The sequence below is a fragment of the Bombus pascuorum genome, chromosome 16 (genome assembly GCF_905332965.1).
Source record: "Bombus pascuorum chromosome 16, iyBomPasc1.1, whole genome shotgun sequence".
Taxonomy (NCBI): domain Eukaryota; kingdom Metazoa; phylum Arthropoda; class Insecta; order Hymenoptera; family Apidae; genus Bombus; species Bombus pascuorum.
This window is the reverse complement of record NC_083503.1, coordinates 4,055,589-4,109,433: the sequence shown is the minus strand read 5'-3', so window position 1 is coordinate 4,109,433 and position 53,845 is coordinate 4,055,589. Positions and strand designations below refer to the sequence as shown.

Below are 53,845 nucleotides of genomic sequence, written 5' to 3'. Positions count from 1 at the left end.
ATAGGGCTGGAAAGTCGACTTTTGTTTTATTTTTAGTACGGACTCTTGAAGGGCGCTTTATATACGTTTTTCTATTTCCTCTATAAATGAGTCGACTTGCCTCTTTGTTAGGTTGACATTGTTGTAGACATTTAGGTCGCAGTTCTTTTCGAGCTGATTTTGTAATTTTTTCTAGTTTGTTTCTTTGTACTTGTACCTGGGTCCGTCACTCTGTGTTTCTAAGGTTAGGAAGTCAAATGTATTTTTGTTTATCTGGAATACCAGAGCGTTATAGTCGCAATCGTGGTCTATGGTTTTGAATGTGTTATTTGCCCGTAAATTAAGGAATTATAATTGTGTGTCTCCAACGTATATGGCTAGACATGAGATTCCTTTTGGGCAAGAGTCAATCCTTTCTTCATGCGTTTTTAATGATTGTTACAGTTCGTTTAATTGTGTTTGTTGTTCATTTAGGGCTTTGAATATGCTTTTTTTAAAGTCTTCGATAATTTTATTACGTTCAGCTAGGGTATGGTTTTCGAATACTTGGTTTCGGCGTGTTCCTTGACTTAGGATGTCCGACAACTTCAACGAGTTCAACGAGTATTAGGCATCCTTTATACAAAGCAAAATATCCGTAGTTTCTACAGTTCATGCAGTGCACTTTGTCTTTGTTTACCGCGTCTTCTTTTTTGATTTTGCACTCGCTTGGTCCGTCCGGCTTCATGCAGTTTACATTTGTGACATTGCCTCATGTCACTTTTTCTGATTTTTTCCCATTTTACCCTAACGTAATTTAGACGGTTCATTTTTAGTAGGTTACTAATATTGCTTTGTGGGGATACTTGGATTATGTAAATTACGAGCAATACATTGTTCTCTATTGATCTTTTTGTTGAGAAACGCCAATCTTTTGTCAATTGGACGTCCGACATCTGTAGTGCTTGCAACTCTGCGACTATCTTTGTCTCGGAGAAGCTATTGTATAGAACCTTTCGTGAGACAGTGTGGTACTTCTCCGATTTGGATGTATATGCGTAAAGGCTGTCTTAACTGCAATTACGATTTCTTTCATTTTGTTAAAGTCTGGTATACTTTGTAGGAATAGCACGTGTTTATGTGCGTGTATTCGTTTAACATGCAATGACTTTGTGTTTAGAATTTCACACTGAATTTCACAGTCTACTTCGAGACCTGGTGGGTGATGTATATTGGAAGCGGTTTGACTGTATTTGTGGGTCCTCTGGTGTCAGCGTTCTTCCTTGTAGAGACTAGAGTCCTGTCCGGCTTGTGTCTCGCTTCTCGGTAGCGTTGTCGCTGGAGATGGTCCCCTTGCGCTGCCCATTTCGCTGGGATACGCCTGGTACATTGAGGGTTTCGTTGATGATGGTATACCACCTCTCGGTCCATTTATTATTCTCTTTCGGACTTGTGACATTCCGTCATGAGAGGCCGTATGCCTACTTGCTTTATTTCCTAGGTTTTCCTTCTCTTTCCTTCTTGTTCTGGATTCTATTATTGTTATTATTTAAGGGTTTTGCTGTGTCCGAAATAGGCCGGACTCTTGCGATTGCAATACGCTAAACCCATTTTTCGTTTGTATTGCTGATAAAGGCTATCATTGAATTTATGATTTCGTTTTTTTCGCGTTCCGCGACTTCTGTTGTGCTTTTCTCTTTGCTTACACTTTACTGGCAACTTTCTGCCCTTTTATTCCTGTTCACCAGGATTGGAGAACGGTTGAGTTTTCACGTCCTTTGGGTGCCAAAGCTTGTGTTGCTAAGAAAGGTCATGATCCATTTTTGCTGTACTTTTCTTTTACTTGCTTCTTTCGCTCTATCCATCTTCTTTCCTTCACTTATTTTCTGGATTGTTTTTATAGTGAGCATTATTTATCACTTTTCGTTATTGAATATTACTGTATAAATCGAAAAACTCACTAACAATTCTTACGCCTGGTATTTTTGGTCAGTGAGGTCCGACCTGCTGATGAGATTCACAGTATTCTGACGACAAAGAACGCATTCAGCTCGGTATGAGCGTTAGTTGAAGTAATCGATTTTGTAATTTAATATTGTTGAATAAAAATTTTTTACGACATAGAATTATGTAGGAGGATAAAAAAGATATGTAAAATCTTGCCTGGCTTCGTTTTCAAGAAAATGAATTGTGAAGTTGTGTAAATGGAATTTCATAATTGATTCTCGCGAAAACACATCATTTTACATTTTCGATTTCATTTTCACCGCGCGCAGGGAATTATCGCCCTTCGGTTTGCGCCATAATTTTCGGCACATGTATTTTCGCATTCTTTCAAACAACATACGTATGTATAATTCTTTTACATTCTCTAATTCCGAATATCGAATACATGTAACATTATCGGAAAATATAAACAATGCAATATATAAGTAAGTATGTATGAGAGAATGATACAACGTATGGTGACAATCGTTTAATGCTAAAAAGATACTTTCTTCATGTATACGACCATAGCTTATTAACACTTAATCAACCGCGCGCACCAGAGCGAGCTATACGCTTGTCTGTCCACCTACACGTTGTCCACCGTACATTTTTTCAAGTACCGAGGATTAATATTCACTAATACTTGAAAAATAAAGGAGTCTAGAAATTATTCAAGTAGTCAATTACATTTTGCGGTAAAGATTTTGTTTAACGATTTCACATATTGTTTACACAAAACACCAAATTAAATGTATGTATTAAAAGTATAAAAAGATATACGTAAAGTTAAAAACGTTAAACATTACTAAAGATAAATGACACGACTTGAATATGAAATTAAAAATATTTTTGGATAATATCTTGGATAAAAATATTTTGGATTTAAGCCGCTGGGAAGCGGAGCTTTTGTGTGTTCTTGTTTTTGGTTGTTATTTTCGTCCTGAAAACTTGGCCGCAAAACAGGACGCTTCGGTAGTCTACTTTTTGTGTGCTGTGGGACTTTGTGGTGGGGCAGGTTGAGAGGGAGAGGGAGGGGGATGTTAAATAGGTTTATTTACAATATTTACAATATTTACAATATTTACACCTAGGTCACACGGAGGCAGAATTGACTTTTGCCGATTTAATGGTTTTCTTTCTTATTTTATTATGGATTTGGTATCCACCAATATTTTCTTGTGTTTTTTCTATGATTGTCTGTAGTGTCTTTTAGAGGGAGGGCCATGTTGTAACTCCACCTGGTGTCTGTGGTCTGTCCGTTTAAGTTTTCCTCGTAGAGTATAGTTTTGATGCCTATTTTTCTTTTTATATTGTAAATTATCGGGATATTATTTTGGTCTTGGAGGTAGTTTTTTTCGTCTAGCTATAGGAACGATTCTGGGGGATGTAGCCTGTTGTCAGTGTGTTTTTGTAATATGGGTCATTTGGGAATAAGCAGCTGAAGATTAGGCTGTTTTCTTTTATTTTTGCCGCTTGCGCGAAGTGGTTCCTTATTAGTTTTAAGATGTGACAATCTGTGCGGTGAATGTTGGTTAGGTCGTAGATTTTTATTTTTTATGTATTTTTTGTATCCGCTGTGTTCGGATCTCTAAATTCCACGACTATTTTAATTTTACAACTGTAGCGGCGCTCGACATTAAATTTTTCAACGATTTCTATTTCGTTGCTCTCAACACAAAGATCCTATTCTTTGGATAAGATGATTGGCAGATGTCGATACATCTTCACAGTATATTTTCAGCTAGCCGAAAGACCCGCTATAAATCCTAGGATTTGTTTAGCTAATGTTCTTCAAACGAACAAATAGTCTTTGTCTTAATAGTCCCTAAATCTATCACCTGCTACGGGAAGATACGGGAAATCGGCTTTTCTCACACACGATGCTTCCCGCCAGCAACTTCCTCTCAAGGGCGGTTAGCATCCTTCTTCAACCATCAACCTAGAAATCAACCAATCAACACCAATTTCCCTCACTTTTCTAACGAAAATTTTCCTCGACGAATCCAATGATCTCGTATCCGTAGACAGTCGTTAGAAGTCAGTCGCGAATCGATAGTCTACAGTTGGTAGTTAGCAATGATAGGTGACTAGAGTGCCTCAACATATCTGGAGCAATCATAATCCGAAATTGTATCGCGCATCGTACGCATCGCATAGAAGTCGAACTTGTAATCGCGAACCGCCAATAGTAATCGTGAGTAATTGTTAATTATATCCGAGTGTTTCTTCCGCACCTATCACGACCTATCCACCGCAAAACTATTTAGTTTCACTGTATTGCGTATAACTAACAACAGCAAAATACTAACATTCACGGACGACACGACTCTACTAGTCAGGTGACACTGTAGAACGGTTTCCTTAGTCTGAATTATAGTAACGCGGAAAGATCGCCGACATACAGACAATGTCGGCGATAAAGCACAAGTGCCATCAAGCGGGTCGGAAAACTTGAATACGGTTTAGCGGCACTTGACAACAAAACTTCCCAACGGTATCACCGAAGCTCTAGTGCCGACAGGCCTAATGAGCTGTAGATATCCGTATGGTCCTTCCGACGAATATTTGGGAGAAGGCGTACGTGGCAACAGTCGCGGATGCCTGACAAACGCATGCGTAGTAGGGATATTGAGGGACGACAAAAAGAAACGAATCGGATAAATAAAACAGTTGAGTTGTAACCGAGATGTGAGAATCGTCCGTTGGAATCGAGAGTTGTACGTAAAGAGTCGAAATCGAGAATGATACGTAAAGAGTCGAAAGCGAGAATTGTTAATAAATATACTGTTGAACACCACTGAGTATTACTGTGGCACCCTACACGTTCTACACCAAAATCACCTCAGGGCTGATGGCCATTAATGCATTTCGGCACCGTGGCTATTGATCCTCAGTTAGCCACCGAAGAATCAAGAGTTGTCAATCGAGAGTCGTTATGTCACACTCTGTCCTAACATTCTTGACTGTCGCTCTGTTGAATTCACATAATAAACTCTGACACGATATCTAAAGTCTGAATTTTTCTTACCTTGCTCGTGAAACCTCTAAACCTAAGCGAAATGATTCGAACGACGCGAGGAAACGATCAGTGATTTCTTAATTTCACTACTTCTCCTGCCTTCGACGTAAAACAAACACTCTAATTGTCTCAGTCATATTACTACCAGAGCGTATCAGAAAAATAGAAAAATGACTACAGGATAGAAGCAAACCCCAGTCAATTTAACCACATTATATTTACAATATGGAAACTAAAAAACGGAAACCACCTAATGTCCAGCTGAATGATATGCATCTAACACAAACAAGGCATGTTTGAAAAGCAGATGCGCGAATAAAAAGCAGATGTACTGGCTAACTACTCAAAACTTTAAAGTCAACATGGAAAATAAACTAACAATGTACAAAACGATAATAAAACCAATTTGGACGTACGGGGGACAGTTGCAATGAGTCAGGTAAATAAATCAGAGTCGCTTCTCAAAGATACTCCGAAGAATAGTCAATGTCCCATGGTATATCAAAAACGAGGATGCACGCAAAGACCTAAAAATGCCAACAGACCAATGCGAAATCGATAGGTATGCAAAAAAGTAAAAGAAACAAGGAAATAACGGCAACACAGCCAAATTACGTTGACTGCTGACACGAGCGAAACCCATATCAAAAGGAAACTGAAAAGAAAACATCCTTGCTAAAGAAATAAAATAAGCAAACTGGAAGATACTAGTATCCTGCCTGATGGGGGTAACCATTAACATTTTACCAAGAATCAAAGTTAGAAAAATTTACCAAATGTCCAGCTAGACAAATTGTAAAGCACAAATTAAATAAAAAAAAAAAAGAAATGGATTGCGTGTTTGCCCACAAACGAGTAATCTAAGTGATGGAAGCCTTGAACAATACTCGTCGTTACTTGTGAATATCCATACTTAACCTTGCTGCGGTCTTCCATTCAACTAAATTATTCGGTAAGAGTTTGAAGAAGAAAGTTACCTTTGCGTACAAGGATTCCTTTTTGCTTAGATTATCTTCTCACTAAAGTACCGAGGAATAACTTTCATTCTAATGAACCGAAACATTCTATTATCGCTAACAAAATTTTGGCATTAGTGAAATTTTTACGAACTCTTATTTTCTTTTTGAAATGTTCCGATGTATTTATAGCACTCTCTGGTATTTCTTTTGTAGCTTTCCTACGTGGGTCATATTACCGTTTTATAATATAATTTTGTACCAGTGCGTTCCCTAAATTTTCTATGATCGCACGTATTTGTCAGAAAAAGAAAGGAGAGCACTAAGAACAAAGAAACCCGAATACCGCAGCAGGATTAAATAGAACATGAATTTAATTTGTAAATATTTTGGATTCTTGCATCCTGATATTAACCTTCTGCTTAATCTATTTTCATTGTTAAGAAACATTTTAAACGCTATTTACAATACAAAGATAAAATACTTTATTTTATATACCGCATTGTAAAAATAAAGATAGTTTATTTTTTATTACATATTTAAAATATTTTATTCGTACCGTAGACCGACAACTACTTAAAATAGTATTTAAAATACTTTTCCTATAAATTTGACCCAGCGCTGCTCAAGCACAGTTAACATATTCGCAAAGAAAATTCAAAAATAGAATAACCATTAATTACATAAATATCTAACTCACCGGTTTCATCGGTCCCTATAAGATACTATTTCGAATCAATTTTACAGTCTCTCACACAAGTTGTGACAAACTTTCACCGTAATTAAAAAAGCATCGTAATCAATATTGAAGTAGTCGAGCAATAATAATCTTTTAATGTTTCAAAAATCATATAGAGTAAATAGAAAAATAATTATTTGCTGATAATATTAGCATAATTTAACCGTTTGAGTCCCAGGGGTCTTTGAAAAGATCCAGGGTCGAAAAGACCACCCGAATGGCGCGATAGCCTCTTAATCGATTGCGAAGAGAAACAAACGGCAGGATAGCGCTCGTCATATCTGTTATTTTTATGAAATAAATCTATATTTTCGTATGTACGTACTATTAGTTTATACATATTTCAAGTTTTATTCAATAAAAATTATTAAGATAACAATTACATACAAAATACGGTCAGTCGTCCGTAGCGTTCAAATGTACTGGGACTTTTCGCGAAACAAAATCTAAACAGCGCGATCACGCTGCTTGGTACTCAAACGGTTAAAGAAATAACGATACGTCTAACATGCGCGTATTTCCGATATCGACGATACCGCGCTCTGTAACTTGTTTCCCGTCGAATTAATTTTGAATAACAGATTTACGAGGGAGAGTGATGACTCAATGCGTGAAGAACAATTGACGAAGTTAAAACTCGAAAACAAAATATCGAAGAATAAACGGTGAGAAAGTTTCGAATTGTCTTCGACGATCAAGACGAAATTTACGAATACTTACTGCGGACGATTATGCAATACGAAGCAACCAAAGCGAATGCCATGTCACGAACCAACTTTCCTTTTTCGCCATGTGGTACGCCAGATGTGACGGTCCTTGTAAAATTCCACGTAGTCCGAACGCCAAGACCTATCTATTGTTCCATTAACTCGCAACAGGCCTAGGAAGACAAACATAAACCGAATCTGTTCAGTTTCAGTTTTCTTCACGTAAACATTTTCGGTTTATGTTTGTTGCACGCTCTTACCTAATACGGAGAAAGCGGGTGTCTGGCAAGATAAGAGTTTTTCCACGAACAAGGATGCCCACGAGCCATATCTAGCTCTCCTTGTCTTTACTACCTAATTCATTTACCAATGGGCATCGCGGATCGTTACCCTCACTTTTCCATCAAAAAGTGTGGACAACGAATCCGCGTTCTGAGTTCCAAAGGGAACACCCACACCGAGCTTTCTTCTTTGATGGTACGAGTCCGTTCAAATAGTTCTATTTCTAATTTCAATCCAGTTACAATATTGGCCTCTGTAATAAAACACTAAGTCTAAAGAATAAAGACTATACTGAACTCAACATTTGTATAATTACTTAAAAATTACGTGACAGCCACGACGCGATGTACGATTGAACGAATGCGACTAAATTATCGTACGACGATACGAATGATTAACGATACGTTCATCCGCGAACGCGTATCGATGCCGCTCGCATTTGAAAGACTCGCACGAAGCGGTTTACTAATCGTTTGCTCATTAAAATGATACTGACCTTCGCGTATGCGTGGAGGTACTGTTCAGAACTGAAGACTTCGCACAGGACTGTCCACTGATCGTTACGCCTGATGGATTGCACGATGAATGGATGAACGATTGCAGCCATGTCCACGAATGCTTGAAGATATTGACGCACCGAAAAAGCCAGCTCAGAAAAGTATCGACTGACGAAACGATTTCGCCTGCTCGAGCGCTTGAAGAGCGGTTCTTTAATCCACGTTTAGCGATACGGAAACTGACTCTCTGTTACATGTTCACGATTGAACTACTCGAACGCGACTGCCGACACCGTTATTATACTCGAGCGAGCCCAACACTCATCGAATCAAATAACAAGGCTCAAAACGGTGGACCCTAAATACGCACGCTGATTGGTTTTCAAGAAAATCGTCAAACGCCCGCAAGATGGTGCCCGCAATATTCGCCCGCAAGATGGTGCCCGCAATATTCGTCCGCAATATTCGCCCGCAAGATGGTGCTTACTACGTGAATACGCTCCAAGTGCGGGGGATTCTTCGCGGTAAGAGCGCGAACGATACGTGGATGAATGCGAGGCTTCGATCATATTGGGTAAGGGTGGTGCTCGACCGCTCGGACCGTTATAATATGTCAATTATCCTTACAAGAAACTTACAGTATAGGAAATTATAAATACTGCTACTAACGCTGAAGAGAATCGTTTTAGCTATTGGAATACCATTCTAAAATAGCGCCTTGACTGCGAAAGCGTGCTACAACGAGCAACAACTAGATAAAAGCTACACATTAACAAAAATAAACAATCTGAAATACAACTATTCTTACGATAAAAGGGAAGATGGGCAAACAAAATAAAAAAATATGTCTAAAGAGACTCAGCTGGCATGTTCCCACTGACAAATCAAATTTTTAGGTTACATGAACCTAACTCTATCCCTTCCTACAAACTGCCTCCAGAGAAAGCTCTCCTCCTCCAAGAAGCAGGTATAGCGATACAGAATATCAATAAAGACATTGGGTCTAGATATTTCATAACATGTAAACCAACGGAAAAACTATACGTTATCAGCAATCAATTTTCCAAAACACACCCACACACAACGAACTTATGGGTCGAGGATAATTAAACAGAATTATTATCTCTGAAACAAATAAACTGAAAAATAAAATAGAGCGAGACATATCGCTAAATAAGACAATCTTCATATTCTCTAATGAAAATACCTCGGACAGCCCCAAACAACCAGACAATAAACTAAATAAACTATTTTACAAATTATAGCCAACTAAAAATCATTTTCTCTAAATTAAACAATAAAAAATCATCCGGTTTCGACGACATCATGCTCTCGAACATTTTGCTCAAACGCTTACCCAACCGAATAAAATGATATTACACAGTGCTGTTTAATAATTTTAACAGCCATCACAAAAGAAAAAAAATAAAGACCGCTTCTCACCCTGAAACCTGCGATATATAAATCTCCTACCCAACATAAGCATAATATGCGAAATAGTCATAAATAACCTCCTAGTCTCCTTTTGCACAAAGATAACGTAAATCTAAAAAATAAATTCGGCTTCCTTAACAATCAATTTTTAATAATCTATACTCTAAGCATCAAGAAATTGCAATGTTTTGCAATAGTACCTTTGCTTAACACACCTTATGCAAATTCATAGTTTAAATGAATTACAATCAATGTATAAAAAAGTTTATGTTGGCTAAATAAACACAACAAAAAAAAAGCACTTGTTCTCGTCCGATCACGAAAGTTAAGCATCGCTGGGCACGGGTAGTATTTAGATGGGTGACCGCTTGGGAACTCCGTGTGGTGTTTGCTTTTTTTATTTTTACAATATTTTTTACTTTCCTTGACAATCTATTTTTAATAATCTATAATCTAAGTATCGAGAAAAAGAAATATTTTAGTACTACACGACTATTACCATGCATTATGTCATTCTCACATAAACGTACAAATAAATTAGTGCATCTTTTTAAGACCTAAAAAATGGTTGTTCCTATAACGTCTGATATTTAATTCTTTAGATTTACGAAATGGATATTAGTAAAATATTCGAAATTTGATCTTAAGAATATTTGTAGGACTTTCGGGAGAGATGTTCCTAGAACATCCAAAATTTAAGTTCTATGAGTATTTGTTAGATTTAAGAAATGGGTGTTGCTAGGACATGCAAAATTTAAGTCTTGCAAACATTTTGGAAATGGTCACAGTGGACATAGGATGTTCGGATATAAACTTGGCATGAAACGGACGCCTTTTGGATGTATGATACAATCTCGAAATAGTCCACATCAAAATGTAATTATTTAACGATTATAGTCACGTATGATTAATCCAGGCAACAGAAAATTAGGATTCGTGAAGGTTGTGTTGCTGTGATATCAGAAATGTTGAGTAAGATGCGATTATTTTCTTGTCGCAGCATTACGAAATGTTCACATGTGAGAAGCTATCATTTGGAACATGTTAAAACTGAAATAGTTTTGAACATCGTAAATAAAAAAACATTGCAATAATATTGCAGTTGGAAAGATATACAGCAGAATCTCAGTTATCCGAACTAATTAGGAGGCAACAATGTTCGGATAATGAAGTTTTCGAATGATAGAACAGTTACCTTTTTCCTCTTTATCTTTAAAAAGATTTATCTTTGTAAATTCATCTCTGTTCTATGTATTTTAAAAAAGAACACAAATTATGATAATAGCAATATACACAATGAAATGAAATAAAAAGACATTAATCTTTGAAAGCTTATCTTTGTCCTATGTATTTAAAAAAGAACATAAATATCAATAATAGTAATACAAAGAATGAAATTAGATATGATACGATTAAAGATATATGGATCCCAGATCTATTTAGCTGCTACATCACACAATTGTTTTAGCAAATTTAATTCGGTAAAATTTCATTCCTTTTGTGTCCCTATCACAGGGTTATAAAACAATAATAAAACCAATTTGGACGTATGGAATACCATTATGGGGGACAGCAGCAATGAGTCAGGTAAATAAACCAGAGTCGCTTCTCAAAGATACTCAGAATAATAGTCAACGCCCCATATCAGAAACGAGGATACATGCAAAGAACTAAAAATACCAACGGTCAAAGAAGAAATCGGCAGGTACGCAAAAAAAAAAAAAAAACAAAGAAATAAGGGCAACACAGCAAAATAGGTTGGCTACTGACACGAGCGAAACCCATATAAAAAGGAGACTGAAAAGAAAACATTCCACTGACCTTGCTAAAAAAATAAAATAAACAAACTGGAAAATGGTATCCTGCTCGGAGTAGCCATCCACGTGTTATTTAGCAATTAAGCTAGAAAAATTTAACAAATGTCCAGCGACAAATTGTAAAGTACAAATTAAATAATAATAATAAAGAAAAACAAATATTCAGCTGTCACGATTTATATGCATCATCCTGTATATGACATAATATATGAATATAAAATTTCTGGAAATATAACTTATATGTAAATTATTATTACAAAAATCTTTTTCTATCAACTGAAAATTTCTTTTTATTTCAGTTTTCCAACCGAAGATAATTTAATACTGATCTACAGCCAAATGCTAGATCAACACCTGATGAATCCTATCAATAAATTTAACTTAGCGCTGACAAAAATTGCAGAATCGTTATTAAATGCAGCATTGTACTGTCACCACAAAATTTCAACAACATTCCTACCAACAGCAGTGAAATTTCATTACGTATTTAATCTACGTGATCTCTCAAACATCTTTCAAGTAAGATTTATTTCAACAAAGCAGGTCATTAAAATGACAAAAGCTTAATTAAAACCATAGAAATTTATCGCTCTTTGCTGCAGTTTGCCTTTTAAAATTAATATGCTTTTTGTGTAAAGTGTTTTCGAACTGGTGACGTTAGTACAGTAATATTTTTCCATAGGAAGCTTTATCTCCGACTAAATCAAAATTAAAGACTCTTCGAACATGTATACACTTGACTATGTCGTAAACTGGGTGGGTGGATGCGAAACGCGGTGGCTATGAAGATTTTCCCATGTATAAAAAAAAGAATGGATTCTGTTACGTTTATATTTATACGCACCATTAATATTTCCGCTGAATCGGTCATTATGATATTTTATCTTATTTAGCTTATCCAAGATAATTTCGAAATCTAATATAGGTAGATCTTTCTGATCTGATGATCCTCAATCCGAATGATACATATCTTGGCAGCTTATCTCGTACAAGTCGTAGGGATCGTTCACAACAAAAGCATCGCGATTGTCTCGGCCGCGAGTGTCCACAAAAAACACAACTTACAACAGATATTCGATACGTCCTCCGTTTCTTTGTAAACAGAACCTGACTGTTTTCTTAAGATTTTACTATATTGTGTTTTCGTGTATTCTCAGTACTAAAAGTAGAAAAGATTTAAATCTTAGTACTGAACAGGCCAATGCACAGATTCTCTTCCACCGACTACCTGTTTCCAAAACAGCTGATCAAGTGTTCTTGTACGACGTTGGTAGAATGTGATGTCGCACCATGCTGCATGAACTATCTCTTAATGCGTGTGGATTTTCGTGTACCAGGAGATATTTGTTACATATATTTATTATTCCACATTTACTAAATATTGTCTCATCAGTAAATTGTATCTTCATGAGGAAATTGGAATTGTGTTGGATTACAAAATTAACAATTCATTGATCGCTGAAAAGGTTATTGTTATTAATAACTGAAAAATTGCCAAAAGATAATAGAATAAAATACACAAAAGAATTCGCCAAATAGCCGATATACACAGTAAAGTATTATATAAATTTTGAGTTTTTATGACAAATGGTAATTTTTTATACACGTGAACCGCGCCGAAATAAAATTTTGGATTAACTTGTATACATGTCGAACGCAGTTAGTAACTGAAGTAGTTACCATGAAATTCAACTTATTGAGATGAAAATCACGTGACGTTATAATTAACTCTCTTAAAAAAAATATTCAATATTATATTTAATAATAAATATTTGATACAAAAAAGTTTACTCTTTTTTTAAGGGCATACTGTTTGCACACGGATCAGATTGTCCGTTCACGAAGCAACAAGAGTGTATTCGGATAAATTAATCAATGCTGAAGATAAAAAAGCCTTTCAGCAATTGCTGAAGGAGTCGCTTCGCAAAAATATTTCTGTAAGTTTGAAAAAGTTAGTAGTATTAATTATTATAAATAAAAGAGAAGTAAATAGGTCTTTGTTACGTATATTCTTAATTTAATTTTTGATAATGATAAATTTAATAATATCATTTATTATCGTAGGAAATGGTCGAAAATATTGTATTTGCTGGACCAATAATATATTGTCATTTTGCGGAAGGAATCGGTGAACCAAAATATATGCCAATAAAAGATTGGCAACAATTGACAAAGTTACTGGATGAAGCTCTGGTTAACTATAACGAACTGGTAATAACAATTTATATTTAAAATATAAATTATATAGTATATCATATAAAAAAATATAAATGATATTCAAGTTAATAGTTTTGTTAAATGTTACAATAAAACAAATCATAGTCAGTGTAAAAATAAACATTCGAAATTATGACAATCTATAAATCTTTTCACTATAGCTCAAAATCAACGTTCCTCCGGTATAGAATGTGATAAACAAAATAATGTCACATTCAAATGTGAAAGACAGTGTTTTGTTTTGTTTGCTACAACATAGTTTAAATTTAGATCTTTTCATATTGATAATATAAACCTTCATCAGTTCTTACAAAATTCTTGCTAATTTTGACATATAGATTACACGCTATACATAAACAATATTTACATACAATATTTTGGTACATGAAACATTGTTTTCCACACAACTTTTTTTTGCTTGTACTCTTCGATTGTAAAAATAGATAACATAAGAACTTAGTTTATATTGCATATAGCAGTACTATTAAACTTTAATGTAAATTAATTTTTAATTCGTGAGTAAGAACCTTTGTAAATAAAACACAATTTTATCTCCAGTTCAAATATATGTTTTTTGAATTAAAATTAATTGATAAAACAAGTAAAAGCTATATTTATTCTAATTGGAATATTCGAATTTCTTATATATGTTACTATTTCTTTTCTCTAATCAAATTTATGTTTTTTTACCTTCGAATAGGTAGCGGCAATGAATCTGGTTTTATTCGAAGGTGCTATGTACCAGGTTTGTCAAATAAATCGCATTCTGGAGTCGCCAAGAGGAAACGCATTGCTTGTTGGTGTTGGAGGAAGCGGAAAACAATCTCTTTCTAGTCTTGCGTCTTTCATCGCAGGCTTAGAGGTATTATTGCTATAATTTGTAAAATTCCTTACATCATGCAATTCTAACTAATCCTTATCTTTAAGAAGAGTTGAGTACCTGTGCGAATTTTCCATAAAAATCACCACCTTTTCAGACACGAAAAGTGAAACATTTAGCTATTATGAAAGAAATGTAAAAAATGAACAATTAACAAAGTAATAGAACAATAAAGGTAATTATACGTCTAGAAAGTTTCAATGAGCTAAAAATATATTATCAAGATCAAAATTCTAAACAACGTTTTTCTATGTACATAATCGCCGCTCAGTCTTCGTTTCCGAGATATTTACAAAAAATTTCAATTAAACCTAGTTTTCATTACATTACATTCTGGCACATGGATGGTCATAATTTTACATATCCCGATCTAAACTTGACTTATTGATGCTAATTATCTTCGATATAAGTAGAAAAAGATAAATCAATGAGTTTTAGGTTAGATTAGATTAATATTCGGCTGCCGTGAGGCTGCTGGTAACGCTAGTATGACTTAATTCTTATTTCATGCGATTTTGTAAGTGTATCGTAAATTAGATTACTACTACTTATTATTATTTATATATATTATTAAACATACATTTGTATATAACTCAAAAACTAAAACCGTGCATAGTTACTATCATGTTATTCAATATTCCATGTTACATTTAAAATTAAAAAATAATAATTACGCGTGTGTGAGGAAAGCGAATCAAAACTTATCCGCACTCCAGTTATATTCCAGTTATATTTAGAACTTCTGTTGGCCATACTGTCCTATCTGCACTTTTCGTATAACATCTCTATCTTTTAAGTCAATGCTGTTCAGGTTTGAACGTGTTACGTCAATTCATTTGTGGATGCCCCATTTGTGATTTGCACGAAAAAAAGAGCAGCATGCAATGATTCGTATTTTGTGGTTGGAGAGCGTGTCTAGTGCCGATATTTATCGAACACTCTGTGCACAGTATTAAGAAAGCGTTTGTCGCGAGCAAGTTTGTTTGAATGGATACAGAAGTTCAAAGAACGTAGCACAGGTGTCAGTCATGAAGACGGAACTGGAAGGTCGTCCACATCCACGACTGATAACAACATCAAAAGTGCACGTAAACTGATTCTGTCGAATGGACAGGTGGCATTGAATGATATGGCAAATCATTTGTGAATCAGTCATGGCTCTGTTTATGCAATACTCCGCGATAGACTTAGGTTTCGAGAAGTTTATACGAAGTGGTACCGAAACAATCGACGAAGAGGCGAATACGGCACTGCATTCGTGGTTCGCGGCTCAGTCGAAAACATTTTTTAATGAGGGAATACGAAAGCTCTTTAGCAGATGGATAAAGTGTATTGAAAAGCTGGGCGATTATGTAGAAAAATGAAGTATGTCATTTCTGAAAATTGCTTATAATAAATTCTACAGCGACAGTGCGGATAATTTTTGACTCACCCTCGTACATATCTGCTGCCTCTAATCATTATTAGTATGTGACAAACAGGCAGGTAAGAGATAATGCAATATTTTCTGTAGCAATAAATCCATTGAAAATTATTTCACGCTAAAATTATTGGCTACCTAGTAGTTACTGTAGCCTAAATCATAATCCATCCATTTTATTTTTTTTTATATCATCTCTCATCAATAAGTTAAGTTTAGATTGGAATATATAAATTGTATATATATTGAATATTAATTGTTAAATCAGTTGATTTACGAGTAATATCGCCCTTTTTCTCTCTGACTATTGCCTTATTTTCGTAGTTTTCATCAAAGAACTATATGTATACAATACATCCTTTGAATTTTTAATAAAAATAGGATCATATTAGAAAAATTCATTACTATGATAAAAAGTAACTGAAGAAATTATACCTACATAATTTACGTCATGTTCCTTAAAATATCAGGTCAAGTGAAAATTAGAATTTGATAGTACTGGAATAACATTAAATAAGGAATCGTTATATAACAAAAGTGCAAAGGAGTGATCAAGTTTTATTATTTTTGAATTGAAACGAAGGTATCCTAAACGATGTTCAAATAGTTTTTTAATGCTCCTGAGGTGAAATTTTGGGTGAATTTCTGCTATTTGAAGAATGTGAGATAGATGGAGAATAAAAATTAACTGTGAACTTTCATAGATGAAATTCTTTTTAATTAGTTTCAAATTAATATCAACACATATACATAACATGTAAGCAATCTCTTTGCATAAAAATTAATCAAAGTCCTTTATATTTTAGGTTTTTCAGATACAATTACGAACAGGTTATTCGATGACTGATTTAAGAGGCGATTTATCAGGTTTATATTTGAAATCTGGATTGAAAGGAATCGGAATAACTTTCATGATGACTGATTCTCATATCGCCGATGAAAAATTTCTGGTACTTATAAGCGATATGCTCGCTATTGGCGAAATCTCCGAATTATTCGCCGATGATGAGGTAGATAATATCGTGAACGCCTTAAGAACTGAGGTACGTTTTCTTATTTGTAAACAAAACACTTTCAATGTAATATTGGAATCGCGATCTATTCTTGTTATGCAAATTATTTTTTCTTCGCGGTGATGACTTATAACTATAACTATTGTGCATTGGCAATCAACCTTACAAAATTTCGTTACGACGCACTCTTTTGTGCACAAATATAATTTTATATTTATGCTCTTTCCATATAGTTGATTATGAATTATACATAACATATAAAAAGACAAACAAATATTTTTGGTATTAACTTTTGTATAACTGAGTAAATTGAACCCATAAAAAGTTCAATTATCTTAGGTACAGGATGTTCAAGAATTCTTTGTCCTTGAATTTCAAGGTCAGATCTCTTTATTGCATTGTATAATACTCGTCACGGGGGACGAATTGGTTGAATTGCGACTTTGCAGTACCTTTGAGGAACCATGAGTCGCAATTCGATCATTCTCTTGGAAAAAATGCTCATGTTTCATTCATTGCATATATATATGTCGGGTTGGCGTTAGGACTTGACTTAGGGGCGTGTAACGAATCTTCGCCTGGGTTATTCATCGTTGTCGCACAATCAAGGTAACGTTTACTAACACTGGTATAGATGTTGCAAGATTAACAAGTGGCCGCGGTAATTAGACGCTAATGACAATGATCTTAGGTTTGATATGACGGATCCACGGGATAACGGATATACTTTGCTTCAAAGTTTAAGTCGGACTCGACTTATTTCCCGTGATACAAGGATTGCTTGATTAACTCTTTGTTGAGACGTGGATTATTCACCGATCGTACAAACACACTAGGTAACTGGCTAGACTACAAGAAAGGGAATGACTTTCCGTCACGATGACGCTGCAGAGGAAGACTATGATGGGGTGTGCCTAAGGGCACGGAATCATTGGATTCGTCGAGGAAAGCCTCCGCTCGGAGGGTGAGGGAAATGGACGTTGCTGTTAATTAGTTAATTTCTACGTTAGTAGATTGAAAAGGATGCTAGCCGTCCTTGAGAGAGAGTTCCTAACGGGAAGCATCGTTCGTGAGGAAAGCAGACCTCCCGTATCTTCCCGCAATAGGTGACAGATTACGGGCTGATAGAATAAATCTGAAGGATCTTAGTTAACTAAATCCTAAGATTTGTAGCGGTTCCTCAGGCTAGCTGAACATATACTGTGAATGATGCATCGACATTTGGCCATCATCTTGTCCGAGGAATGGGGTCTGTGTGTGGCGAGCCACGGGGCCGTTGGAATGTTTACTGTTAAGTGTCGGTACGGCCAATTCTTTAAAGGAGAGCTATGTAACTCCATATCTCTGTCAGGTGGAACGTTTATTCCGTGACCGCGGTTACCCTCGGCGACCTCGAGCCTAAGCTCATTGTCTCAAGTTTCGAATGACTGTATTTGGGTTGTTTTGTAAACACTACAGCATTGGGGTTTTTCCCGAGTGATTCCAACGGGGGTCCCCGTTGTCCTATCATCTCCGACATATTTATATATAATATCGTTATATATATATATATATATATATATTTATAATATATATACTGTTGGAATGTTTAAAGTCGAATGCCGCTACAACTATTTCTTTTTAAGAAGAGATATACAATTATTCTATGTCTCTATTAGGTAAAAACATTCATCCCGTGACCGCGGCTACGTTCGGCGACTAGTCGCCTCGAGCCCAAGCTCATTATCTCGGACAATTATAATCAGGTTAACTTATAAAGATTAAAGTATTGGGGATTTTCCAAAGAATTCCAATGGGAGGGCCCGGTGTACTTTTATCTCCGACATATATATATGTACAATGAATGAAAATTTAATATCTTTTCTTGAAGAGAACGGTTGAGTTACGCCTAATGGTCCCCTTGAGAGTTTTCTGCCTCATAATGAATACTACATGATATATTAAAAAAATTTTACCGTGGAATTGGATATTAAGGTCAATTTTGCGGTAACTTTTTCAATCACATGTCCGTCGATTTGAAGCTGCAAAAATATCTGCCAAAGCCATGAAAAATAATTTTTGGACACCCTGTACATTATATATAATTAGCCAATAAAAATAAATTATCATAAATTGAATTAAATATCATCCGAAATGTCACTTGTTTATATAATTATATATAATTATAAAATATACAAACGCATTTTCATAACGATATTATGGCAGATAGTCCACCGCTATTTCGCCTTACCCTAATTTATGACTAAAGCTTAGCTTTATTCCTTTTAAAGGAACCGAGATGGATATTAAACGTGTTAGTTTGTTTAACAAAGGGACACGTGATAAAGTTGTGATAGTTAATTATATTAAAATCACTTTAAGTACAAGTACAAAGATAGTGTATAACGTCGTAATCGTCGTTAAAACATCCTTAATGAGCACTCATACTTCTAACAACAAAATGACGTTCAGTCGCGCGTGATTGTTTTGGATCTGGTTACAACACGTATGTATTTCATATACTTTGCAATTGCCTGCGACCCTTGATACTACATCTACCATACCAGACAAAATGTCTGGTTCTACAATTTTATTTTTAAATTTCTACTTCATGTTACATTTTCTTTTGCAAATGATGTAATGATTTTTGTAGCGATAACTAAAGGAATAATATAATTAATTTTATTTTCTTATTTTTTTTTTTTTTTATGTATTCAAATTCAAAATAAATTTGTATCATTGCTACTTATACCAATACCGGTCAAAATAATTGGTACTTCTCAAAGGGTAAAACAGTCGTAGAATCTGTTTACCGAACCCGAACTAAACAACCTCCTCGCTTTGTACAATTTCCCACATGTTTTTAGAATTTTTACTGCGTATCATTCGATATGATGGTGTCAATTACCAGGAAAATTTCGGATCGATCATGATACTGACATCAGTCAAAGTGACTGATTCTACAATTTTATAAATGTGCCAATCCTCGTTTAGGGATCGTGATCCCAACTGAATGAATAATATCAAAAATGCACTGCATAACATGAACTCCTTTTGTGAGAATGTAATAATTCAATAAATATAAAAATATTCTATTGTTACGTATTTTCTAAAGACCAGTCATTTTGACTAGTTTTGGTAGAAATAACTTTGTCGTAACTGTCGATAGTTTTAATGTTAGTCAAGACAATGCGAGTGGAAATTGTACCATATTCGACAATAGATTTTGTAATCGCGAGCGACTAGTCGCAAGTGGAAGCAGACTAATGTCTGGAAAGTCGGTAATCGGCGTTTGGAAGTTGCCGAGTCTGTTGTACCGACTCCTCATAGCCATATCACCGAATATGGCTGTTTACAGTTTAGAGAATTCGTGAATTAGTTTGTAGATAACAAGTGGCCCCATGTAGCATTGCCAAAGAATGGAGTCTCTTTCTGAAGGATCTCGTCACGGAATGCGGATAGCAGCGATGCCTTTTGATAAGCGAACTATAAGGGGCCGCAAGGCATTTACCCCAGAACCTTGAAGCAACAAAGTCTTCATAAAAGATAACCTAACATAGTATACATATCTCATATAAGAGTGAGAATGTGACGATATTTATCAGAAATACGAATAAAGTAGTTATAGTATTTGAATACTATAAAATTTTTAGTTCGCCGCGCAGTAGTTTCGTTGATAGAACAAAGCAACACAAATACTATAACTACATGTCATATACAATACTCGATTAACCGGCTTAATCGATGAACACACAGCCCGGATAAATCGTAATCGAGGTGGATAATGGAGACTCGGAGGGAAATAAATAGAAACGCATTTTCTATTCCAAAATAAGCTTCTTACTTTTAAGAGATGTAATTCCTTTGATAATATAATTATTTTTTTCATTTATAGTACAATTATTTAGAACATAATGAATTATTTTTTCAATTTTACATTTACAATTTTGCTTCATGATGCCAACTTTTCACCATCATTAAACTTTCTGTTAGGTTAGGTACGTGTTCTTGTTACTTCAAATACCGAAGAACACGATTCAAAATTGCAGCGCCTTCCTTATGACTAATTTCTTCATTGTCTACAACAAAACGTTGGACTTATTCTGCACACCTGCGATTATATTTGCGTCGGTGATGTGTAAATTATTTTCAGATAGCATTTTCTATGTCGAGTTCATCCAGTTTCTCGCAGTGTGACGCAATTGTACAATTTCGTTGTTTGTATCATATTATGTCAGAATGTTCTGTATCAATAATTTTATATTTCTAAAGTTTGAGCTATGATTTAATTATACTCTGAATCTAAACTTTGTACTGTGCATTGATACTCATATAAATAATATCTTTAATACTGAGGGATTTCAATATAGCTATTATATATTTGGCTTATATCGTAGGTAAAACAAACCGGTACGATGGATACCAAAGAAAATTGCTGGAAATTTTTCATAAATCGAGTTCGAAATTTGTTAAAATGCATTCTTTGCTTTTCTCCCGTTGGTGCAACATTACGAAACAGGGCTAGACAGTTTCCAGCAATCGTAAACAACACTTCGATCAATTGGTTTCAAAGCTGGCCACAGGATGCCTTGAGATCAGTTTCCTCCAGGTTCTTAGAAGTAAGACAATTTAGCACATTCTTTATAAAACTTAATAAGTCATTTATTTTATTTTATTTATATTGAGACATCAGTGTGAATGAAAACAACTATTACGTTTTACCTTTTATTAGCTTATTTATTACATTGAAATGTTTATAAAATCAATTTATCAAGGGTATCTCTATATTTGTACTGTATTATTTTTTGGAAAAGATGATAGAAGGTGATTTTTGGAAAAGGTATAAACATAAAACTATTATTAATTTCGTAACACTTTATATGTAATAATAATTCACAAGTACATTACTGAACCGCATTTAAACAACTTGTTCACGTTCGCACGCGCAATACTATGTCAAATAAAGAGGATAGAATTCCATTCACTATCATTTGTTTGTCATTATTGATACCATGGCCGTTTGAACAGCCTATAGATTACAAGAAATAGACCTACACTGCTTTCAAAATAGGTCATTATTAATTTTATTAATATTATTATTTTTATGAATCTAAATATTTTATATTTTTTTAAATTTAAAATTTAAAAAATTTTTTAATCTAAATTATAAATTGTTTATAAATAAGAAAAATCACACTAAAATATATGTAAATTTGTCGTTTTCCTAATTTTTCCCAAAAATGGACTTACACCACTTACAAAATAAAAGGTCCATAGTAGCTTCATTCAATTGTTACTTATGAATAAACTTAATCTGTCTTCCTGATATTATTCTACTTTCATCTATTAAGTTCATCATTGTGATACTTACTGATTGCAGGAATTAGAAGACCTTCCAAAAAAATACAAGCCATCAGCCTCTTTGTTCATGTCATACGTGCATACTAGTGTGAATGATATATCTTCGCTTTATTTACAAAACGAGAGAAGGTACAACTATACGACTCCAAAAACGTTCTTGGAGCAAATTTCTTTGTATTCGAAATTGCTTGTGGAAAGAACCTACGACGTAAAAGCGATGATAGAGAGATTGAAAAACGGCTTGGAAAAGCTAGAATCTTGTGCTGGCCAAGTAATAACTTCATTTGTTATAGTAGTACTATATTATATAAGTAGAATATTAAATAACATTTGGTTTTTTAATATAGTTGACAATTCACGAATTTCGAAGACACTTTGCATATTAACGTGAAAAACATTTTCGCAGTATTACTAATTAAATTAAATATATAAAATAACGAATGATAGAAATATATAAAATTCTTAAAAGTTCAAACTATCAAAGATTTTAGTTATAACTGGTTGTAGAACTCCTAACTAGTTCGTAGAGTCTTAGCTAGGAAAGATGAATAATAAATAAATAAATAGATTAATTACAAATAGTTTACTTCTTAACGTAAATATATTTTGGCAATAAGTATGTGGTTGTGAAAGTCCCAAATTTTTAAAAATCTTTTGATCCCAACAAAATAAAAAATTTCTTTCGAAGTCCAATGAAGAATTCCTTAATTGTTCAATAATTGATAATTGTTCTATTACCGTTTACGTGCGCGTAAATTCATTTTTTAATATGAAGATCAAGATTATGATGCATTAATTGTCATTTAAACGGACAATATTGGAAGCTTTAATATGTTATTTAAGTTCGACGTTTAATGTTTAAAATATTTGGGCTTTTAAAAATAGCAAATGTTTCAGCACAGAAATAATAAAGCTGACGTGTATCATATGTGGTCTATTATTTAAATTTATCTTGCTCTCGTTCCAGATTATTGATCTCAGTTAGATTTATTAAATTATTTAGTTAAGCGTCTTATCCCCTCATTTTAAGCAAATTACAATACTAATAAAACTTTTTCAAAAAATAATGTCTTACACCTGACCAGCTTTAAACAAATCGTCAATTATTTATCTTGCTAAATTATATTTGAGATATTAATAATTTCGTTACGTATATAACTTTTTATTTGCAAGTATTAATATATGCAAGTACATCTATCCAAAATAGGATCCAAGATATTTGGAACGTTTGTAATTTCACTATTTATCATATATTCAATGATAAGAGACATAGCAATCTCCACAAAGTTTGAACCACTATTTATTTTAAATACTTAATTGATTTAGTAAATTAACACAAGGCTATATGAATGTTAATTGATAGGTAAGCGAATTAAGAGTGGTGTTAGCAGCCCAAGAAATCGAATTGAAAAAGAAGAATGAAATTGCAGATAAAATTCTTGCCGAAGTCCGAGCAGAGAATACTAAAGCCGAAGGGGAAAAAGCTATTGGTATTGTTTCGCTTCTTAAATCCGATCAAGCGTCCCAAATTATTTTTATTTGCTTTCTGATAAAAGTATTATTTAAAAAATTATTAGTATAATTCTTAGAAGACTGTTGACATTTATATTTTTATATACGTACTAATAACCTAATTATTATATATATAATACACAACAAACTTTGGATAAGTGCCCGTAAATACCCGGTTGTTATCCCCAGCGCTAAGGAGAATTCCTTCCAAGGTGTCTTCTAATACCTCGTGAAACTCAGTAGCATAATTTGATCCGAATCCGAATGTTTTTCAGATACTACTAATTCAGTGATGAAACACTCTTACATTTGACTTTTTATAAATTGTAAGATTTTTCTGTTTAAAATAAGAGTAAACACTATATATGTACTTCCGATCGCATTTAATGGGCAAAATAAAATAAGTTAGCGTCCTTAAATAAGCAAATATGTACCAAATTATATCGTCTTTTATCTCATCCTAATCAGAAAGATCTCATAATTACATTGGTCGAGCTTCAATAAAAAGTAATTTAACAGAAATGAAATAAAAATAGTTATTACTATAATAATAACAAAATTCGCATTCTAATAATAATAAGAAGTAACTCAATAAAAATAAAAAGTCGTTCAATAAAAATGAAAAATAAAGTTTCACCGTTGCATTAATATTATCTCATTGCTGTTCTGATATGTTTCTTTCTATCAAGCCGATATTGATCTTCGCATACGCTGTATGTTTGCCAAAATCGCAAGTCGTATCGACACTTGAAATCGATGCCTCCATTGAATAAGTGCCCTGCTTGGGTCTCAATCCTTCTAGTACTTATCCAAAGTTTATTGAGATTAATATGTATATTACATCATGCAACGGTGTAATTAAAAAATTCATAGAAAATTGTCATGTGTTGAGTAAACAATTTTGATACAGTGTCCGAGGAAGAGGCAAAGGTAGCCGAAATAAAAGAAACAGTAGCAGAGAGACAAAGGAGGTGCGACGAGGATTTAGCAAAAGCAGAGCCTGCTGTTCGGCAAGCTGAAGCTGCTCTTGACACATTAAATAAAGTAATATATTTGTTTGAAAGACAGATTCAATTTTGGCATTTATATTTCTATTTATCATATTAAATTTGTATAAATATTCTAATTTTCTCTTCATGACATTGAAGCATGGTAAGACAAAATAATTAAATATATACGAACCAATATAGAATTTATTAACATCAGATTCAATTTGATATTACCAAAAATCTAGGTTTATCTTGAAAAATTTAAGGTTTTTATAGTCCATAATTATCAAAATCGAGTTGACAATGTTGCAAGAACATCGAGATATATTGTAGGGATATTTTATTCAGAGGAATAGCTGAGACTTACAAATAAATCATAAACGATAGAAAATATAAGGAAATATCATAATTACGTTTACACTCGTCACTCTGTGAAGACTGAATACATCCTTACTTGATTACATCCACCTCACATCGAAAACAGAACAGTAATCTTAAGCCGAATTTACACGAATGAAACGAGAATGAAAGAATTTCATTTTATTTCAAAGCTAATTTTTCTTTCGACTGCCGAAGCGTACTCATTGGCATTGGCAGACATGCAGAGTAAAATAATGCTATACAAAGCCATATTATAATCTATTTGGACCTATGCGATCCAACTATGAGAAACAGCAAGTAATTTCAACATAGAAATTCTCCAACGATTCCAATCGAAAATCTTAAGATTCCTAATAGATGCACCTTGATACGTCACCAACGAAACGATACATCACGACCTAAAGATACCCACAGTCAAAGAAGGAATATCCAAATTCAGCAATAGACATAGCACAAGAGTTAAAAACCACCAAAACCCTCTAATTACTCAACTACTGGACATGTCGGAACAGATCCGCAGGCTAAAAAGATATTACACCTAAGCACCTAAGCATACACCTAAGCACAATACACCTAAGCACTAGATTCAAGTAGAATCAAAGATACTATAAATTATTAATCATGCCATGGTACCACGCCAAATAAATTTACTTAAAATTCTCTACGAGAATTGATTGTAAATTAAACGCAAATAAAATAAAAAAAAAAAATTTCAAAGCTGCTGATGACATTTCCAACGTGAAGCACTGTAAACTCGGCTTTAACGACGCCCTTTGGAGCGTTCTAGATTTAGAGTATCCCAAAGTGTTATCGACGTACGCTGTATCATTCTCGATCCTACAATATGTGTATATTGTAGTCGACCACAAAAAAATTCGGACGTCTTATAATTTTAATTGCTATATTTTTAGTAAATGTACAAGAACCAGCAAAAATATATTACATGGTGTTACACTACACGATATAGATGAAGTTAATTATTAGAGTTACTTTTTATAGTTGTTGAAATATTAAAAGAAATACCGAGGAAGAGTGGATGTTTACGTCTATACTTTATATAGTGCAGTAACACATACATTGTTATTGATCCTTGGTACATTTACAGAGAATTAAAATTAGAAATTAAAATTGTACAGTGTCGGAATCATTTTACAACCGATTGTACATACACATATATGTAGTTCCAAAAAGACATGATTTACATTTGAAAATCTCGATTTTGATAATTCTAACTATTTTAATAAAAAAAACCCGTTAATGAGATTTTATTCCGAATATTTCACAAAATTATTATCCAAATTTCAGAACAATTTGACAGAACTAAAATCCTTTGGAACGCCACCGGAACAAGTAGCGATGGTGGCACAAGCTGTTTTAGTTTTATTTTCCCCCAGAGGTCAAATTCCAAAAGATAGAAGTTGGAAAGCGTGCAAAGCGATGATGGGACATGTTGACACATTCCTCTCGCAACTTCGAAATTATGACAAAGAGAATATTCATCCTGAAGTAGTCAAGGCTATCCAACCTTATATCAACAACAAAGGTGGGCAGAATTTATAAATTTTAAAACACTACTATTTTACAATCGAGTAAAATTGTAAAATTGAGTAATTTACAATTAGTAAAATTAATGAAGTCAATAAAATTAATATACAATAGAACTTCGTTTATCCAAACAAATGAATACTGAGCCTGTATTATCCGAGCTAGGATCGAGGGTAACCTCGTAATATGTGCAATCGGATCTCATATAATGAGTATATCTGCTAATATATGTAGTTACATGTTTTTCTTCAAAATAAATACTATATGTCATAATAAATACTATAAGGTAGCAGTTGAAATTTTATAGTTTCAATTGAATCGTGATGTTGCAAATAATGAGAAAAGTTCGAGAGATTTGTTATATAGTAAATTTTTATTACCAGAACTGCTCGGTATATTACCGACCTGATCGGATAAAGAAGGTTTTACTATGTATAAATTAATTTCAATATACTAGGATTTGAATATACTAGTATACATGCATATTGCTACGACCACTTCCAAAGAATTTTTCGTATTACTGTAAGATAAGATTAAATAATCAATCATCAATTTTTCATATTACTTTATTATGTTTAGCTTGGAAATATGGTACCCTATATATATAATGTACATACAGGAAAAATTCTAATGATGTGAGATCGATAAATATTGCTTTGCATTTTGTATATTTGCTATGAATTTCTATTGAGGATTTAAATACATTTATATAACACTGTTTTTTATTTACCTCTATAGAACATACTGATAGAATATGACTAAAAAATTTAATTTAAAATTAATTGTTATTTGGTGTATAAATTAATTCGATGCCTTTAAATTTACAAATACTTTCTCGTTTCACAATAGTTTTAAATAAATGCTGTTTACGTTTATATAATTTAAGTATAAATTCAAATAGTAGAAATTCAAAAAACGAAAGGGGGTGATTTAGCTTCGACAACAACCGCCTCGTGTCGCAAAAGTTATAAACAAAGCAATTTTCAATGTAAAAAATCTTGCCACATCTAAGCCTTATTGCATAATTAAACCGATATTATTACTAAATTCTGTACTTCACAATCTATAACTTATTAGTTCATATTAATAAGCTTTCTTCCACAACAGTCATAAACTTGATGGTATAACAAATAAAATTTTGATATGAGATAAAGACAAAAAAAATTGCATTATTTTACATTTTTACTATTAAGTAAAGTAAGTTTACGTTAAATGGAGAAAACGGTAACGTAACTTTAAGTTAATACTATATGTAGGTATTTTTGTGCAAGCTGTACTGAAGTATTTTATAAGAAATAATTCAATCAGGATCAAGAATTACGATCACTGTGAATAAATTGACTGCATAGAAAAAAGTTACGATCACGATTGTGTATGAAGTTAGATTACGACTGATGATTTTGCGATCACTGTGATAAATCACTGATAGTAATTTTGCACGCCATCTCTAATCACTACGTTTAAAACACATCAAATCAGCAACGTCCGCTTGAAAGTTATTATTAATCGCGCAGCCCTCCAATTTTTACAGAACTTGAATGAAAAAATTGACAATCCGATGAAAAAATTATATACAGAAAAACGAAACGTATATAGGAAGAATATTCCTTCTAGAATATTTTGCTAAAATATAAAGTTAAAAACAAAGTCTGGTTTATATTCAGCTGATCCTCGTATATAAGGATAGTTAATATTACATCACATATTATGTATATGTAGTAGTATAATGAATCGACATATAGATATACGTTAACAAAACAATAATTATATCATACTTTTAGATTTTGACCCAGAGATTATTTATTCAAAATCACAAGCCGCTGCAGGTCTTTGCAGCTGGGTGAGAAATATAATGGTTTTCCATTATATTAATGAAACAGTGAAACCATTAAGAGCTGCACTTGCACAAGCTAATGCCGAGTTAAAAGCTGCTATGGATCACTTGAATGCTTTGAGGACACGATTAGCGGTAAATTAATGTCCATTTTATTGCTCGTCATGATGTATATGTATATATAACGAAATTTGTCATATTATAAAAGCACATAATTTCAATGAACATGTATAACATCTATCATGTTTGCTTTAGAATTATGGATATATACATTTATATCAATATTAATTATAATTTTCTTTATTATTTCTTTGAATTGTACGATTTTTCTTGTAATTATTATTCCATGTTTCAAAAGGTGTAGTACAAGAATGAATATATAATAATATACATACTAATACAATATGATAATATAAAAACAAGTACAAAGAATACAATATAATATAAATATAATATTGTTTTAATTATTTATATACCTTCTTATAACCTATCTCTCTCTATAAGAAGGTTATAAATAATTATATTTAATTAAATATTCATTTATAATTAATTATCTTTCCTTTTATTTTTATATATATATGTGTGTATAAAAAATCGTGATTTACAACTACCAGTCATGTCATCTGTAGTAACAAGGGATACATTACTTTTATAAACGGAAAAATGACGGGAACAGTATCATTTGTTCAAACCATAGAAGAGTATACTTGCTTACATAATTATGCTCTGTATGAAAATGCAAGAAAAGATATAACAAAGAAGTCATAGTGTGAATTAGCAAATAAGATGAAATGGTCTGGTCAATACTATAGTTCCTTATTAATTATTAACAGAATAATTCAGTTATCACGGCAAAGATCTTTGCATGATACTTATTATATTTCCTTATAGATTAGGTATATTATCATATATTTATTGTTTACTGATTTCAAGTTTTACTATATTAGCTTATTAAAATTTTGTTTTTGAATCAATGATCCAACAAATTGCACTAAATTTTGATATATATTTTTACTCATGCTGTGCAATGTACGATATAAAATACATGTTCATTTTCTGACAATTCCCTTGCAATGACGAACAATTGACATTTCTCTCGATATTCAGATGAATCCAAAATCTCTTTTCCTTACGTCGTCGAATGTAATAATATAGAATGAAAGCGACTTCGTCATCGTTCGACATTTCAATAAAGAGAAAAAATGTATCTTATTGTACGCTTCCTAGACTGAATATTGATATAGACGTATCGTCACGTCTAATAAACTATGATTATGTTTCTATGAAGTCACGTTCCGTGGACAGTTAGCCTAAAGGACACAAGCAGGAAAAATTGTTCAGTCAGTACAACGTTTGGTTAGTGGAACGGATAATAATGTAGGTTTTCATATACGGGGTGTTCCACTAATAATATTTTTATGTAGCAAAATATATGTAAAATAACTTTTTAGGGTAATTATTATTCGTTTTAATTAATTACTTGTAATTCCATTACTTTAGGAATTGCAAAAAGTACTCGACGTTTTAGGAGAAAGGATGAATGCAGCTTTAGCTGAGAAACAAAAATGTCAAGACGAAGCTGACGCTACTGCTTTAACAATTGGCCTTGCAAATAGATTAGTGAACGGTTTAGCATCCGAAAAAATTCGATGGACTGAGGAGGTAGAAAGGTCAGATTTTAGTATTTCTCATTTCGTAATTTTGTATGTGATATATTATTTTTAAAATATGTCACATTAATGTAAAAATGATAATTTTCACAATTAATGATATTTTTTGGCAAATATAGAACGATAGTTATTATTTATGTATATATCATATATGCATTTACAAAAATATACATAAATATGCATGTGTCATATACATGTATAAATATAGATACTATACAGGGTGAACTAAAAACAGGGTATACCTGACAGAGGCAACTTGAATATCTGGGCTGTTATTGGTAATAAAAAAAATGATAGAGAAATAATAGGAAAAACATAATTTGATGCAAATTGTTCTTTCATTTGAGGCGGATAGGTCGTGATAGGTGCGGAAGAAACACTTGAGTATATTTAACAATATATATACTCTAACTTAACATATATTCTATACGTACACTCTATATGTACAAGTTCGACTTCTGGTCGATGCGTTTTGATGCGTGATGCAAGTTCGGATGATGATTGCTTAAGATATCGAGAAACTCGGATCAATTGTTACTGCGAACTACCAACCATTGACTCGGACTGATGTTTAACGACCGACTTTCTGTCACGATGATGCTGCAGAGGAAAACTATGATGGGCTGTATCTAAGGATGCGAGATCATCGGATTCGTTGAGGGAAGCCTCGGTTTGGAAAGTGAGGGAAATGCACGTCGCTGTTAATTGGCTAATTTTGTGTTGGTGGTTGGAAAAGGATGCTAACTACCCTTGGGGGAAAGTTGCTAGCGGGAGCATCGTACGTGAGAAAAGCAGATTTCTCGTATCTGGCAATCACCTTATCCGATGAATAGGGTCTTTGTGTGGCGAGCCACCGGACAGAAACCGTTGGAAAGTTTACTGTCGAGTACCGCTACACATAGGTGGATTTGTAGAAGTCATATGAAGGTTAACTTCGTTTTTTTAAATGAAATGATATGTTTTCTTGCAATCAAGTAGAGCGTTTTAACACGCGTGCAATGGCCCATGATGTAAGAATATTTACTATACATAATATATATAATATTTCCTTTACATAAAATTTGTTATTTTCTACATTAGAAATAAGATTATTTTAAAGAATCTAAATTTTTAGTTTGACGAACTCGTGTGTAACGGTACCAGGGGATGTGCTGATTGTAACAGCATTTTTATCATACATGGGATCTTTCACTCGAAAATATAGATCTGACTTAATGTACGAAAATTGGTTACCGTTTCTGGAAAATTTGGAAGTAAAAATACCGAGGACTACTGAATTGGATGTACTGGCTTTATTGACAGACGATGCACAAATTGCACAATGGAACAACGAAGGTGAATACATTCATACGTTTTACAGCTTAGTTAATGTCATAATTTATTATCATTTGAACGTGATGCTATGGAATAGATATATAATCCCCCGTCTGACCGAAGCACCTTAAATATCTCATGATCTGTTTTATTGTTTGAATTAACAATTAGAAAGCATGATTATTTGTTTATATATATAGGATGTAAAATGTAACTAACAATAAAATGCATCTTAGATTTATACCAATGTTGAGAAATCGATTGAATATGTGTAATGGTTTTATGATAATAATCAGAGACTATTTAATACCAACTTTGAGATATTACGCAGTATATATTAATATGAATTAGAAATAGTAACAAAATTTAAATTATTTGTAATAGATGCATATATAACTTTATATTTGGAACACTTATTTGCATTTATCTTATTTTTTAATTGTTCTATTTATTTTCTTTATTTTATTTTATAATTACTGTAATATGTAATCGCTATAACTATTATATAATATACACTATATTACTATAATACTATATATATTATATTATATACTATATTATGTACTATAACTATTATATTTTATAAATACTTTTTTATTACTATAAAGAGCGATAAAAATTTGGGACAAAGAAGTAGATTATGACCCTCGTTTCCGGCTAATTTTACAAACGAAGTTAGCTAACCCTCATTACAAGCCCGAGATACAAGCCCAAACTACTCTTATCAACTTTACTGTAACAAAAGATGGTTTGGAGGAACAACTTCTGGGTGACGTTGTGAAAGCCGAAAGACCTGATTTAGAATCCAAAAAAGCGGAATTAACTACTCAACAAAATACCTTCAAAATTACCTTGAAGAGATTGGAAGATGATCTTTTACACAGGTAGGTATATGTTACAATTTTAGGTGATATTCTATGTGTTGCGAATTATCAATTAGCTGGCGACCAAAATCCCAAACATACCGCCCCCCTTGAACGGTCACATTCAAAAGTTTTCATTGTGAAGAAGTGTATAATTGCGCATGGTACATTCTGATGAGATATGGATATACAAAAGTGCGATTATGGAATGAATATCTTAAATTCTAACATCTATGAACATTTTCCATCCTTCATACAGAGTTCTGTATTCGTCTATGGTTTTTGCCAACTTGCTGATAGAAAATCCACAAGATAATAGTTGGGAGTATATGGGACGAATGACATATTAGATGTGTTTAAGCTGACTGCGACGAATTACCCATATTTGAATGCAGGAGATTATGGTGCCGTCTATGGTACAGCGTGCAGCTACCCATTGGGTCTTCTTCAAGAGAGTGTGTGTTACACAGACAATTGAAGCAAAGGTTTTCCTCTCTCACTAGTATTGATAGCTTAGGTACTGACATTGTCAAAAATTTCTTGCGATATCGTGAGGCATGAGATCTATTACAAAGGTTGCACGTGATTTAAGATTGTGAGATGAATATTTGGTTTGGAGTCCGGTTGGATTCGTGCAGTTCGCGCATGCTGTCTTGTTCAGGTAACGTAAATTATACTGACGGTTTGTAGAGTGTGGTGGTGTTTGATATGTTAATCCTGTAGGTTCTCTTAACCTGCAGCCACCGTCTAAAAATCTAAGCAGTTCTTTGACTATTGGGAAGGGTGTGTTTACTATCCTTTCTTTCCATTTTAACTCGGTCTCGCAATCTAACTTGGATGTAAGCAAATAGAACAGCACTGCATCCGCGGTCAGTTGTTTGAGCGCTTGCAAGACTCTATAATGAGTTTCTATCTTCTTTGAATAGAATTATAGATTGGTACGATGGCCGCTGTAAAGGAGCCATGTCAAACAATGCCTTTAAATGGTTGGCCATGATTTTTACAGGTTATTGTATCGCTTTTGCAAAATCTCCCATGCTGGCTCTATTGTCTACTGGTGCTATTGCGTTAGCAGCCTCCTGTTTTAGGCGAGGGCGGAGATAAATTAATCGCTTACAATCGTCAATACGTAAATTCTAGTGTACTATGGAGCGAAATTGCTTCGTGAACCTTGGCCAATCTTCATAGGATCCCTGAAAGGTACGAAGCTGATTTTTTAATAATGCTATTTCATTGTCGGCTGGATCCGAATATGGTGTACCGAGTGAGTTTAACGTAATATCCGTTGGCTTTCTTATCCGCATTTTTGTCTGTTCAATTGTTCTCAATCTCAAGCGCGTTCTTTACACGTATAAAATGCTGCTTTTAGGTTAAGGTATTCCTCTACTGCCTGCCCATAGTCTGTCTCGTCCAATTCGTTATGGGTTTCTTTAAATGCGACATATTCTTTTTCTAAGTCGCCTCACATATATCGAATAGAGGTTGCCAACTTTCCATCATCATAGTATTAAGTACCGCTTGAAATGATCATGGTGGATCCGCGTAAGTTGCGATTGGATAATTTAAGCAGGGGGTGAGTATAAATGGTCCGGTCTGTGTTATGTGTCTTGCTTGATGATTACTTGACGACTAATGAAGACTATCGTCTCTTGAAGCGCCTGGTGCTTATATTCTAACACTCCGTCCAGGATCTACTCTTCTGTCTATGTTTCCTCTGAGGTGGGAATCTATTTCTATCCAATCCTATAACTATCGAACTGCCGTGGGCGTATCTCGTCTGGTGTTAATGTTTAATACACTTAGGATGCCAATTAGCCTCTTGACGGGGTCCGCATTGTAAATCCTACAACTAGCGAGGTGAGAATTTCCAACTTCTCAAAAAGAGTAGGTGCGCTGTCCGTGTCATAAACTGAGGATCACCCAAAATCCCGGACACTATTCGATTGATTAATTAATGGTTATCAGTAATAGTAATAGTATTTGATATATTTCAATATTTTATCGCTATCAATTTACTAATATTTTGTCTAATGTATCAGTATGATGAAGTTTTCAAGTACCAGATTTAATGTCCAACCCTTTTAGGATATTCTCTATATCATTTTCTATTAAAACTATTCTCTCTACGCGTTACACTTAAAATTACATACTTTATAGATTTTAATAATAATGTTATAACCAGAGATCCAAAGTGAACTAAAAGTATTTTAAACATTTTGTGGAAAAAAGTCATTAAAATTTAATTTTTATTTAAATGCTAGCCAGTTATTAATAGATCTTGAAGAAATCTCAAAAAATAAAGTGATTAAAAATATCAATTTTTAATTGTTGTGATTACGGAAAACTATTAACTAATATTTAATATTTATAATATTTTATTCGTAATCAAAATCTTTTAATTAAAAATGTTAACTGTTATATCTTAACTTTCAATATTTGTCTTATGCCAGTTATGGTGTCTGTCTACAATATGTAAATATCACGACATAATATTGTGTTTCTTTTCAAAGGTTATCGACTGCTGGGCCAGACATTTTAAGCGACGTCGATCTCGTGATCAATCTCGAAACCACGAAAAAAACTGCTGCGGAAATAGAAATAAAAGTAGCTGAAGCTAGAGTGACTGCTGTAAAGATAGACGAGGCTCGAGAAATTTATCGTCCTGTTGCGGCTCGAGCCAGCCTCTTATATTTTGTTTTAAACGATTTGAACAAGATCAATATGCTCTATCAGTTTTCTTTGAAAGCTTTCAGCGTTGTCTTTCTAAACGCAATTAGATTTGCAGTAGCTTCGGAGGATTTGGCTAAGCGCGTAGCTCTTTTAATGGATAGCATCACTTATCTAGTTTTCATTTATACAAGCAGAGGATTATTTGAAGGCGATAAATTGACCTTCCTCTGTCAAATGACCATTCAGGTAATTATTTTATAATTTAAATCAATCTGTTTTCAATCTGTGGGGGGGAGACCCGCCCCCCCCCCCGATGCTTGATCCAAGGGATTTCTTTTTCTTGGTTTTGTCACTATTCCTATCTTATACCTAGTAGTTACTGTATTACTTCTAATACTTATATAAGTTATTAACTTAAACTATTAACTGATAACTATATAGCTATCACACATTACTATTCTACTATACATTCTAATTTAAATAAACTTATAAAACTTGGCATTAACACAACAGATTAACCACTAATTAATATTGTTCAGTCTCTTCTTATCTCTTTGTTCCTCCCCTTTTCCTTTTTTATGCTGCAACTATGTTTCTCCCTACACTTTCTTCTCCTAAAATCTATCCATGTTGATCTGTTATCTTCCTCTTCCTCCGTGCTCCTGTCACACATGTTCCCATGTTTATTTCTTCTAATTATCTTCTTTTCTTCATTTCATTGCCTAATCTAAATCTGGCCAATCTTTTTGTTTCTTCTTTAACTTCAGCCAGGTTCCAAATACGTTGGAACACCCTCTGCTTTTAACCATCTATATCATTTGTTATATCCTGATTCCTTTCTCCTTTGTCATATCTCTTTTTTGGGTTTCTCTATTAGTTCTTCTATTTTCTTGTAACTTTCTGCCTCTTCCTCTTCTCCTAGTACCAACATATGGCTCTCGATTCCTCTTGTCATCATAAACTCCTCCCTTTCCTTCTTTTAACCTCCTCTTATTTTGGCTCCTCCAACGTTTCTCCTGCTCTCTTTCCAACATTCTCTTGTCATAAAAGATATAACCTAGCAAACACGAAGATGGCACCCCGCTGGGGGTAGCCGCCCACATGCTATATTTATGTTTATTTTATTTTTTTTTACCAATAAGATATAACACTTTACCAAATGTCCTTCAGGACAAATTGTAAAAAACCAAAACAAACTAAAAAAAAAAAAAACATCTCTTGCAAGCTTACCACCTTTTCCCTGTCTTAACTTCTGTTCATAGTTTCAACTTGCGTTCCCTGCTTGTATTCTCACTAGATCCCTCTGAAGCTCTTACCACCATCTTCCTTTTTTCTTTCTAATTCCAAATTTCTGCTGTATACGCTGACACTACTCGCACCAACTTGTTGAATAATCATAATCTCCTCTTTCATTCTTTTTCAAATACTCCCTCTACTACCCAGTATACTGATCTCTTAACTATTACCTGCTTTTTCACTCTTTCCCCTATGTGTACTCCTTGACTTCCATTGGTCATCATCCTGTTTATCACCATAAGTAAATAAATTTTCTTACTTCCCCTATCTTGTTTCTTCGTCATCCTTCCTCCTTCTATCTTAAATCTAATTATTTTGCTTTTATCCATATTCAGACTCATACTTTTTTCACTTAGATACCTGTCAAGTCTTTTTATCAATTCCTACATTTTCTTTCCATGCTTCACCAAAATCAGCATATTATTATTGTATTATTTGAATAAAAACTATTTAAATTGTATTAGTAAAATTATAACTGTTTGTTATATATTTATTTTGAAATTATAAATAAATTTATAATTTAATTATATTATTAATAATAACATGAAAATTATATATATATATATATATATAATATACGTCAAAAGTATATATTTGATGGAATCTAAATTAAATAAACTTTAGTGAATATTAAAAATTACGTATTGTTTTTATCATTTTATCAATTTATTTATTAATTTATTGATTTCATCGAAATACCTTTTCAACGAATTACATATTTCTCTACCAAATGCTTCCATTAAATTTTTATCTTCGCATGAATCTATTGTTTTATCACATCAATCGGGTCTTTGTTCCACCAAATATTTATTTTTTAATTACCTAATTGGCAAAAAATCGTATCTTCTGGACAGTTAGCCTGCACTTGACAACAGATTGGTGCCATAGGATAGGTGCTAATATGATTTTTTTATTTATTGCATTATCAGTTATATGTATACTATTTTACCCTACTTTATTAGATGTGATAATTATAATTGGTATAATTGCATAATTAAAAGAAAAAAAACGCTAAAATAGCGATAAATAACGTAGTATATTAATTACAAAAATTTTGCACAGAAGTGCAAAGTTTATCAAAAAAAATCTTCCTTGGATAACCTAAATCATATGAGGCTAGCTTGCAACACTCGCATTTTTATTGCAACTAGCGTTACATCGAATAATTCTATTCGTTTCAGATTTTTATGGAAGCAAAAGAAATATCACAATCAGAACTTGACTTCCTATTAAGATTTCCGTATATTCCCGAGTTAACCAGCCCTGTAGACTTCTTAACAGACGTCGGTTGGGGAGGGATTAAATATTTGAGCCAAATGGAGGATTTCCAAAATTTAGAAAAAGACATAGAAGGCGCTGCGAAACGGTGGAAGAAGTTTGTAGAATCAGATACGCCGGAACGAGAAAGTTTCCCACAAGATTGGAAAAATAAAACCGCTCTGCAAAGATTATGCATCATGAGGTGTCTTCGACTAGATCGTATGACTTACGCGATTAGGTATGTTCCTGTTATATTAACTCATTTAATACTTCATGTTACATTACAAATCCTAGGAATTTATTTTCTCAATTATATCTTACTTAAATCATGTTATTCCTACAGAATTTCTGCGTTGTCGTTTTTTATTCTACTGTCCATTTTATTGAGCCATTACATGCTACTATCATCAAACACATTCTTTAAAACCAGGCAAATGAATGCATCAATTGCTATCTATGTACACCATACAATCATCATAACCTGTTTCGGCCGTATTAACGGTTTCAGCATTTGTTTAAGAGTTTCATTAACATCCAACCATTGTCCAGATCGTGTACGATTATAGTCTTCTAAAATAGCCTCTTGACTGCGAAGGTGAGCGTCGCAGATTGCCAACCATCTGTATTTCTCCAGAAAATGGAAAAAAGCTAAATTAACAGCCATCAAAGAAAAAAAAAAAATAAATAAAGATTGCTACTCACCCTCAAACCTGCGACCTCTAAGTATCCTACCCAACATAAGCAAAGTATTCGAAATAGTCATAAATAACATCCTATAGTTTCCCTTTGGATAAAAAATAACGTAATCCTAAAAAATCAATTCAGCTTTTAAAAAAGAAAAGCTTCGGATTCCTTCGCAATCGATTTTTAATAATCTATAATCTAAGTATCAAGAAATTGCAATGTTTTAGTATTACGCGACCATTACTATACATTATATCATTCTCATTTTTGCACACTCTTATGTTTCTTTAAATATTCTAGTTTTTTGGACATCTAAGACTGATAAGAAAACTGGTTATTTTAGCCAAAGCTCATACCGCGCTGAGTGCACTTTTTTTCGTCACCAAAATAATATCCCAATAATCTATCACTTAAAAAGAAAAATAGGGATTAAAAGAAATACTCTGCGATGAAAACTTAAAAGGACAGACTGTAGACTCTAGGTGGAGATACAACATGGCCCTTCCCCAAAAAGATACAGGAGACAATCACAGAAAAGACATAAAAAAATATTGGTGGATACCGAAACCATAATAAAAATAACAAGAGAAAGAACCACAAAGCGGCAACGCTCATATCTCCCATCGTGTCAATAGTGTAAATATAGAAACATTGTAAATATTGTAAATAATTCTACAGGACACCCCCTCTCCCCCCCCCGTCCGCCCATTCTCGCCCCTTCCCAAAATCCTACAGACCCACCGAAACCAAAAGCAGACTACTGAACTTCCCTGTCTTTGCAACCAGATTTTTAGGACAGAGATAGGAAGAAAAAACAATAAAAAGCACCGCTCTACAGAGACTTAAATCCAATTATAAATTGTAACGCTAAAAAATGTAATATGTAATATGTAAAATGTAATATGGCTCGCATAGGGTACCTAAGTGCTAATCCAATCGATTGTCGTTTCAAGTGTATGCGTACAATTTTTTCGAAAACGTAAAACACACGAAGACGAAAAACATCTAAACAAACTCGCAAAGGAAATAAGAAGTAAAATAAAAGATCATAATAATAACGAATTCTTAAAATTCATAGAAACACTCTCTGCGCACGAGAGAGCCAACTACTCTCTATGGAAAGCGAGGAACAAAATAAAGAAGCAAGAAGAAGAATAAAACTAATCCCAGAAATCAGAAAAGCAGGCAGCACATGGGCTAGAAGCAACGAAGAGCAAGCTGCAGAATTCAGCAACCACATTTGTAACACATTTACTCCATATAATACTAACAACAGCAAAACAAAATGTCATTCAGACGAAAATGCGCAAAATATTAATACTCCAACTGACAAGCCTAACCTAACCTAACCTAACATACCCAATCTAACCTAACATACCTAACCTAACCTAACATACCTGACCTAGCCTAACATGCCTAACCTAACCTAACATACCTAACCTAATCTAACATACCTGACCTAGCTTGACATACCTAACCTAACCTAACATACCTAACCTAACCTAACATATCTAACCTAACAGCACAAGATATTAGAATCATAATCGAGAAAACAAAAGACAATAAAGCACCAGGAATCGACCTAATCAATGGTAAAATCTTGAAAACCCTTTCCCCTAGAGCAATCACAATAATATTCGATGCAATTTTAAGAATCCAATACTTTCCTAATCTATGGAAACTAGCACAGATCATAATGTTACCTAAGCCAGGCAAAGACCTACACTAAACTGCATCTAACAGACCAATATCACTACTTCTTATGTTTTCCAAAATATTAGCGAAACTAATATACGATCGCCTAACACCAACAATAGCGAAAGAAAAATGATAGAGCAAATGCAGAGGCTCGTCAACGAACTTTTACTAGCAATAGAAAACAAACAATACTATACAGCCTCCTTCATAGGCATTGAGAAAGCATTGGACAAAGCGAACCATGAAAGCCTTTTACAAACAATCAGAAAACACTTCCCGGAACAAATCTACCACTTACTCAAGTCACACCTAAGCAACAGAACTTTACTACTAAAAGTAGAGGATGTATATTCTGAAGCAAAAGACATCAAGGCAGGGGTACCGCAAGGAACTCCTTGGTCTTAGAACCAATATTATACACACTATACGCGGCCGACATACCAACAACTATCAACAGCAAAATACTGACATTCGCGGAAGACACGGATGTACTAGTCAGGCACACTTACTAATACTATATAACGTAATACTATATACTGTAATACGTTATAATGTAATACTATATAACGTAATAAGCTATACGGTGATACTATATATACTGTTCTCTGTCAAATCCTAGGCAATTGCAGTTATCATTATTCAAGGTTAAATATTCAATCGAACGTATCTCCGCTGCTATTGGGGATATGTAAACGATTCGATGCGCGTTACACTCCATCTTTACTGCCAAATACAGCGCACATCAGATGGCTTGCGCTATGTCAACTCTGTTCCCTATCAAATCCAATGCAATTACAGTTTTCAATTCAGGAACAGCAATCATATTATTACCAGAGCATATTAGAAATATAGAAAAATGACTGCAAGATACACAAATAAAAGCAAAACCCAGTCAATTTAACCATACTTACAATATATACGAAAACGAAAAGTACCTAATATCTGTGGAGGCACTCGACAACAAATACCGCTACTCGACATCAACTAGTACCGGACAACGATAACGCAGTGGTTAAAGCTATAAACCACTACTGGACAAACAAAATAAAAAAACATCTCCAAAAACGACTCAGTCAACGTGTTCCCACAGATAAATCAAATCTTCAGACCAAAAGAACAAAACCCCATCCCACCTCTCAAATTGCCCCCAGAGAAAGCTCCCCTCATCCAAGAAGCAGGTATAGCGATACACAACACCAACAAAGATACCGAGGATAACTTCATAATAACTACAACAACAGAAAAACTATACATCATCGGCACCCACTTCTCCAAAACACACACACAAAACGAGCATATGGGCCGAGAACAATTAAACAGAATCATCATCGCCGAAATGAACAAACGCAAAAACGAAATAAAACAAGACATAACGCTAAATAAAACAGTCTGCACATTCTCAAATAAAAACACCTCAGATAACCCCAAACAACCAGAACCAGAAATAAACTATTTTACGAACTACAACCAACTAAACAAAATCTTCTCCAAGCTAAATAATAAAAAATCCTCCGGCTTCGACGGCATTCCAAACATCTTACTTAAGCGCCTACCGAACAAAATAAAATGGTACTACACAGTACTATTCAGCAATGCTCTAAACAACGCATATTTCCCCAGAAAGTGGAAAAAAGCCAAACTAATTGCCATCACAAAGAAGAATAAAGACGGCTCAACACCCGCAAACCTACGACCTATAAGTCTCCTCCCTAACATAAGTAAAGTATTCGAAGCAGTCATCAACAACCCCCAAACTTCCTTCTGCATAAAAAATGACATAATCCGAGAAAACCAATTTGGCTTTCTACATAAACAATCCAACATTACACGCGACAAACAAACTCACGTCGGACATCTGCTGGGCAATAAACGCAAAACAGCGAGTAGCCGCCTGCTTGATAGATCTCGAAAAAGCCTTCGACACAGTCTGAATCCCAGGCCTCATTTACAAATTAATAAAAAAAAAACTTCCCGAGACGCTTAATCAAAATAGTCTGGGACATGATCACAAACAGAACATTCATAATGACCGAAGGTTCTCATACATCAAACACAAAATTCGCCATAAAAAATGGACTCCAACAAGGAACTGTAAATTCCCCGCTACTCTTCAACATTTACAACAGTGACGTATTAAATCTGTTCGACATGAATAAATCTACCCATAAACGCTCCATAGCCTTCGCAGATGACCTAATCATCTACGTAACAGGCCGCAAAACTAAAACAATAAAAACAGATCTCCAAGAACATTTTGACAAAATCAACGATTACTACCACACATGGAAACTAAAAATCAACGCAAACAAATGCGAAAGCATACTGTTCAAACCCAAATCTAGTGATATCGTTCCAGCAAAAAGAAAACACTGCAAAAATTTCCAATTAAAGGAAAAAGCAACCGAAGGGGCAATCATACCGCACAAAAACTGCGTAAAGTATCTAGGTATAAATATAGATGACAAACTAAACTACAAACAACACGTCGAAATCCAACTCTCCAAGGCCAATAAAGCATTCTGGAGAGCAAAAAGACTATTCTACTTCAAACATCTCAAGAGCGATGTAAAAATTCTATGCTACCAAGCCCTAATCAGACCAATTATATCCTAAGGCTGCCCAATCTGGTACAACATACCAGCCCCGCTAATGGAGAGAATTCGCGTTTTCGAAAGAAAATGCATCAGAGCTTGCCTGAATGCCTACAGATCCGAACACAGCGGATACAAAAAATACAGGAAAAACCAAAACATTTACGACCTAGCCAACATTCACCGCATAGACTGTCACATCCTAAAACTAGCAAGAAACCACTTCGCACAAGCGTCAAAAATAAAAGAAAACAGCTTAATCTTCAGCGGCTTATTCCCAAGTGACCTATATTACAAAAACACACTGACAACAGGCTACATCCCCCAGAATCGTTCCTATACTTAGACGAAAAAAACTACCTCCAACACCAAAATAATATCCCGATAATTTACAACATAAAAAGAAAAATAGGCATCAAAACTATACTCTACGAGGAAAACTTAAACGGACAGACCACAGACACCAGGTGGAGGTACAACATGGCCCTCCCCCTAAAAGACACTAAAGACAAACACAGAAAAAACACAAAAAAATATTGGTGGATTAGAAAACCCATAATAAAATATGAGTGAAAACCACCAATTCGACAAAAACCAATCCTGCCACCGTGTAACCTAGGTGTAAATACTGTAAATATGTAAATACTGTAACTTTGTAAATACTGTAAACATTGTAAATAAACCAATTTAACATCCCCCTCCCCCTCCCAAAAATCCCACAGCGCACGTAAAAGTAGACTACCGAAGCGTCCTGTTTTGCGGCCAAGTTTCAGGACAAAAAATACAACACAAACAAGAATACACGAAAGCTCCGCTCCCCGGCGGCTTAAATCCAAAAACAAGAATAAAAAGAAACACAAAAAACTGTAAAAACCACGACACATAATATAGCATGGCTACGTCGTACCGTCGCATATCGGTACCTATGCCTAACACACCTTATGCTAATTCATAGTTTAAATGAATTACAATCAATGTATAAAAAAACTATCTTGGCTAAATAAACACCAAAAAAAAGCAGTGGTTAACGCCTTTGGTTACGAACGTTCAGGATCCGGGTTCGAATCCCCGGCGCCCGTAGTCCGATATTTTTCTTCCTCGATAGATAAATTAAAAGAAAATACAGCAGTATTAAATAAATAAAGTAAATACAACGACATCTACAGCCAGCAACTACAACTATCACGGCCTATTCGCCTCATATCCAATTGAATAGCACGCACATTACACAAATAAAGCAAGTTAAATACTAAGATTCAACTTAGACTCACTACTTACATGGAAGCAACATACTAAATCAATTATAGACAAAATACGGATAAAAAGGAGACAAATGTACTGGTTAACTAGTCGAAATTCTAAACTTAGCATAGAAAATAAATTAAAAATATGCAAAACGATAATAAAACCAATTTGGACATACGGACCAACCTAACCCCAATTGGGGACAACAGCAATGAGTCACATAAATAAATTAGAACCGCTACAATCGACGATACTCGGAACAATAGTCAGCGCCCCATAGTATGTCAGAAACGAAGATATACGGCAAAGACCTAAAAATACCAATAGTTAAGTGAAGAAATTGGTAGATATGCAAAAAAAATACAAGAAAAAAGTGGCAACACATCTAAACCACCTGGCTGCTGAAACGAGCAAAACCCATATAAAAAAAGGACTAGAAAGAATACACCTCACTGCCCCGCTGTTGATCGCTCAAGATGGGGGTGAAGGATAACAGTTTGCTTCTTTTACCGAGTAGTTTATGACACTGTTGACTCTCGAAGAGTTTTCGGGCCTAGATTCTTAGGTCTCGCTCAGCAGTGTCATAAATCCTTACCTATTCAATGGCCTTGAACAGCATATTTGCATTTTTTTAAATATTATACAAGTTTCATTGTAGTATGTACGTATAAAACTTGTGTAAAAAGATGATACTCAATTTTTTAGTATTTTAACGTGTAAGAAGCAAAAAATGTTTTATTCGAAGAGTATTCAAACTAAGAGTATTTATTTAATGCATCTAGTACAAATTATTTTACTTCTATGGGAGAAAGAAAAAGTTTTAGTATTACGTTATTGATAAATTTAAAAAACATACATAATCTTAATATTCTCGTAGAAACAATAACATTTCAAAAATCTATTCATCCTATCGTAGCATGTATAAGAAATAAATCATTATTTTCCATTTCTATCTATTTCACAAATCTGAGCATCAAAAAAGAGCACTAAGTATAGCGGGAATACCCTGTATACTACCTGGTATTACTATAAGTTAAAATATTTGCTTTTTCCTTAAATTGTTTAAAATATTGTATTTCATGAATTTATTTAGGTGCTTCGTAGAAGAAAAGCTTGGTTCAAAATTTGTTGAATCCAGATCTCCACCTTTTCATAAATCATTTGAAGAAACTAGTTCAATCACGCCTGTATTTTTCATTCTCTCTCCAGGCGTTGACCCGTTGAAGGTAAGAAATTTATTTAATAGCTACAAACATTTTTTATGCATGTCAGATCTGTTAATTTTTTTTTTATTTACATAATATCATATCGGCTTATTAGTTATTAACAACCATATAGTGTTGTGTTATCAATCGAGACAATCCAGTAGTTTGTTTATAATCTATTAGGATAGTTTCCAAAAGCTTATCAAGATTCGTCTGGATAAACTGTGTAAAAGATTCCCAGTTTTAATGAAGGAAATATTTATCTCGGGAAAGAAAAAGAAACTTTAACTGAAGATTCCTAAGAATCTTTTGTGTTCTGTTTTGTTAAGTACTTTTCGCCTCCAAGGTTCTGGGCTAAGTATCGTGCGGCCCCTCACGATCTGCTTCCTAAAAGGCATCGCTGCTTTCCCCACTCCGTAGAAAGATCATTTAAACGAAGTCTACTCTTTATTCTTCTTCCCATTTGCGATCAGACGCGCGCAACCGCGAAGTTAAGGCACGACTCTGCAACTACAAAATATATGGAACACATGCATATATAATGTATACGTGCTATGCACGCGTGCGAAATATTCGTGCGCGACTGAACGTCATTTTGCTGATAGAACATCAGGAGTTCTTATTGAACATTTTTTATTTATTTATTTCTTTATCTAATGTATAGCACTATTAACTTATAATAATAATATATCTGTATAATATTGTATGCAATATATAACGCTATATAGGATGAAACTGTAGAAACGTTATCTACCCTCGGATTTCTATGACTTTTGGATATGTTGTAGAAATACTTTGAACAACTTTTACCTATTTACTATACTATATATAAGGAGTGAACTTGTTTAATTTTCAATATATTGTTAAGAAACTACCGGCTCGATTATATTATATTTCTGCCTACGATTATTCATCTGTGACAGCGTATGCGTCGATCTGGTTGCCAGTCGTCGGTCACTTATCTTCTGTGTATTAACATTTATTTAATTATTTAATATTTGAACCCAATACATTGATGATATTCACTTTTTATCGAGTTATAAGTTACCAGTTATAACAGACTCTTGCAGCCTCGCATGTGTACGTTGTGTACGAAGTCTTTAAACCCGCCCGACCCTCGTTTCCAAAGAGAAGATAAGTAACCGGCAATCGGTAACCACTAACTAAAACTAACACACACGCTGTCACAATTGCAGAACTGCGGATGCAAAATTCACTGTAGTGATATGGATAGTTTTTCGTGAATATCCCAGAAACTAAGCGAATTCACTTCTTATGTAGGAAAAGGTTATTTGAAATATCGATTTCTACAACATATTCGAAACCATCGAAATCAAAGAGTAGTTAACGTTTCTGCAGTTCCACCTACTAAATCGTATTCTCTTCAACGCTATTCAATTTTTATGCGAAAGATTTTTCCATAAAGTAAATCATTTTGTAATGATGTTTGAAATGATGAAGCCGGATGCTTCATTTTATTTAGCGAAGATTATCATACATTCAGAGGAATACCTTTCTGTTTGTTCATTAATATGGCATTACTTAGTTTTTATCTAACTGGGAAATGTAAACATTTTCTACTGTAATTTCAATATAAGAGCCAGTGGAACTTTAAGATCATTTTCCAAAAGAACGATTCATTTGCGGCCCATGGTTCCTTGCAGATATTACGTGCACCATTAGATATTCGTTCCACGATGCAATACAAAAAATTTGGTTTTGAAATTCTACTATACGGTATCTTTCTTTAATAAATCTCCACCGATCTGAAGGTGTAGGATCATCTACCAAAGTCATGAGATATAATTCTTGAATACCCTGAACAACCAATAACCCTATAACCAAACTGCACAACACTTAATAACATTTTCTTTAATGCAATATAATTGTAATACCTTCTTACTCTTCTCATTTCCTATACTTTGTTGCTTTTGACGACATATCTTTTGTTTATCAGTTTATAACCTTAATCGAAGATAATTAAAATTAAGAATTATCGATACCTAATGAATTATACAAAAACATGTTACGAAAATCAACGTAATCACATCGAATACGTATTTACAATAACGACAACGATAAAAATTCAGGACGTCGAAAAACTGGGAATGCAATTGGGTTTCACTTTTGGAGGAAGAAATTTCCATAATGTGTCACTGGGTCAAGGTCAAGAACCCATAGCGGAAGAAGCCATAGAACTTTCGGCGAACGAAGGCCACTGGGTAATTTTGCAAAATGTCCATTTGGTGAGGAAATGGTTGCCTACTTTAGAAAAAAAGATGGAACAATGCTCGGAGAATCCACACGATGATTATCGATTGTTCATTAGTGCGGAACCCAGTCCTGATCCTCATGAATCAATAATACCTCAGGTAATAAACAATTGTGTAATTTGAAAAAGCAAAACAAAGTATGCAGTTTTAATTCGGGTAGCATGTACTAATTATATTCCTTAAGCCTCCGTCGGTAATATGGTATTTCACTAATGTCGGAATTTCATTAACGCGGTCGGTATTACATGTTTTTCAATAACTGGCCTAATTTCTTACTGTTTTTTGCTTTATGAAAATCTAAGAAAATTCTGAGGTATCTATTATAGTCCATAATTTACTATATAACTGATACTTTAGCCAATAATTAGATAATATCGATAAGATACACTAATTACTAAATTTAAGGTTCGTTACATTGACACAGGGTATACTAGAATCAGCCATAAAGATCACTAATGAACCACCATCTGGAATACAAGCAAACATCCACAAAGCGTTGGATAACTTTACGCAGGAAACTTTGGAGTCCTGCAGCAAGGAAACCGAATTCAAAGCAATATTATTTGCACTTTGTTATTATCACGCTGTACTTGCAGAACGTAGAAAATTTGGGGCGCAAGGATGGAATAGGGTAAGTGACTTTAAATCTTAATGGATCATTACGTTAAATTAGAAATTATGAATCGAGGATTTGTAAAGGTTGAAACAATGAGAGAAGCAAAAAGTAATGTTTACGATATCTTGTGTAATGTAATAACTTAAAATTAATACTCTTTAACAGATTTTTTATTAATTATAAGACATATTTGGAATATATTTCGCAACTGTGACATAATTTAAAATGTACTATAACTGCCTTCCTTGTAACCTGCAATTAAATTAGGAAAAGCTACTAATAAGATAAAGCATTATTTTTCACTAGTGATGATATTAGCAAAGTTCGTAAATTATATTCTTCAATAACTGGTTTTTTTTATTCAATATATGTTTTAATAATAAGTTATTAAATAATTTAAAACGTAACTAAGCACAAATAGCAATTAAACAAATTTCTCTGTTAATATGTTAATCGTTGTTAAAAAGGCAAATTTACATATATATGTCGGGTTATCATTAAGATTAGGGTTAGGGGCGTGTAACGAATCTTTACCGGAATTATTCATCGTTGTCACACAATCGAGGTAACGTTTATTAACACAAGTATGCATGTTACATGTGGCAAGTGGCCGCGGTAATTGGACACTAATGGCAATGGCCTTAGGTTCGATAACGAATCCGCGGTTAACGGGATAACAAATGTATTTTCTTCCAAAATCTAAGACGCACTCTTTGTTAAAAACGTGAAATAATCACTGATCGTACAGACGTTGTTTTTCTCGCTGATGGGATTGCAAGAGCATGTGTCTCTCCGTGACGGTGATTGAAGGACCTTAGTTAATTAAATCCTAAGATTTTTAGCGGTTCCTCAGGCTATCTGAACATAAACGGTGAATGATGCATCGGCATCTGGCGATCATCTTACTCAAAGAATACGGTCTGTGTGTGACGAGCCGCGGAACTGTTACAATGTTTTATTGTCAAGTGTCGGTACTGCCAATTCTTTAAAGGAAAGCTATGTAACTTCATATCTCTGTTAAGCGGAACGTTCATCCCGCGACCGTGGCCACGCTTCGGCGATCGATGGTCGCCTCGAGCCCAAAGGCTCATTGTCACAAATTTCGAATTACTGTGTTGGGTTATTTCTTAAATGTTACGGTATTGAGGTTTTCCAAGCAACTCCAACGGGGACCCGGTGTCCTTTCATCTCCGACATATATATATATATATATATATATATATATATATATATATATATATATATATATATAATATATTATTACATAATATATCCATAAAAATTTTCTAAGATAAGAGTTTAATAATTTGTGAATTACTCGATGCAATATTATCAATTCCTGATTAGACTCCAATCTCAAAAATAAAGTGTAAATTAAAACGAAAGGACTTTTTCTTTATTTTAAAAATGGGTAAATTTTAGTACTCGTCGCGAGCGAAAGGTTCTATTAAACAATGGGATTGTAAGAGATAAATGAAATAGTCATTTATCTGAAAAATGATGTGGAAGTTATAAAAAATGTGGTTTAGTACAAAATCATGATCGTGATTGTAACTCATTCGACTATAATTTATCGCTCTCATCTTTTATTCATTAAAAGGTAAGAATCATATTGTAAAACAGTTTTCGTTCCCAATAACAAAAATTCTCCTAACTTTAGTCGTCTTGTTGTCTTATAATATCTTGTAATTTACATTTTGCCCTTTTTTTTTGGAATTGGACTCTATAACCAGGTATAGTTCATAAAAAAGATGAACTATATAATATATAAATATAAATGTAATATATAAAAAGATGAAAAGAGATTGTATGTCTTCGGGTAAATGAATTATGTTCTAAATTATACAGTTAAGTTAATACAACATTCGTCCATTTTTAACATTGTCGTGTATTTATTTTTACTTACTACTAACTATTTATTATTAGAAATTGTGCAAAACCCAAAGAAACTCACTGCACGAATCAAAGACATAAGCAAAATTTGTATGGCTTAAAAGAAATGGTTTCCTTATCATAATACCGTAAATACTTTTTCGTTTTTATAAAATCGCAATTTCTAAATGGAACAAGAAATAGTGACGAGAAAATTATTTTCGAGATATATATAATCGAGATGTCTATTTATTTACTTACTATTAATTATTACTAACACCCATTCATTACGATTATTCCAAACAATTTTCTTTTATTATCTCTACAATTTCTTGTCTCTCGATGTTTTTAACCTCACAGTTATTTCTGCAACAATTATCGTACATATTCCTTTAACACATATCGGATGATATTTCTCAAATGAAATTGCCAGAAAATTTTCAAGTGGAGACACCTTCGTTATAACAGCATTACTCGTGACATTATCCCCTTTGGTACTTGAATATCGTGCTCTTTCATGTTCCCGCTTTTCTGTCGACATTTTCTTGGCAATGCACTTAGATGCTATTACTGACAACAGCGTGGCGTCAAATAACGTGTCGACAATAAAATTAAAACTATCCCGTCGAATGGAGTTAAATGTGCATTCAAGCGCCTTCAACATAAAATATCGCGACAATATTTTGTCGAATCCAGATATGTTTTATTCCAGACATTATTCGATCCGCTTTATGAGATATTGACGACATCATTCGCTCCTACTAAAGATTTCGCCTTCTTAGCCCCGCTACTGTCCTCGAATTTTTATGTGCGAATCATGCTTTGGTTTTAAGAAACAAAAGGACGTTTAATGTTTGAAGAAGGTTTCTAACAAAAAATTGTAAGAAATTTGTTAGGGACGGAAAAAAAAGATTGGATCGAAAATAGTTCAAAAAAGAAAACAGCGGATTCGAGTATTTATTCGTTCTATACTTTGGTAATTCATAATTAAACTAATAAGTATTTCATTTATAATATTTTTCTCAGTTAACTTATATTTTCAAACTTTGCTTCTTGATATTGTGATTATGCAAGGGGATTCCGAGAATATGTTCAATATTTTCTCGTCACTATTTCTTGTTCCATTTAGGAATTGCGATTTTATAAAGATGAAGAAGTATTTACGGTTTTCCTGCTGTCTTTCATTCGGTTCATGTGGAACCCATTTTCCCACCTTCTGGATCTTTCCCATGGCTTTCAAACGTATGGAGACGGCTTCTCGTGTCGCGTTTAATCGATCAGCGAGTTGTTGTTGCGTTTGAGCGTCATCCTCATCCAACGATGCTTGCAATTCGCTGTCTTGAAATTTTTTCGGTAGTCTTCCACGTCCTTCGTTCCTCACGTCAAAATTGCCACTTCTGAATTTTTTAAACCACTCAAAACACTGTGATTAACCAAGAGCATGCTCACCGTAAGCTTCGACAAGCATTCGATGCGATTCTGCAGCAGTTTTCTTCAAATGGTAACAGAAAATCAATGCTGTCCGCAAATCGTAGGTTCCAGGCACAAAATTCGACATGTTCAACGCTATTACAAACTATGCTATTGTATGAAACTTGTATTGTTGTAAGTCGAAAATGTTTGTGAGATGTCAACAAAGACTTTGGGCATGAATGACGCAGTTTAGTGATAACTACATTATCAGCTAGGGCCATCCATAGGCAAATTCCGGTTTCATACTTACAGACCTGATATATTATAACCTGTTACTTCAGTGTTATAATAAGTCAACCACCTCTATTGTCCTAAATGAAACAGGGGATCGACCAATTCGTGACGTCGATTATCGAATCGTAATGAGAATTTACGACTTTCGTTGACGCGATCTACCGCGAACGCATCTCTCCGCGAACAGTCGAACGGTAGATATAAAGGATATTTAAAAGGAATTGGAAAGACCAATGGAGAATTCAAAGAGGAATTATTCAATTGATCAGGATAATTACTCTTTCCCAAAATATTGATCTGTGAACATTTTATGATTCATAACGCAATTACTTTAAATTGTAATCCGCATCTCAAAAATTGTTCTTCTTCTCGAATGAATTTCTACACAAGTTACACTGTCCGAGGATTAATTGCGCAAGAAAAAGGAGCATATCAAGTAGTTCATACGGAGTTTGGACGATCGATGAAAAGCGAAACGAGAAAGACGAGACGTGACCGAACAAAATTTCGAACCGACTTCCCCGTGAACGCAAAAAAAAAAAGAAGCAAAATGTCTGACGAGAATGCCGGATACAACCGGCTCAAATGATTCTGATCCAGAGTCTATTGCACCCAAAGTTCATGAAGAACTTTAAAGCAATCCTAACTCCATATGACTGTTCTCAAATCGTGACCGCAATTTGTCTTCATTCGCCTCGTTCGCAACAACGGTTTCCAAAGTTTCGGTAGAAACGATGTTTCTTTGCTATTGACATACACCTACACAGTCGACTGTCCTTCAGCGTCGGCATAAAGAATTTGATTTTGTATAAAATAATTTCAACGACGAAATCAAATCGTTTCCGTGTAACGCTTTGTTCTTTCAACTTCTTTTAACTTCATTTCATACAAAAATGGGGACGAGAATTCGATTGAAAAAAAATACGTTGATAACAGTTCAATGGATTAAACGTCTCTTATTGCATTGTGTGCATACACATTCTAGTTTGTCCGCGATATTTAATTGTGCACTTGGTAAAACGCATTGTAAATTGTTTCGATGTAAATTATCCATAGTCTTCGATTGCTAAAAATTTTGCTAAATCCTGCAGATCCTCGAATTTATTCTGTTCTTATTTTAACTAACGAAAAAGATTTTTCGTATTTCAGGAAATTGTTATCTACCAAATTAAAACGAAAAATTATGCAGAACAATAGTAATTTTTTCATATTTTACTCAATCCTGAGGTATATTTTAACGCGAGAAGAATACAATTGGCTTCGAAATGACCAAAAGAATCAGAGTTGAGTGCAGTTTAAAGAAAGAATTTTTTAAGCAGTTACTATATTGAGTAACAGTTATTTTACAATTCAAATAACATAGTATCCATCGGCAAATAAACTATTTTTCTTTTCGGTAAGCTAATACTTTATTCCTTCCTCATCTTCGTCAAATAGAAATTCATTTCATTTATATGCTTTAAAATGACACCGGTTTTCCAAGTATTTAACTCCATATGTATACGTTAGAAGAATCAACGATAATTTAAAAGGAAGGAAAGTAAAAGTAGCAAAAATGAATTGTAACGGATGTTACGACCGTTCGCGGAGTGACGCGGTCGCGAGGAAAACGCGTCAGCGAAAGGCGTAAATTCTCGCTACGATGCGGCTAATCGACGCCGCGAAATACTCGTTTCACTTGTTTCGATTAAGATAACAGGGGTAGTTCAATGAATTTAACACTGTGTTAACAGGTTAATATATCGTGTATATTTAACAAGCAATCATGCAATAATATGAGCGTCACAAAGTATTTGGCGATGAGTACAGTTAATGTGTCAGAGAAATTAGATCCGACTTTACGATATCTCTCAATGAATTCGTTGGATTAAGCGACTTTATTCGTCAGAATTCTCGATGTATGCAGTTAGACCTTACAGACGGATTGATTTAAGGGTAGAGTCGTTGTTCGACTTGTTGATTGCTCTGACGATGAAAACGAACTGACTTGAAAGTGACGATGCTGTGTCGGAGGAGGGCTAAAGAAGGGTGTGTCTAACGCACGGGATCATCGGGTGAAAGAAACTTGCGATCACAATTTAATCATCGTGACATTTCACAGCAATCTAGCTATGTACAAATGACTTTTCGCACAAAAAGAAAAAAGTAAAAAAATGGGCGGAGCAGGAAAAAACAGAGCAGGAAAAAGATAAAATAGATGCACGGCGTAGCACGAAATACGAGCTGATGACGACTTTGGTGAGACAAGGGCTTGTAATTGACATAGCAATTAATTTAATTGGACCGCTCTAGGGTTTTTGCTTTCTCTTCTTTTTGGGCGGATTTTATCTGCACTCTTTCAATTCCCTTTTG

At 33.9% G+C, this 53,845-nt stretch overlaps 5 protein-coding genes across 5 annotated transcripts; all 5 read left to right on the top strand.

The window, feature by feature from the left end:
- Positions 1 to 11,143: 11,143 nt before the first annotated feature.
- LOC132915318 (dynein beta chain, ciliary-like) lies at positions 11,144 to 15,642 on the top strand. Its single transcript, XM_060975121.1, has 5 exons — positions 11,144 to 11,168; positions 13,202 to 13,335; positions 13,463 to 13,609; positions 14,316 to 14,477; positions 15,493 to 15,642. The coding sequence occupies exons 1-5, from the start codon at positions 11,144 to 11,146 to the stop codon at positions 15,640 to 15,642; spliced, it is 618 nt and encodes a 205-aa protein (XP_060831104.1).
- LOC132915317 (dynein beta chain, ciliary-like) lies at positions 15,465 to 25,102 on the top strand. The gene is made up of 7 exons (XM_060975120.1): positions 15,465 to 15,860; positions 16,722 to 16,958; positions 21,305 to 21,526; positions 22,288 to 22,539; positions 23,632 to 23,758; positions 24,691 to 24,824; positions 25,046 to 25,102. The coding sequence occupies exons 2-7, from the start codon at positions 16,755 to 16,757 to the stop codon at positions 25,100 to 25,102; spliced, it is 996 nt and encodes a 331-aa protein (XP_060831103.1). The 5' UTR covers positions 15,465 to 15,860; positions 16,722 to 16,754.
- Positions 25,103 to 26,461: 1,359 nt separating this feature from the next.
- On the top strand, positions 26,462 to 28,884 carry LOC132915266 (dynein beta chain, ciliary-like). The gene is made up of 2 exons (XM_060975088.1): positions 26,462 to 26,693; positions 28,477 to 28,884. Exons 1-2 carry the CDS (start codon positions 26,507 to 26,509, stop codon positions 28,671 to 28,673), a joined length of 384 nt encoding a protein of 127 aa, XP_060831071.1. The 5' UTR covers positions 26,462 to 26,506; the 3' UTR covers positions 28,674 to 28,884.
- Positions 28,885 to 31,795: 2,911 nt separating this feature from the next.
- On the top strand, positions 31,796 to 38,738 carry LOC132915316 (dynein beta chain, ciliary-like). The gene is made up of 5 exons (XM_060975119.1): positions 31,796 to 31,843; positions 32,122 to 32,397; positions 34,887 to 35,292; positions 37,524 to 37,840; positions 38,630 to 38,738. Exons 3-5 carry the CDS (start codon positions 35,098 to 35,100, stop codon positions 38,736 to 38,738), a joined length of 621 nt encoding a protein of 206 aa, XP_060831102.1. The 5' UTR covers positions 31,796 to 31,843; positions 32,122 to 32,397; positions 34,887 to 35,097.
- A 6,084-nt stretch (positions 38,739 to 44,822) lies between these two features.
- On the top strand, positions 44,823 to 47,972 carry LOC132915258 (dynein axonemal heavy chain 9-like). Its single transcript, XM_060975073.1, has 3 exons — positions 44,823 to 45,046; positions 47,116 to 47,397; positions 47,723 to 47,972. Exons 1-3 carry the CDS (start codon positions 44,900 to 44,902, stop codon positions 47,948 to 47,950), a joined length of 657 nt encoding a protein of 218 aa, XP_060831056.1. The 5' UTR covers positions 44,823 to 44,899; the 3' UTR covers positions 47,951 to 47,972.
- The last annotated feature ends 5,873 nt before the right edge of the window (positions 47,973 to 53,845 follow it).

Excerpts from the sequence above, each read along its gene's own strand:
- LOC132915266 (XM_060975088.1), top strand. The coding sequence starts at position 26,507 with ATGGTGGCACAAGCTGTTTTAGTTTTATTTTCCCCCAGAGGTCAAATT. Across the intron at positions 26,694-28,476 it reads ACCTTATATCAACAACAAAG|ATTTTGACCCAGAGATTATT; the intron begins GTGGGCAGAATT and ends TCATACTTTTAG.
- LOC132915317 (XM_060975120.1), top strand. The coding sequence starts at position 16,755 with ATGACTGATTTAAGAGGCGATTTATCAGGTTTATATTTGAAATCTGGA. Across the intron at positions 16,959-21,304 it reads TGAACGCCTTAAGAACTGAG|GTAAAACAAACCGGTACGAT; the intron begins GTACGTTTTCTT and ends CTTATATCGTAG. Across the intron at positions 23,759-24,690 it reads CGAAGGGGAAAAAGCTATTG|TGTCCGAGGAAGAGGCAAAG; the intron begins GTATTGTTTCGC and ends ATTTTGATACAG.
- LOC132915318 (XM_060975121.1), top strand. The coding sequence starts at position 11,144 with ATGGGGGACAGCAGCAATGAGTCAG. Across the intron at positions 11,169-13,201 it reads GGACAGCAGCAATGAGTCAG|GGCATACTGTTTGCACACGG; the intron begins GTAAATAAACCA and ends TCTTTTTTTAAG. Across the intron at positions 13,610-14,315 it reads TGGTTAACTATAACGAACTG|GTAGCGGCAATGAATCTGGT; the intron begins GTAATAACAATT and ends ACCTTCGAATAG.
- LOC132915316 (XM_060975119.1), top strand. The coding sequence starts at position 35,098 with ATGCTCTATCAGTTTTCTTTGAAAGCTTTCAGCGTTGTCTTTCTAAAC. Across the intron at positions 35,293-37,523 it reads TCTGTCAAATGACCATTCAG|ATTTTTATGGAAGCAAAAGA; the intron begins GTAATTATTTTA and ends TATTCGTTTCAG. Across the intron at positions 37,841-38,629 it reads CGTATGACTTACGCGATTAG|CCAAAGCTCATACCGCGCTG; the intron begins GTATGTTCCTGT and ends TGGTTATTTTAG.
- LOC132915258 (XM_060975073.1), top strand. The coding sequence starts at position 44,900 with ATGAATTTATTTAGGTGCTTCGTAGAAGAAAAGCTTGGTTCAAAATTT. Across the intron at positions 45,047-47,115 it reads CAGGCGTTGACCCGTTGAAG|GACGTCGAAAAACTGGGAAT; the intron begins GTAAGAAATTTA and ends ATAAAAATTCAG. Across the intron at positions 47,398-47,722 it reads ATGAATCAATAATACCTCAG|GGTATACTAGAATCAGCCAT; the intron begins GTAATAAACAAT and ends ACATTGACACAG.